The following is a 65,253-nucleotide window of genomic DNA, read 5'->3' on the forward strand; positions in this document are numbered from 1 at the left end:
CTGTGCCAATTACTGAGCACCTACTGTGTGCCTGGCCCTCAGCTAAGCGCTCCGCACAATTTTGCTCCTGTAATCAGCACTGCCATGTAAGATGAGCACAGGGCTTCCCTGGTGGCGCAGTGGTTGAGAATCTGCCTGCCAATGCCGGGGACACGGGTTTGAGCTCTGGTCTGGGAGGATCCCACATGCCGCGGAGCAACTGGGCCCTGGGCCACAATTACTGAGCCTGCGCGTCTGGAGCCTGTGCTCCGCAACAAGAGAGGCTGCGACAGTGAGAGGCCCGCGCACCGCGATGAAGAGTGGCCCCCGCTTGCCGCAACTAGAGAAAGCCCTCGCGCAGAAACGAAGACCCAACACAGCCATTAATTAATTAATTAATTAATTAATTTTTTTAAAAAAAGATGAGCACACATCTGTAGCCAGCCCTCCCTGAGGGGAGGTGAGTCCAGCTCTGTGAACGACCAGACTGAGACACCCAAGCTGTCCTTTCTCCTCCCTTCGTCTCGGTACCCTCCTCCCCACGACGGGGATGTTGACATGAGGTCATAGGCAGGTGAGACCAGCTCTGGGCACAAAGCAAGGGCAGGTGGGGAAACTGAGGCTCAGCAAGGCCAAGGACGCCTGGTCACCTAGCCGGTGCCCCACCCAGTGTTAATCAGAGAGGCCCAGACGTGACTTGATGCCCTCCCCCCTTCCCTTCACAGCCCGGGTGGGAGTGTTGTGATAACCCACAGCCCCCGTTTCCTCCTGGCCAGGAAGGAGCCAGGCAAAGGAAGTATTAAGAGGAGTAATATAAACACTTCCCCCCTCCCCCCTGCCGTGGCAAGGTCTAGAAGGGGCAGAAGCCGCCACCCAGAGCAGACCAGCCAGCAGAGCAGTGCCAGTGCACCGGGCAGAAGCTGGGAGGAGATGGGCTTGGCGATGGAGCACGGGGGGTCCTATTCACGGGCAGGGGGCAGCCCGAGGGGCTGCTGGTACTATCTGCGCTATTTTTTCCTCTTTGTCTCGCTCATCCAGTTCCTCATCATCCTGGGCCTTGTCCTCTTTATGGTCTACGGCAACGCGCACGTGAGTACCGAATCCAACCTGCAGGCCACCGAGCGCCGGGCTGACGGCCTCTACGGCCAGGTGGTGGGGCTCACAGCTTCTCAGGCCAACCTGTCCAAGGAGCTCAACCTCACCTCCCGTGCCAAGGATGCCATCATGCAGATGCTGCTAAACGCCCGCCGCGACCTGGACCGAATCAACGCCAGCTTCCGCCAGTGTCAGGCCGACCGGGTAAGTCCACAGGCCGGCCACTCGTCCCGGGGAACCCCGGGCTGGTCACCTCACCCCTCTGAGTTTCACTTTCCTCGTTCATGAGACAGGGACAGTCACGGACCCTACATTTTGCGTGCCGAGCCCATGTAGAGAAGCAATGCGTACTTGGTCTGTATATCTCATGCAATATTTGGGACATACTTAGACTAAAACATGATTTGTGGTCTATCTGGAATTCAAGTTGAACTGGGCATCCGGTCCGTTATCAGACCTAGGCCCATGGCTTAATGTGTATAAGGCGCCCAGAATGTACCAGCACACGCTAGCTGCAAATAAGAGCTGGCTTAATAAACGCTCAGAGTGTTGGGTTCTTAGTAATTAGTATGAATGGCTCAGGTTTGCCTGAGGCTGGATGTCCGCTTAGGAAATATTATCTCTTCATTGAATCCCAGGAGGTAGGGAGAAGATTTAAAACCGTTTTGCAGAGGGGAAATGGAGGCCTAAGAGAAGAGGTGGCTTGTTGGGGGGCGGGGGGCATCAGGGAGCAGAAATAGGCAACCCTGGGTCTCGTGGAGACTGTCATCCCCCCTCGTACCCCCAACTCCTGTCAAACGCACTCAACAAGATCCCCCATGTTCTCACACGTACACAATTCCTCTGAGGAGGTCCCGTCCCTGGGAGACACTGAAGAGAGGGTGCCTCCTCAGGCTTTGGCTGGAACGGGGTGAGAGAAGGGGTGGGCAGGGGAAGGGAAGGGTTGGGGAGAGGGGCAGGCTCTCTTTCTCCCACAGGAGGTGTCTGGGCTGTTTGGGGCAGGGGACCGTGGAAAGAAAAGGCCTTTTCTGGGGCTTCAGACCACCCAGCCCCTGCCACTGGGCAGGAAGGATGTGCTCAGCTCCCCTCAGAACTGCCCAGGCAAGGGTGAGGTCTCCCCATCTCATTCCCCCAGGACAGGGCAGGTCCCCCTTAGATCCTCAGAATAAGGCGAGTCCCCCTCAGACCCCCAAATGAGGCAAGTCCCCCCTCAGACCACAGGGCTGGACCATGTACCCCCTCAAATCCTCCCCACCCCTGACAAGGGCAGCCCCCTCAGACTTCTCAGTTCCCGGGAATTGGCCCTTTTGGATCTTTCAGGACACACATGGCCTTCCGGTCCAGGAACCATTAGGAATCGCAGGATCATAAAGTTTTATTCTTTTGTTTTTTGGTTTTTGTTTTTCGTTTTTGGCCGTGCTGCGCCAGGATCTTAGGTCCCCCACCAGGGATGGAACCCATGCCCCATGCAGTGGAAGCTCAGGGTCTTAACCACTGGACCGCCAGGGAAATCCCTTTTTTGTTGTTGTTTTTGGTTTGGGGGGTTTTTTGTTTTTATCATAAAGTTTTAGACACTCACACGCATCTCCGAATCCCAGACGGCCCCATCATAGAATATTAGAAATCTAAGAATCTGCCTCTTTACAACTTTAAATTTTGAAAATCGTAGCTTCCCCCGCCCCAAGTTGACAAATTCCTCTGTCCTGGAACCCCTCAGGGTTTTCTCCAAGGACCCCCAGGAAGCGGGCACTGATGATGGGGAGTAGCCCCACCCCTGCCACGGCAGCCCCACATGTCTCATGGTACCAAGTACGCATTTTGATCTTTCCCTAATCCTGGTGGTGCTATGAGACAGATTTTTTTCTTAAATTCTCTGCAAATGCAGCTGCATTTCTGGCTCTGAGACCCTGGGAGAGAAAGGGGAGATTAACTCAGTGTGGTTTTTTTAGGGTATGCCCCACTCTGCCTGGGTCAAGGAAGCACCTCCACCCAGGATGCATGCGGGAGAGATTTTTTTTTTTCATGGATTTTTCTTCATTCAGCATTCGTAGTAATCTTTTTGATGGTCAAATTATCCTGAAATAGGCCGTAGGAACACCCGCAATCTGGCTCCTGTGTCTTTTGATGGAACTCCACTAGTCTTTGAGAGCTTCCTTGCTTTATGTCCTAACAGATATTCCAGAAAACCCTTCGGATTGTTTATACTTGTTCACTAATCAATTAGTTCTCTTCCTCTGAGTCCAGGGCAACCATGGCTACTGGAAAGTGAGGGAGAGACTCCTGAATTGCTTCATAAAGATGTACCTGAACACTCCTTAACAAGAGAAGATACTTTTTTTTTGTATTGTCAGATTGCACTAGTTCTAAGTAAATATTCTTCTCATCATCTTGACATCTGAGAACCTGTGCAGAAAAATACTTCTGTATTTTTGGGAGCCATTTCCTCCAACTGGAAGAAAACCTCTTTCTCACTTCATCTTTGGAGCCAACTCACACCCTGAGATCTTCCCTTTCTGTAGATAAGGCTTTTGAAAACAGACGTCACTGGAGCTTCCAGAGCTATTTCTGTCCTCCCCCATCCCCAGGTCATTAGGACAGGGCCAGCTTCCAAAGGAGTAAGGACAAAAAGTGACAGAAAGGCAAACCCTCTTCACCCTTCATACCTTTACTTGTTATATTTCTGCAGAGCGTTCTGTTCCAAAGTTTTAAAGACATAAAAAACGTTATGAAGTTAAAATGTAATTCACATGCCATACAATCGGCCCATTTCAAGTGTACATAACAGGGACTTACCTGGCGGTCCAGTGCTTATGACTCACACTTCCACTGCAGAGGACACTGCAGGGGGCACGGGTTCGATCCCTGGTCCGGGAACTAAGATCCTGCATGCCGTGCGGTGCGGCCAAAAAGAATAGTAATAATTAAGTGTATATAATAAAAAAAAAAAAAGTGTAGATGAAGAAAAAAAAAAGTGTACATAACAATGATTTTTAGTACATTCACAGAGTTGGGCAACCATCAGCACAATTCAGTTTAGAACATTTTCATCACCCCCAAGAGAAACCCCATCAGCAGTCACTTCCCATTCCCCCTCACCCAGCCCCAGACAAACACAAATCTGCTTTATGTTTCTATGGATTTACTTACTCTAGATATTTCATTTAAATGCAATCATGCACTATATGACCTTTTGTGTCTGGGTTCTCACCCTCAGCATAATGTTTTCAAGGTTCATCCACATTGTAGCGTGTGTCAGTGCTTCATTCCTTTCGATAGTCGAATAATATTCCACTGTATGGATGGATCACGTTTTATCCATTCATCTGTTGATGAAACACTTGGGTTGTTTCTACCTTTTAGCTACTGTGATTAGTGCTGCTGTGAATATTTGTGTGCAAGTTTTAGTGTGAACATATGCTTCCATTGTTCTTGGGTATATATACCTAGGAGTGGAATTGCTGGGTCATAGTGTAATTCTATGTTTAACTTTTTGAAAAACTGCTAGACTGCTTTCCACTGTGGCTCCACCATTTTTACATTCCCATAAGTACTGCCTGAGAATTCTGTTTCTCCATATCCTTACCAACACTTGTCCATTCTTGTTTTTTGTTTTATTTATAGCCATCCTAATGGTTGTGAGGTGATATCTCATCACGGTTTTCATTTGCATTTCCTGATGACTGAAGATGATGAACACCTTTTGATGTGCTGGTTGACCTTTTATATATCTTCTCTGGAGAAATGTATATTCAGATGCTTTGCCTATTTTTCAATTGGGTTGTTTTTTATTATTAATTTCTAAGAGTTTACTTTTATATGTTCTGGTTACTATTCTCATCATCAGACACACGATTTGCAAATATTTTCCCATCTATGGGTTGTTTTTTTCCCTTTCTTAATGTTGTCCTTTCAAGCACAAAAGTTTTTAATTTTAAGTCCAATTTATCTGCTTTTTCTTTTGTTGCTTGTGCTTTTGGTGTCATATCTAAGAAACCATTGCCAAATCCAAAGTCATGCAGAGTTAACACCTGTTTTCCTCTAAGGAGTTTTATAGCTTAAGCCCTTACATTTAGGTCTTGGACCCATCTTGAGCTAATTTTTGTATATGGTGTGAGGTAGGGCTCCGAATTCATTCCTTAGTATGTGGCTGTCCAGGTGTGCCAGCACCATCTGTTGAAGAGAATCTTCTTTCCCATGAAACGATCTTGGCACCTGTATTAGTTTGCTAGGCCTGTCTTACAGTACCACAAATCAGGTGGCTTAAATAACAGAAACTTATTGTCGCACAAGCACAAGATCAAGATGTTGGCGGAATTGTTTCCTTCCCAGGCCTATCAGGATCTGTTCCATGTCTCTCTCCTTGGCCTGTTGATGGCTGTCTTCTCCCTGTGTCTTCACATCATCTTCCCTCTGTGCATGTCTGGGTGTCCAGATTTCCTCTTATAAGGACCCCAGTCATATTGGATTAGGGACCACCCTAATGACCTCATCTTAACTTAACTGCCTCTTTAAAGACCCTGTCTCCAAATACACTTACGTTCTGAGGTCCTGAGAATCAGGGCTTCAACATGGGAATTTGGGGTGGGGGACACAATCCAGCCCATAACAGCATTCTTGTCAAAAAAATAATCTGTTTTTTGGGGAATTCCCTGGTGGTCCAGTGGTTGGGACTCAGCGCTTTCACTGCCGAGGGCACAGGTTCAATCCCTGGTTGGAGAATTAAGATCCCCCAAGCCACACGGAGCAACCAAAATCCGTTTTTAATTGGCCGTAAATGTTTTCAAGTTTAATTCAAGTTGTAGAATGTATCAGTGCTTTGTTCCTTTTTATTGCCAAATAGTATTAATCATAACTATTTTTATCTTGGTTGACTAAAATGCCTAGGGAAAGAGGTGGGGTTTTTTAAATTAATTAATTAATTTACTTTGGCTGCGTTGGGTCTTCATTGCTGCGCGCAGACTTTTCTCTAGTTGCGGCCAGCGGGGGCTACTCTTCGTTGCGGTGTGCGGACTTCTCATTGCAGTGGCTTCTCTTGTTGCGGAGCACGGGCTCTAGACACACGGGCTTCAGTAGTTGTGGCATGTGGGCTCAGTAGTTGTGGCTCTCGGGCTCTAGAGCACAGGCTCAGTAGTTGTGGTGCACAGGCTTAGTTGCTCCACGGCATGTGGGATCTTCCCAGACCAGGGATCGAACCCGTGTCCCCTGCATTGGCAGGCGGATTCTTAACCATTGCACCACCAGGGAAGTCCAGGTGGGGTTTCTTGTAACTTTTTTTTTAATTGAATGAATGAAAGATCCTTTAAATTCTATAGTGCTTTACAGTTTTCAAAAGTTTCACACACATGATTTCATACAATCCCATAATACCCTTTTTTAAATTTCCTACCCCTATATTCCCCCTCCCCTCTTCCCTCTCCCCACTGGTAACCACTAGTTTGTTCTTTATCTGTGAGTCTGCTTCTGTTTTGTTATATTCACTAGTTTGTTGTATTTTTTAGATTCCACATATCAGTGCTATCATACAGTATTTGTCTTTCTCTGTCTAACTTATTTCACTTAGCATAATGCCCTCCAAGTCCATCCATGTTGCTGCAAATGGCAAAATTTCATTCTTTTGTATGGCTGAGTAGTATTCCATTGTCTATAATCATAACAACTTCTGAAGATCAGACCAGCATCCCCTGTAGAGAAGCCGTGTCCTTGTGAACTATGCCAACACAGACCACCTGGGTGCTGGATCTGGGGCCCCAGCCCTGAGAATCTGGGCAGCACCGGGGGCAGGGGGGTCCCACAGGAGCCGGACACTGAGCTCTGTCCTGTGTCTCATCCGGGCAGGTGATCTACATGAACAACCAGCGATACATGGCTGCCATCATCTTGAGCGAGAAACAATGCCAAGAACACCTCAAGGAAACTAACAAGAGCTGCGATGGTGAGTGGGTTAGGGTTAGGGTTACAGTTAAGGACAGTGGAGAGAAGGGTAGCTGACTCCCCACCCAGTCTCTTGGCAACCCCCAACCTTCGCTGACTCTTACGGTCCTATACCCTTAGCTTTGGTCCTCACACTGAACCAGAAAGCCAAGACACTGGAGGTGGAGCTGGCAAAGGAGAAAGTGGTATGTACCAAAGACAAGGACGGTCTGGGGTTGGGCAAGCGAGTGATGGAGGAACAGCTGGCCGAGTGCAGCAAAGCCCGGGAGCAGCAGCGGCAGGAGCGACAGCTGGCCGAGGACCGGCTGCAGAAGGTGCAGGACCTCTGCCTCCCGCTGGACAAGGACAAGTTCGAGATGGAGCTGCGCAACCTCTGGAGGGACTCCATCATCCCGCGCTCCCTTGACAGCCTGGGCTACAATATGTACCATCCCATCGGCTCAGAACTGGCCTCCATCCGGAGAATCTGCGACCACATGCCCACCCTCATGAGCTCCAAGGTGGAGGAGCTGGCCCGGAGCTTGCGGGCTGGCATCGAGCGCGTGACCCGTGAGAACTCGGACCTCCAGCGCCAGAAGCTGGAGGCCGAACAGGGTCTGCGCGCCAGTCAGGAGGCCAAGGAGAAGGTGGAGAAGGAGGCCCAGGCCCGGGAGGTCAAGCTCCAGGCTGAATGTGCCCGGCAGACCCAGCTGGCCCTGGAGGAGAAAGCGGTGCTGCGGAAGGAGCGTGACAACCTGGCCAAGGAGCTAGAGGAGAAGAAGCGGGAGGCTGAACAGCTCAAGATGCAGCTGGCTGTCAGCAACTCGGCCCTGGACACCTGCATCAAGGCAAAGGTGCGCCAGAGGCCCCTGGCTTCAGGTTGCGTTGGGGGTGGGGCTGGAGGCCAAGTTGATGGTGATGTTGAAGTTGGGTTTGAACTTTTCTTTCCTTTTCTTTTCTTCTTTTTTTTTTTATCTTGGTGTTGAGGTTGGCTTCCCGGTCTAGGTTGGGTTACTTAGACTCACTTGAGAATTTCACTGGTTTCACTGATGTTAGGATTGAGGCGGAGCTTGGAATGGGGATCAGCATTGAGAAAAGGTGTCGGGTTAAGACCGGAGTTGGAGGTCGGGTGGCTGTCAGGTCCAGGGTTGAGTGAGGGGCAAATCTAGGATTGTGGTTGCTTTGGGATTGGGGTGAGCTGAGACACTGAGGGTGGATTTAGGCTTGAGGCTGAGATCAGACATGGGTGACTGTGAGTCTAGAATTGGCTTTAGGATTATGGTTATGTATTAACATAAGGATTTTGTTGGCATTAGGATTGGGGTGGAGTTTGGGTTGGGAATGACATTAAGGAAGGGTTAAGGATTGGGGTTGAGTTTAGGAAGGCAGGTGGGCCTCAAAATTGGCTTAAGGTTAGGATTCGGGACTCATCCAGGGTTGGTGTCAGGGTTGGGATGGGTTTGAGTTGAGTTGAAGGATCGGGGGCACCAGGTTGAGGATTGGAAGTGATACTGGGGTTAGGGTGAGGGTTAAGGCAGGTCTAGAGAAAGGCTTGATGTGGTCTCTAAATTTGTGGTTAGAGTTGGGTCAAGGTGAGTTCTTGGTGACTCCTGTGTCTAGAGTTGATTTGGGTTAAGGTTAGGGTTCCATGTAAGATTTCATTAGTCTTAGAATTAGGTTGAGTTTGGAGTTTGGATTGTGAGGCAAGGTTAAAAGGTGGGTCAGGGGTCACATGCAGGGTGGCTCTTGGATCAAGGATTTGGTGAAGAGTGAATCTAGGGTTTCAGTGGGTTTGGGATTGCATTGAGTTGAGGCTGGAGTTGAGGTTCAGGCGGGTGTAGGTGGCTGGTGGGCCTGGAGATGATTAGAAGTTTGGGGCCAAGGGCGGATTCAGAACTTCATGGGCATTAAGATTGGAATTGGCATTGACCATGGGCTACGAGTTGAGATTGGGTTGCATTTAGGGTGGCTGGTGTTAGGATATATTTGAAGTGAAGGATTGGGTGAGCCTGGGGTTCGAGTGCGGGTCAAGACTGGGTCTAGCGTAGAAGCCAGGTGGATGTTGATCTTGGGCTGAGGCTGGGCTGGGGTTCTAACTCAGGTAGAGGCTGAGGTCTAAGGTTGAGCTGGGGTTGAGTGTGGTATTGGGAAGGTATTTATGGGTGGTCGTAGTGGAGTGCAGGGCTGGGGCTCAGGGAATGGGGGTGGGGGGTAGATTTTTCATAGCGTCTGGGTCTAGGGGGTGGGTCATGGTCAGCGTTAGATGTAAAGTTATGATCAGATCAGGTTTGTCACTGAGACTGGCTTAAGGTCAGGCTTTGATTCTAAGGGAGGTTCAGTTTTCAGGTTGGGATCCGACTTTAGGTGACTGAGTTCAGAACTGGTTTGGGATTTCAGGTTTGGAAAGATTCTCTCAGGGTTGGGCTGGGTTGGGTGGGTGGACTCAACTGGGGTCTTGGACTGGAGTCAGGCTGACGCCAAGGCTGTAATGGAGACCGTGGCAGGACCCCTGCAGAGTGGGGTCTCCGGGGGCTGCCAAGGGAAGCCGGTCCCTGCAGTCCCCAGTCATTTGAAAGCAGGTATCTACAGGTGATTATATATCCATCATCACATGTGTCCTTCTGCATGGGTATCTGTCTGTTTTTTCTGCCCTGGAAGGAACTCAGGTCTCCAAGGGTGTGGAGTGGCAGGAAACTCCCTGGGACTCGTGTTTGGGAGCCCTGGCCTCCACCAACCTCCTTTCACCCTTCTTCCCACAGTCGCAGCCAATACCACTGCCAAGACCTGCAGGCCCTGCCCCCAATCCCCCGCCCATCGGTGAGTGACAGAGGGCAGAGCCAGGAAAGGGGGGCGGATTCCACCTTGTATCCTGGGTTGCCAGCCCATTCCCTGACCCTGGAGTGGGGGTTACTAAGGCATTAGGTCGGGGCTGACCCCTCCCTCTCTCGGCAGACCCAGCTGGGCTGGAGGAATTCAAGAGGAGGATCCTGGAGTCCCAGCGACCCCCTGCCAGCAGTGTCTTAGCATCAGCCAGGTGAGGCTCTGGACAGGCTGAGACAGTTCAGTCTCAGGCTTTGGATGAGGCTGGGTATAGGACTAGGGGTGGAGGGAGGCTCGTATCACACTTGTTGCTTCCTTAATCGAGCACTTGCTGTATACCAGGCCCTATGCTGGACCCAGGGGACACAGCAGTGACCAAGACACACACAGTTCCATTCATGAAACTCCTTGAGTAGTGGGCCAAAGAGACAATGAAGGAGGCAGGGTAAGAAGAGTGACCGAGAACCTACCACGATTGGGTGCTTACTGTGATCTTGGCACAGTCCTAAGCACTCTGCCCAATTAACTCATTTAATCCTCAGAATCTTAATCCGTGGGTGAGCTACTGTTATCCCCACTTTCTGGCTGAAGCAAATGAGGCACAGAGAGGGTGTGCATCGTGCCCCAGGTAACACAGCCAGAGCTGGAACATGAACCTAGGCCATCAGACTCCAGACAGGAAAGGGAGGGCCTGGGTGAGGAAGAGACCTTTGAGCTGGAGGCTAGACAAGAGCTGGCCTGGGGGAAGGCAAGGGGAACAGTGCTCCAGGCGGCAAGAACAGCCAGGGCAAAGGCCCTGTGGCCAGACTAGGGTGGCAGAAGTGAACGGAGCCGAGGAAGGGGAAGAGGGAGAGCAGTGTCCGGGAGTGACCCTGGGCCTCTCACTCCACCCTTCTGAGCCGCACTTTCTACTTCTACAAAAATGGGGTTCTCTGAAATCAAAAGCATGCAAATGCTTTGCCAGCCGTCAAGTGCTGTCCACACATGGCTGGAGCAAGGAACCCAGGGCCTCAGTGGGGAGCATCAAGGGTGCCTGGTACACGATCAGGCGATGGCTCCATGCCTTTGACCCCCTCACTGCCTCCCAGGGCCTGGTCATCTGTTATGACACCCTGTGCGTCACGGGGAAGGTGACTCAGACCACAGCTCCAAGAACACCCTGTGCTCCCTCCAGGGTCGCTCCTACACTCCCCCCACACACCCCCACACCCCCTACCCTGTTCAGGACCACACTGCTGACCTAGGATTGGCATCCCATTTGCAGTTTAGGACCTGAGGTTCGAGGAGGTGTGTGGGATTTTTCTCAGACTCCTCTGATCCCAAAGCCTGTGCCATCAACAGTTTTGCCACCAGGCTATTGTCAAGCTAGGTCTATTTCAGCCCCAGGGTGCTAAACAAAGCCCTTTCCAAACGTCTGTCATTAATTCCCCACGGTCCTCCGCACCCAGCTCCACCTTCACTATGCCTCTTCTTACATACTCCCCCTGACGGGGAGCTCACCCTCTTGTGGAACTGGGTCCCCTCGCTCTGGATGGCTCTGCCTGGGAGAAATCCCTCAGCCTTGGGCGGCCTGCAGAGAGGGAAGCAAGGGGGTAGGGAGAAGACCCTGCTCTGAACAAACAGTTTTCCTCTCTCCTTCTTGGCCTGAAGCCATCATGGCAAGGAAGGAGGTTCTATTATTATCCCCATTTCTCAGAGGAGGGAACTGAGGCCCCAGGGAAGTGATCAGTCCGGGGTCATGCGTCAGCAAGTCAGGGCTGGAGCCAGGCTCCCAGTCCAAGCCTGTCCCGGTCCCAGCTGAGGATGGGGAAGCTCTTGACATTGTTTACCCCAAATGGCTACCCCACCCCCACCCCCCGCCGTGGAGGAAACAATGTGTACTTAAGCCTGGGCCCCTCCTGCTTCTCTGCAGTATCACAGGAAGGGCTTCTGGCCCATGGGCTCCCACCTTGATTTGCCTTCCTCTGAGAGAGGGGCCGGGGATGAGCAGGCTGGGGTCTTCGGCTCTGGTTTTGAGTCCCAGCTCGGCCAGGCACTCAGTGGACAGCCAGTGAGTGACTGAATCGTAACATCCAAATTTTACATGCACCCAACAGGGGGCCAGATCCGAGGCCCCGCATCAAATCACCCACCCCATGATGGGGACTGTTGATTCCTTTTCCACTCTTATTCCTTCTGGGCCTCGAGAAAGTCTGTGCTGCTGCTAATTCACCCTAATGCCTCCCAGACCCTTGCAGTTCTCCCGTATTCACAGAGGGAGGGCAGACCCAGCCTCCGGCGTCAGCTGCACTTGAGAACATGGTCTTGCTTTTTCACTGAACATTTTTTTTTAATTAATTAATTAATTAATTAATTATTTATTTATTTATTTATGGCTGTGTTGGGTCTTCGTTTCTGTGCGAGGGCTTTCTCTAGTTGCGGCAAGCGGGGGCCACTCTTCATCATGGTGCGCGGGCCTCTCACTATCGCGGCCTCTCTTGTTGCGGAGCACAGGCTCCAGACGCGCAGGCTCAGTAATTGTGGCTCACGGGCCCATTTGCTCCGCGGCATGTGGGATCTTCCCGGACCAGGGCTCGAACCAGTGTCCCCTGCATTGGCAGGCAGACTCTCAACCACTGCGCCACCAGGGAAGCCCCTCACTGAACATTTTTAAGTGGTTTTCTATTAATGGCAAATGCACCAGCTTTCCTTTACTTGGTAAGACTGAGTATCCTTTGGAGATCACTTTATTTAAATTAAAAAAACACAACACAATGGACGTGAAGACAAATATTAAGTGAATATTGGTTTAGCGGCTACGTGGCTGGAGATGGCACAAGTCACAATGTGGAAGGTTGAAGATGGGAGCTCAGCCCTGGCTCTGAGCCGAGCACACAGCGAGTGTCGATTCAAGTTCACTGCCATCACTATGACCATTTGTTTTTTCATTCAACCCATATTTCTTGAGCAGCTGCTGGGTGCTGAGGACACAGGGAGGAATAAGGCACAGAAATCCAAATCCCCACCCTCGTGCCACCCTCGTGCGGCTGACAGTCTAGTGGGGGAGATGGATGACAAACCAGATGAGTGAGCCGTGATAGGGACCCTTGGTGATGAGTGAGACAGAAAAGGGATGAGGGAGCTTGAGGAGGTTGGAATTTTCCACAGGGGTGGGGTGGGGCGGGGCCAGGGCAGGCTTCACTGAGGAGGTGACATTTGAGCAGAGAACTAAAGAAGATGAGGGAGGAGCCATGAGGGGATTCTCAGAAGGGTGCAAAGGCCCTGAGGCAGGACCATCCTTGCCCAGTGAGTTTGAGTGAGGCAGCTGGTGTGGCTGGAGCTGAGTGATGGAGGGGAGAGGGGGAGGAGGTGAGGTCAGGACAAATCAGGCAGGGCCTTGGGGCTGCAGTGAGGACTTTGGGAGCCCTGGGAAGGCTGTGAACAGCAGAGGATGTGACCCGACTCAGGCGTTCACAGGCTCATTCTGGTCGCTGTGTGGAGGGTGAAGGTGGGAACCTGGGACAGGGGTGAAGGCGACTGTGCTGGACCAGAGGAGCGACGGGGCTTAGGAGCCCCAGTCTCTGAAAATGGCCAGGGGTGAACCTCCCTTGCAGGCTGGTGAGCAGGAGTGGTTAAAGGATGTCTGTCAGGGCTGCCTTGGAGCCTGTGAATCCTGGTAGAGGACAGAGCCTGGAGCTGGGAAGGGGGGGGACCAGAGCCAGCCAAGGAACGTGAGGCCGCGGGGGCCCCAGGGAAGAGCCAGGGAAGGAAGGGAGGGGGCCAGCGGAAGCAGGACTTGGCTGAGGCCCCCACCTCCCCCATCAGGAAACATTCCTCTGAGCCAACCTCTGACCCCTCGTGAGAACCTTTGGCAGGCCGAGGAGGGGGAGGGGCATTCCAGACAGCGGGATGGCTCCTGCAAAGGCAAGGGGGAGGGGCGGAAGTGAAGTGATGGCTCTGAGAATTTGTGGGGTACTTTGTCAGGTTTTGATTCCCCAGTGGGGAGGCCTGGTGGGGGCATAGTGGGTGGAGCCTTGAATGCCAGATACAGAAGGCCTGGCTTTGTCCCGAGGGCGCTGGGGAACCATGGGAGCGTGTGAGTAGGGGCAGGCTCACTAGAAAAACCCTCCTGGGAATGAGTGAGGGGCCAGGTCTAGGTCAGTTCTGTGTAGACCAAAGAGGGAAACTGAGGCCCTGCCTGGGGGACGGGGGGCCAGGGGCTTTGGGCAAACACCCAGGATCCCCAGGGCCTTAGGGAGCAAAGGGGAGAGAGTCAGTCAGACAGACTGCAACAGAGGCCTGGAGCACAGGAGGTGGCCCCTCTGAACCTCAGTCTGTATAATGGATAGGCACACATCTCAGTCCCACCTGTGTCCCACAGAGGTTCAACAAGACGAAATCTAAGGGGAGGCTGAAACCGGAAGGAGCCCTAGGGTTCTTGGGAGCAAGAAGGGGCCCAGCGTTAAGAGGCAGGCCCAGGCGAGGTCTGTCCTGCCGTCTGTCTGTCTGACTGACTATTGTATTCCCATCTCCTTCCTGCCCCAGTGGCTGAGGAGGCTCTAGGCCCCGAAGACCGAGGGGTGGCCCCGACACACCGGTCTGGAGACCAGGTGCAGCGAGACGCCCACGGCGAGGGACACAGCCAGGGTGGAGTCAGATGACGCACGCGCACCAAAGTGGGCGCCCTTGGCCTGCGTCCTCTGCCACACCCCACCCACACCCCCTAACACTCTCTCCGCACCACACAATCCCTCACCCCCTAGACGCCGGGACGACGTCACAGATGCAGTGACGTCAATCACACAGACATGGTGGTGACGTCACACAGAGACAAGGCAATGACATCACAGAGATACACGGCGACATCACACACGCACTTGCTGCCCAGCCCTTGCCCAAAATCACATCCCTTCGTGCACGCGGGTCAAGGCACCCACAGCATCCCACTCATCTGGAGCATCTTAGCGCTCCAGGTCTGGGGGAGTGAGAACAGGAAGACATTCACCTGCGTCCTGCCCTGAGAGTTTCCAGGCCCCCAAGAGAGGGAGCATCTGGTCCAGGGGACCCCTCAAAGCCCGCGAGGGTGCTGCCCCTTCACTCTCTCTCCCCTCCATATCCAGCCCTGCCTGTGGCCCATATAAGTGTTAGTGGCACTAAATAAATGTTATCAAATCCCTTCAAAGACTCCAGAGTCATGATTTCTGCTTTGAAAAGGCACCACCAGGCTCTGAGTGAGAAAAAAACTAGAAATAAGATGAAAGCTGAAGAATCCCGTCCCCAGCGTCCCCAGGTCAGAAGACCCTTCAACCTGGAACAAACGTGAGTAGACACCAGCTTCCCCCAAGCTGCAGTCATCTCCATATGTGAAGAGAAATGGCAAAATCATAGTCAATAAGGGTTTCATGAAATGCCTACAAAACCCCACATTGTGACAGCATTGTTGTCAATTTAGTGTTTTCTTAAAAGAGCAGATTTTTTTCCTATTTTTTAAAAAAATAGCAGATATTTAAAAAGCAGTTTCTTAAATAAATACAAATAAAAAGCGGTTTCTGAAAAAGCAGATTATCTATTTGTAGCTTTTGTTTTTGCTAGGTTTGCAGAGATTCCCCCAGGTACAGACAACAATTACTGAGGTACCACAGCCTGTTTTGCAGGAACTCCTCCTCGCCAAAATGATTCCAGAACAATATCACAAAAGTCCCAGGCATTTGTTTTGTTTGAGGTTTTTTGGTGGGAAGATGGGATGTTAGAAAGGGCACCAGTGTCCAGTTAGGGAGCACTTCAACTCACCGATCACTAAATTAGCAGGAAGCCGGGGAAATTTTGCACATTAGAGGAACACAGGGAAATCACAACGTACCCAACAGACTGGGGAAAAAAATGTTAAAAAGCTATAATACCGACTGTTGGTGAAGATGTAGAGAAAAGGGCATTTTCCTCCGGGACTGGTAGAAATGCACATCTCATCCTGGCCCTTCTGGAAATTAGTTTGATGATATTTAATAAAAATGAAGACAGGGAAGTCCCTGGTAGTCCAGTGGGTAGGGCTCTGCCCTTTCACTGACCAGGGCCCGGGTTCAATCCCTGGTCGGGCAGCTAAGATCCCGCAAGCTGTGTGGCGTGGCCAAAAAAAGAAAAGCGAAGACCTACAAATCCTTTGGCTCAGTAACCCCATTCCTGGGACTTTATCCCTGAGGAGTGAAAACTCCAGGAAACTAAGCAAATGGCCATTGGTGGTAAATGGCCTAAAAACTGTGGTCTAGAATCTCAGCTTGTCTGTCTCTCCACTTTGATTCCCTCCCAGCCCATCCCCTGGGACCTTGGACACGGAGGGGATGAATCACGAGGAGCCGAGGCTGGCAACGCCACGCTTAGGGCAGGCTAGTCAGGAGGGACAAAGGAGCGATATTTCCTGGATACAGAAACCCGGGCGAGAGACGGGCCGCTGCAGGAAACACTCGGCTGGGGCCCCGCCAAGCAAGGGCAGGAGGGTCAGCCAGGCCTGGCCGCCCAGACGGGCCAGTCTGGAGGCCCCAAGGAAGCAGGGACGTCCCTGACCCTGAGCCTACTGCCTGAGCAGCCTGGAGTCCTGGGGAAGATGCTGACAGCAGCCAGTCCCAGCAGCCATGGGACACCTGAGTTTGGCTTCCAGACTCTGACGTTCCTGCGTTTGAATCTTGGCTCAGTCAATCTCAGCCTCCCTTTACTCACCTAGAAATAAGTGTAATAATAATCACCCTAGGGACTTCCCTGGCGGTCCAGTGGTTAAGATTACGTGCTTCCACTGCAGCGGGCAAGGGTCTGATCTCTCGTTGGGGAACTAAGATCCCGCAAGCAATGCGGTTGGGGCCAAAATAATCATCATCCTCCTCCTTAACTCTCTGGACCCATGGGCGCAGGTCTCTGATTCTTGGTTGTTCTCTCCCATTCAGAGCACCCCAATATCATCCTTCTAATCAGCCCCCACACCCGATCTATTCATCATGGGATCTGACCATGTGCCTCTCCCGCTCACATACCCTCCATGGCTCCTCATTACCCTGGGAACAAAGCCCAGTTCCTCAGCTCTCTTGTGCCCTCCCTCCTCACACACAATGCCGCCTTTGCCTCCAGCTGTCTCGGACCTTTGACTCTTTGACTACTCAGTGACTTTTGTGCTGTGCCCTCAGACTAGAATGCCTTTTTCTTGCCTGCAAATTCTTCTTCCCCCAAGGCCCAGCCCTAGAGATCTCTCCTCCAGGCAGCCCCCCTAGATGCCCCAGGTAGAGTTCTTGCTCCCTCTGGGTACCTCTTGAGCCCCATCCTTCCCTCTTCCCAGCCATGACCCTGTAGCTCTGACTTCTCCAGGCCGGTGTCCTCCCCATCCCCACCCCCCTGGGAGCCAGGTAGGGGTTGAGTACCAGTCAGGGAGTAATTGGCAGACCCTGTGGTCCAGCCGCTGGGTGAGGTTCTGACTCTTTGGGGATTTCCTGTGACCTCTATAAATAACCCCCATGGCTGCTTCCCACAGACTGCCTCTCCCTTCTTGGAAAAAAGGGACCGTAGCCAAGGACCTCAGTCCAGCTGTGTGCCAGGGCCCAGGCATCCTTCCCCAAAAGCATCTCCCCCACCCAGACCCCACTCACCCGTCCTGGGAGCCCTCCAGGCCCTGCCCACACAGAGGACATCTGGGCACCCACCTCTTCTAGACCCACATTGTTGCTTCTTCTTGTCTTTCTGCAAAATGGACATAATAGTAATATCCATGCACTAAACTCATGGAGTGACCCTTTCCCTCCAGAAGCCTTTCATGGTGGGGGGTTGGGGGGGGCAGCAGCTGTCGAACAAGCAAACAAATCAACAGACTGTGACATACTGCAATGAAGTCATGAAGAAACGGGGTCGGAGGTCCCTTTAGTTGGGTGGTGGGCCCTGGACACCTCCCAGCCTCTCTGCTCATGTGTCCCCTGAAGCCGGAGTTTGTATCTTCAACTACTGGAGGTGATTTTTTTCTGAGTCTGGAAAAGATCCTGACCCTATTTGAGACTCCATGTCCAGCTCTGGCAAAAGGGGAGTTAACCATTCATATGCCACCAGGTGGGTGTCGAAGCCTGGATCTCTGGGAACTTAGGGGCCCGGAGCTTCACTGGAGGACTGCCAGGCACCTTCTTTGTTAGAGCAAAGCGCCCTCTGCTGGTTCATCACCGCCACGTCAGGTCACCCATAAGTCTTGGAATCAAAGGCCTCGCTATCAGGATCTTCCTCTCCTCCTGGACCTCTTCTCCCTCCTCTCTAGCCCTCATCACTCTACTTCCAGCCACACTAGCCACCTTGCTGTCCCTCGACACACCGTGATGCTCCCACCTCAGGGCCTTTGCACGTGCCGTGCCCTCCGCCTGGGATGCTCTCGCTAGCCTCTCCCATCTGGTTTCCTTCTTCTCACCTTTCAGATGTCGGTGCAGATGCCACCTCTGCAGGGCAGCCTGCCCTTATGTCCACCCCTGACCAGGTCAGGTCTCCTCATTGTAAGTTTGCCCAGCAGCCATCAGACCTCACCAAAAGGAGCTGTGTCTCTTCTTTAACAAGGGCAGGAGTTATGTCTACTTATTCCGCTCCATGATCCCAGCCCCCTGCACTCGGCCTGTCGCCCAGAAGGCCTGCAGTGAACTCAAATTGAACTTGAACAGACCTATGTGCAAATCGCAAAGCTGGGGACCTCCAGCAACTAACTACTTCTCTGAACCTCAGTTTCCTCACTTATAAAACTGTAACAAAATATCCACTGCACTGTGCTGTTATGAAGATCCCATCAAATGATGTGTACAATTCTAACACATAGTAGGTGCTTGATATATATTCACTGAATGAGTGAATGAATCACAGAATGAATGACTAAGCATGAAAAGGAAGTAGGGGTTTTGCAAGTCACTTTGAAGATAAAAGAAGCAAAGTTTCAGGACTTCCCTGGCAGTCCAGTGGTTAAGACTCCGTGCTGCCAATGCAGGGGGCGCGGGTTCGATCCCTGGTCGGGGAACTAAGACCCCACATGAATCTGCCTGCCAATGCAGGGGACACGAGTTCAAGCCCTAGTCTGGGAAGATCCCACATGCCACGGAGCAACTAAGCTCGTGAGCCACAGCTACTGAGCCCGAGCTCTAGAACCCGTGAGCCACAACTACTGAGCCCACGTGCCACAACTGCTGAAGCCCACGTGCCTAGAGCCCATGCTCCACAACAAGAGAAGCCACCACAATGAGAAGCCCACGCATTGCAACGCAGAGTAGCCCCCACTGGCCTCAACTAGAGAGAAGCCCGTGCGCAGCAACGAAGACCCAACGCAGCCATAAATAAATAAAGAAATAAATAAGAATCCACCCGCCAACGCAGGGGGCATGGGTTCAAGCCCTGGTCAGGGAAGGTCCCACATGCCGCAGAGCAACTAAGCCCATGCGCCACAACTACTGAGCCTGTGCTCTAGAGCCTGCGCACCACAACTACTGAAGCCTGCACGCCACAACTATTGAAGCCCGTGTGCCTAGAGCCCTTGCTCCGCAACAAGAGAAGCCACCGCAGTGAGAAGCCCGTGCACCACAACGAAGAGCAGCCCCCGCTTGCCGCAACTAGAGAAAGCCTGCATGCAGCAACGAAGACCCAATGCAGCCAAAAATAAAAATAAATAAATAAACTTATAAAAGAATTAAATAAAATAAAATTTAAAAATTAAATTTTTTAAAAATAAGAAGCAAAGTTTCAAGATTAATACTACAAAAATGAATGACAGCTTGCACAGCAATAAACACCAATTTGTGTACAAAATACAAGATACAACATACTTTATAGGTGCAGTCACAAGTATGCAAACATGCAGAGAAAGTTCTGTTAGGATACAAGTTAAGCCGTGACCCCAGGGAGGGGGTGTTTAAACGTTTCCGGATCACCTGAGTTTTTTACATTCCTTTGGTATTTGCAAAATAAATCAAAAACTATGAAACAAAGCCCCCTGAGACCCTCCGACCTCCATCCTAACCCTCCACTCCTAGTCCCCCAGCATCAGGTGCCAAAAGAGACCTCCATTCGGCCCCACTCCTGGGCCTGAACCTCCAGCAAGTCCCTGCTAGGGAATCTGGACAGCTGTAGCTTGGTCACAACCAGCAACAGAGGCTTCACCGTTTGGGGTCAAGTTCTTCCCCTAGGGGCTGAGACTCCCACTTGGCCTAAGCTGTTCCCAGATGCCTCAAGGCTTCTGGGTGTCCACCCAGCCTGGGTCTGAGCTTTGGCCGCCCCCTCACTTGCCCACGCAGAAGTCTCGGAAGATGATATCCAGGATCTCCTCGGTGCCCCCTCCACCGGTGATGCGGGTCAGGTGCCCTCGGGCGACCCGAAGTGCTTCGGCCGCCAGGGCTAAATCTTTCGCCTGCTTGTAGTGGCCAAGGGCATCCAGGCAGCCCTGGAGGTGATGCTGGTGCCTCGCCCGTGTCAGAAGTGGTGGGCCTGTGGATGGGTCCCCACACCTGGAAGGGACAAAGGATGGGGTCTCTCTCAACATTCAAAGGGGGGGGGATGATCATACCCATTTTTTAGATACAAAAACTGAGTTGGCAGGGTAGGTTCGTGCCCAAAGCCAGTGGCTCAGCCCCTGAACTTGGACAGAGGGAGGTTGCCCAGCGGGCAAGGGGGGCTCACAATGCAGCCAGCTCCTTCCTCAGCGCTTCCAGGAAGCCATCCAGCCCCTCGCCAGTCAGGCAGGACAGCAACAGGTGAGGGGGCAGGTCAGGACTGGGGTCTGGGCCCCCAGCTGGCAGCAGGTCCGACTTATTCAGCACCAGCAGGAGGCGCTGGCTGCTCCCATTTGGGCTCCCGGCTCCCGCAGGGATGACAACGGTGTCCAGGAAGTTGCAGCTGGACGCAGAGGCCAGGTCAGAAGCATCCAGCACGGCCAGGATGAGGTCAGCCTGCTCCAGCCTGGGGAAGCGGGAAAACGGAGCGTGGACCTCAGAGTTGAGCAATTAGGAGCACTGGGCAGGAGCAGGGGCAGAGGCCGAACTTAAAAAGCTGCCCTCCCCAAATAGCTGGGTCCCCACTTAATGGGGCTTAGTAGCCTTTCCTCATTAAGGAAGAATGAAAAATAAATGCAACCGGTTGAAACAGCAGAGGAAGGGCCCCCGTTTCCCCCTCCCACCGCCCTGCCTGCCAACCTTTTTTGGGCGCGACGCACGCCCTCCTGCTCCACAGGCCCCACGCCCTCCCGCAACCCCGCCGTGTCGCTCAGCAGCGCCGGGAACCCGGCCAGGTCCACGGGGGTCTCCAGCACATCTCGGGTGGTCCCCGGCTCCGGGGACACGATGGACACAGGCTTCCGGCCTGGGGGTGGGGGTCAGAGGAAGGGGGCGGAGTGGAGATGAGGGAGCCCCTCCCCCAAGGCTCCACACCCCTCCCACCACGCCCCCCCCCCCCCGGGGGCTGGACCTTTTCTTTGACCTCCCTGGCCCCTTCCCCATCCCTGAAAGCTCGGTAGCCACCCACCCCCACCCCGCCCGCTCCTAGCCCCCTGCCCTGGGGCTACCTACCCACCCTGCCCTGGGCCCCGCCCCCTGACCACACACTGAGCAGGTTCACTAGGCTGCTCTTGCCGGCGTTGGGAGGTCCCGCAACCACTACGTGAGCCCCTGAGCGGAGCCTCTGTCCGCGCCTGGCATCTCGAAGATGTGCGCCCAGTGCCACCTCCAGCTCCCGCACTTCACTATCAGCTGTGGATGGAGGAAAGGAGAGGGAGTAAGGAGGCCTCTGAGGGCTGAGATGCCAGATGTCCCCACCTCCCACCCCCCAGGCAGACCCACCTTGATCCAGGACGCCCTCCTCCAGGTTGTCATCCTCACCAAAATCGATATAGGCCTCCACGTGGGCCAGAGCCTGAGGGAGGGAGGGGTGGATAGTGTGATCACACAGAAACCTACCCCTCAATGTGCCCAGGTCCAGCCCGACATAAGGGGTCAGATTGGAGGCTCATAGACAGGAAGCGCTAATATAGCAGATGGTTAGATAGGGTCTCTGAGGCAAGGTATGAGCGAATGGTGTACTTGCCTTAGTGAGGGTCTCGGCCCAGCCGCGGCAGAGATGGCTCAGCTCCCCATCTAGCTGCCTCAGGGCCTGTCGCCGCTGTGCCTCGGTTTCTGCATGGATCAGATCCGCCAGCCCCTCCACCTCGGTCAGGCTCAGCTTCCCGTGGGCGAACGCCCTCCTGGTGAACTCGCCTGCCTCCGCAGGCCGCAGCCCTGGCACACTGCCTACGGGAAGGTCCAGGGTCCTGAACCCCCCTGGCCCCTACCTAGGCCCACCACCATAGCCATACCTCAAACCCAAGGCTGCAGACTCACCCAGGGCCTGCAGGACACCACTCACCACAGCCGGGCCTCCATGCACGTGGAACTCCGCGCAATCCTCACCCGTGAAACTCTGGGGACCTAGTATGTTGAGGAGATAGGTGTCAGGAGGATACAGCCTGGGCAACGCCTGGAAGGAGGAAGCTGGGTCATCGGAGCTACATGAGGTTCTGGATCTGGAGCCCCTCACCCGGGAACCAAAGCACCAGCGCGCGGTCCAAAGGCTCCTCAGAGCGGGGGTCGCTGAGCAGGCGCAGGCAGGCTTTGCGGGCCGGGGGTAAGTCCCGGGGCGCCGTGAGGCTCCGGAGGGCCTGGCCGCTGGCGGGGCCGCTGGTTCGGATCACCGCGATGCCGCAGCGGCCTTGGCCGGAGCTCAGCGCGAAGATAGTGGCTCCGGAACCGGGGGCTGGGGCGCCACTGCCCTGGCGCGTGCACGGTCTGGGACTGGAGAGGAGGAGAGTCAGTCAGTGCATCTGAGAAGTTCTGCCGTCAGACTGGCAGGTGGATAGTGGGCTCGATGGTCGGGAGCTGACCCAACTGGAAGTTCTGAGGCTGGGGGATGGACAGACTGGAGGGTTTGAGGCCGGAAGATGACTGGATTGAGATCTCTGAGAGCAGAAGTTGACCCAGATGTGGGCTCTGCGGCAGAGGGATGGACAGATTGGGGCTTGAAAGAAGGGGAAAGGTGGTTCTGCCGCAAGGAACTGCGCCCCCAGATCCCAGGGAGAGGGTTTGGGGCCCAAGTAGCGCCCTACGCTGTCACATCCCTTCCCCAGGTCGCCCCACCTGCGAGGCCCACGTGCCGGCCGGGCTACCAGGGTCCACAGCCCCCGCCACATGGATTCTCAACCAGCGACCTGCCTGCTCGCCCAGCCCGGGAATCTGCAAGTCCAGGCAGGAAGCCCCGCCCACTCCGCGGCGTGACTGGTAAAGTGCTCAACGATTCTCGATTACCATTGGGCCCCTTAGAAGACGTACCGCCCACCCACTGAAGATCTTCGCTCCTACTGGCTGATGCCAGGGAAAGAGGCAGGGGGCTCGCACGCCGGGGTGCAGCGAAAGGGTGTTCCACCGGCAACATTAAACAGAATTTTTAGGATCCTAGAGCGGCCGGGACAGAATTTTTAGGATCCTAGAGCGGCCGGGATCCTAGACACCGGAAATGAGGGGTGGAAGTAAGGACAGGGCTTGGCATAGAGCAGTGGGAATTATAGAGAGGCGAGTGTTTGAGTCGAAGCAGGAGCATCCCAGTGGCGGGAGTGATGAGTTCCGGGGAACCTACGCATTGGCCCTGGGAAAATCTTGTCCAAATTTCTGGGAAGACTTCTACTTGTTTTCTCGTAACTCTACAGTTTCTCGCCCCTCCCCATCTTTCCCTCCCGCCGTACCCTCCGCCTCGGATACCCTTCTTCATTTGACAAACCCTGCCTCAGTGCCTAGCTCCAAGGTCCCCCTCCGCCAGGAAACCTCCCAAGGACCCCCAGCACAGTCCTCTCTCCCTTCTGGGCTACTCTGGCCCAGGTCTGCTCCTGCAGAGTTGAGTGTCCGGTCTGTCTCTGGCTCCCCGAAAGCCAGAAAGGGGAGTCTCAAAGATTACTTTCAGGTTAACCCAGGACAGCGCCGGCTCGCGAAATAAAGCGCAGATGGTGGAATTCCAGGCACCAGATGGGCGGGGTCTCCGGAGGTGTTTTCTCGCGGCTAATTTTCTGGTTCTTGGACGGAGAGAGCGGGCAGCCCGCCTGTACTTCGGGAAGACTGGAACAGGACACAGTTCTAATGACCTCACGCCTCGCCCTGCTCAATTTTTTCATTTGTAAAAGACGGGCGAATGATGACATTCGCAGTCTCCGAGTTGTTCCATCTGTCAAAAGTATACATCAAACGCCTACCGTGTGACCGCTAAGAATCAGTCTGGGTCCCTGCCCTCGCTGGCCTGTCAGTCTAACGGAGGAGGCTACACAGGATGGTCAGGGGGTCCGGGTGACAGGCAAAATACAGGGCACCCAGTTAAATGTGGATTTCAGATAAACAAGGAGTAACGTTTTAGTATAACTATGTCCCATGCAATATTTGGGATATACTAAAAATTTATTCATTTACCTTAAATTTACATTTAACTAGGAGGACTGTATTTTATTTGCTAAACTTGGTAACTCTATCGGGTCCTCCCTGAGGACGTTACATCCTGAAGGGTGCAGGGGTTAACTGGACAAAGAGGGCGTGAAGAGTGACCTAGGTAGCTAAACAGCATGTGCTAAGGACATAATGCAGGACCTGATATATTTATTCTCATCCTTTCTGTGGTGGTTGAAGTTATTGCTACCAGGAATCTCCCACGCCCATCTCAGATTCCAAACCTATGGCGAAACTAAGGCTCCGAGGAGGAGAATCCAGGCCCGGGGCAGGCGGGGACCGGGAAGAGAATGCATGTTCGGTGCGGGCGGGGACGAGCACCAGAGAGCGAGGTGGGCGGGCGAGAACGAAACCCAGAAAACAACACGGGCGGAGTCGAGAACCAGAGAAAAACGCGCCCGGGGCCGGGAAGGAGAATCGAGGTTTGGCGCGGGCGGGGACGAGAAGCAGCGCTCGGGCACGCGGGGACGGCGGCCGGCGCGGGCGGGTGCGGCCTTTGTCTCCTCCTCTGGCGCGCTCCGTGGCTGCACCCGCCCCATGAGCCCGCGGTCCCCCAGCGCCTGAGCCGCCCGCAGCCCCTGACCTGACCTGCCCTCGCAATGGCCGAAGCTGCCTCCGGCGCCGGGGGCACGTCCCTGGAGGGTGAGCGTGGCAAGAGGCCCCCGCCGGACGGCGAGCCTGCAGCCCCGGCGTCCGGAGTTCTGGGTATGTGTTCAGCGCCTGGATCTGACAGGGTGGCAGGTGCCTGGGGTGTTCGCGGCGGCTGTACGGGGAGGGGGATTGGAGTCAGCGGTCCCGGTCTGGAGTCCAGTCGAGGGACCCGCTCCTCCGGCACTGCGGCTGCGGCCGGGCGGGCGCGGCTGGGACGGTGCAGCGGGTGGGGGGTCCCAGCGCAGAGACACCGACACGCCCCTCCTAGAACCCCAGCCCGGGGCTGAGCCCAGTCACCCCTTGGGCTACCGAATCGCTGCCGAGCAGTGATGCGCTTGAGAGAGCCTCTCCACAGAGGCTACAGAATCGTACAGTCCTGGGTTCGAATCCCTGCTCGACTGTGTGACCTTGGGCGCGTGACTTAAATGCTCTGGGCCTCAGTTTCCTCGCCTGTGAAATGGGGGTAAGAACCGCGCCCAGCTATGAGGACGCACTGACATAATGTGGTGAGGCGCTCAGATCTGCTACTGAGCGCCCCATCGATTGTGGTTTTGGAGGCGGAGCTGGGCCTCGAGAATGAGTAAGATTTGTAAGGGAGGACCTGGGGGAAGGGCATTCCTGGAGAAGGGCCTGGCTGGTGCAAGGACGTGGAGGGAAGGAAACAAGCCAAGGCCAGAGCTCGCAGGGCCTTGAATGCCAAGCTGAGAGCCGAGGAGCCCTGGCGAGTTGTGTGATCGGGGGCAAGGGCTGGAGGGACCAAGACTGGAGGCCAGGGTTCTGATCCGGGAATGGCCTGACCCCAGCCTGCCCTGCCTGCTCCCCAGATAAGCTTTTTGGGAAGCGGCTCCTGCAGGTGGGTCGGTACCTGGTGTCCCACAAGGCATGGATGAAGACGGTGCCCACAGAGAACTGCGATGTGTTGATGACCTTCCCAGGTACCTGTGCCCATCCCCCCAGGGTCCAGAGTGAGCTCCCTTGAGCTGGGCTCCCCTGAGTAGGAGTCTGCAGGAGGCCTTGGACCACTCGTGGCAAGAGCTATCAGTCCCTGTGCCCCTTGGCAGACACGACCGATGACCACACGCTGCTATGGCTGCTGAACCACATCCGCGTGGGCATCCCCGAGCTCATCGTGCAAGTCCGCCACCATCGCCACACGCGTGCCTACGCCTTCTTCGTCACCGCCACGTATGAGAGGCGAGTCCCTGTCCCTGGCCTCTCGCTGACCCTGCTACTCAGCTCCCCGCCCTTCCAAGCACCAACTGCGAGGTCTAGCCACCCTGCATTTGTCCCTGACGGCCACCAGGTACACCATCCCTAGTTCCAGGATGGTGAGCCAGGGTCTCCCCGTGATCCCACCTCCCCTGCCCTTCCCGCAGCCTACTCAGAGGGGCCGACGAGCTGGGTCTGCGCAAAGCAGTGAAGACTGAGTTTGGCGGGGGCACCCGCGGCTTCTCCTGCGAGGAGGACTTCATCTACGAGAATGTGGAGAGTGAGCTGCGCTTCTTCACCTCCCAGGTGCGGCCGGCTCTGGCCCCCAGCGCACATTCCTAGCCCGTGGGCGGCTGCTCCCTGTGCTCACGCCCTGTCCCCTGCAGGAGCGCCAGAGCATCATCCGCTTCTGGCTGCAGAACCTCCGTGCCAAGCAGGGCGAGGCACTGCACAATGTGCGCTTTCTGGACGACCAGCCAATCAGTGAGTGAGGCGGTCCCAACCGTCCAATCATATGTGGGGAGTTGGCTGGGGCTCTTAGAGGACAGCTATCAAAGTAGGAGGGTTAGGAAGGTGAGGCCTAGATGCAACCAATCAGAGGCTACTGAAGAGTTGGGCGGGGCCTGGAGATCAATAAATGAGCTGAAGGGGTGTGGCCTCAGCAAAGGGGTGGGGCTCGTCCCCTCGGAGGCAGGTCCAGGAGAAACCATTCTCTGGGTCTGGGATAAGGTAGGGGCAGGACCATGGACAGCACTCCACGTACTCTGTGGTGCAGCCCTGGGCCTCAGTTTCCCCTCCAGGAAACCAGCTGCTGCAAGTTCACCTTCTAATGCCAGCTTTGCACCATTCCTCAGACGTTTGGAGCAATGAGCTGAGGCCAAATAGCTCTATTTAAAAAGGTGGTTCGGAGAAATTCCCTGGTGGTCCAGTGGTTAGGACTCCACACTTCCACTGCAGGGAGCCTGGGTTCGATCCCTGGTCGGGGAACTAAGATCCCGCAAGCCGTGCGGTGTGGCCAAAAAACAAAAAAAAATGTGATTCTCCACTGGGATCCCACCCTCTCAGGTTTCCTGCACCCTTCCCCACCTGCCCCTGCACCTCCCAAATTTTGAGGAAGAACCGGATATCCCTTCCACCAAGAACTCCTCTCCTGGGAAGAGCCTCTGCGAGTTTAAGAGCAGGCAAAAAGCTGTGACTTGGGTTTCAGCCGAGGGGGGCTGGCCAGGCCCAGCACAGGCAGAAGGGTTCTTGTCCCCCAACAGTCCCTGAACTGGCGGCCCGCGGGATCATCCAGCAGGTGTTCCCAGTGCACGAGCAGCGCATCCTGAACCGCCTCATGAAGTCATGGGTGCAGGCTGTGTGTGAAAACCAGCCTCTAGGTGTGGTCCCGGCCGGGGGGTGGGGGGGTGGGGGTCCCAGGAGGCAGTCAGGGCTGACTGGGAACCCCCTGTCCCTGGCAGATGAGATCTGCGACTACTTTGGCGTGAAGATTGCCATGTACTTCGCCTGGCTGGGTTTCTACACATCGGCAATGGTGTACCCGGCAGTCTTTGGCTCTGTCCTGTACACCTTCACAGAGGCTGATCAGGTGCCGGGTGTGGACTGCACAGGGGCTGGGACACCCAAGACACCTTCCTCCCTGGGCTGGGCCAGCCAACATTTCAGCCCTCCTCTGCCACCCCCAGACAAGCCGGGATGTATCCTGCGTGGTCTTTGCCCTCTTCAACGTGGTCTGGTCAACGCTCTTCTTGGAGGAGTGGAAACGGAGGGGAGCAGAGCTGGCCTACAAGTGGGGGACGCTGGACTCACCCGGGGAAGCTGTGGAGGAACCACGGCCCCAGTTCAGGGTCAGTCAGGGGGGATCTGAGTCCAGGGACTTCGAGAATGTGGTAAAAAAAAAAAAAGAGAAAACACTGGGCAAGGAACATTGCAAGAACAAAGGGAGGGGTGAAGTAGGGCTGCAGCATCCGAGATGGTATGCCAAGTGGGGGACTCTCCATGCCCAAAGGGAGAGGGGTGGGAAATTGGATTTGAGGGGCTGGGAAGGGTGCATTAGGCGGGGGCACCGCAGTAGCAGAGCATGACAAAGAGACACTGAGGTCGAAGGGTCGGGAAGGGTGCAGGGCAGAGGCAGCCCCTCTGATCTCATGTTGGGCCGGGCCCCCACCCTCTGCCAGGGCGTGCGGCGCATCAGCCCCGTGACTCGGGCCGAGGAGTTCTACTACCCGCCCTGGAAGCGGCTGCTCTTCCAGCTGCTTGTGAGTCTCCCCTTGTGCCTCACCTGCCTGGCCTGTGTGTTCCTGCTCATGCTCGGCTGCTTCCAACTGCAGGTGACCTCCAGCCCCTAGCCCTGGCCTTGGCCCCGACCTGGCAGCCACCTGTCCAGGTGTGCTGTGAGCTGAGCCCAGCTGCCGGGGTGACCTGTGAATGCCCTGCCCCTGCAGGAGCTGGTGCTGAGTGTGAAGGGGCTGCCCCGTCTCGCCCGCTTCCTGCCCAAAGTCATGCTGGCCCTGCTGGTCAGTGCAAGCGCCGAGGGCTACAAGAAGCTGGCCGTCTGGCTCAACGACATGGGTATGCCCTGCGAGGCGAGGTCCCACTGCCCACCCCCCAGGAGGAAGGGCCCCGCTGCCCTGCAGGGTGCCTGCTGCCCATGGCGGTCTGGGCCACCCCCTCACTCGCCTCCTTGGCCCCCAGAGAACTACCGGCTGGAGAGCGCCTACGAGAAGCACCTCATCATCAAGGTTGTCCTGGTGAGTGGTGGCCAGCAGGCAGGCAGGGGTTCTGCAGGGGACACACAGGAGCTCCTGGGGACAGAGGTGGCAGGGTGACCGCCCACCTGCCTGCTTCCCACAGTTCCAATTCGTCAACTCATACCTGAGCCTCTTCTACATTGGCTTCTACCTCAAGGACATGGAGCGCCTGAAAGAGGTAAGATCCCGGCCTGAAGCAGTGCCCCCCATGGCAGCCAGTGGGGGCGCCAGACCTGGCCCAACGGGTCCATGGGCTCTCCAGCCCCTCCCCCCCTCCTCCATCCTTCTCTCCTCTCTGTCCGTGTGTCCTCTCTCTGCCTGTCGCCCCCCCATCTGTCTGTCCACCTGTCCGTCGGTCCCTCCACAGCTCCTGATCGTCCTGTCCCTGTCCCAGAGCCTCGAGCGGCAGCTTTGGGCGGTGCTGGTCCCGCTCGCGGCCCTGCGGTTCCGCCTGCTCCTCCTCTCCCTCCGGGGCCTCCTGCTCGTGGCTCGGGCCAAAGTACTGGCAGGTGGCGAGCCCTCGGGGCCTCGCCGGGGTGGGCAGTGTGGCTGTGCTGGGGGCCTCACACCAAGCCGAGGGTGCATGCTCTGAGGGGATGGGCTTCCGCTGATGGGGCGCAGGTGGCAGGAGCCCCCGGAGGCCCTGGGCACCAGCCGAGCTCCTGGGCGGTGCTGCAAGCAGGGAAGCCATTGCCTGCCCAGGAGATTGGCTAGGAGCGCTGTGACCTGCCCAGCTGCGGTTTGGGGTTGCCTCCGTGTCCAGGGACATCCAAATTGGGTTCAGGGTGTGTCTGGAAGCGTTTTTCGGGAGGGCAGGTGCCCAGTCCCTGCAGCGTGTCCCGGTGCCCAGAGCCCCGCCCGCCCCCCACGTGGCCTCTCTCCAACCCCTTCCTGCCCCCAGATGCTGGCCACTCTGCTGATCACCCGCCAGTTCCTCCAGAATGTTCGAGAGGTCTTGCAGCCGCACCTGTACCGGCGGCTGGGCCGTGGCGAGCTTGGCCTGCGGGCTGCCTGGGAGCTGGCCCGTGCCCTGCTTGGCCTACTGAGCCTCCGGCGCCCTGCACACCACCTCGAACCCCAGGCTGAAGAGGGTGTCGGTGGCAGCAGCGGTGGGGGGGGCCGCAGGTGTCTCAGTGGGGCCTGCGGGGCACCTGAGGAGGAGGAGGAGGCCACAATGGAGCGTCGGCCAGCGGGGGAAGGTGGGGAGGTGGGGGACGGGCCTCGCGGGGGCAGGGAGGAGGAGGAGGAGGACGAGGATGAGGATGAGGACGAAGAGGAGGAGGAGGAGGAGGATGAAGGCGAGGAGGGCGGCCTCCTGGACTGCGGGCTTCGGCTGAAGAAGGTCAGCTTTGCTGAGCGGGGGGCTGGGCGGCGGCGGCTGGGCCCAAGCCCGGAGGCCCTCCTGGAGGAGGGGAGCCCCACCATGGTGGAGAAGGGGCTGGAAGCTGGCGTGTTCACGCTGGCCGAGGAGGACGATGAGGCCGAGGGGGCTCCCAGCAGCCCTGAACGGGAGCCCCCAGCTGTCCTGCTCCGCCGGGCCAGAGGTGAGGGCCGCGACCAGGGCCCCGATGGGGGCCCAGACCCAGAGCCGGGCTTGGGTGACTCAGCCCGGAAGCAGCGGCGGCAGAATCGGTCATCTTGGATCGACCCACCCGAGGAGGAACACTCGGCCCAGCTCACCCAGGCCGAGCTCGAGAGCTGTATGAAGAAATACGAGGTGAGGAGGGCGCCTGAGGGCAGAGGCAGGGCCCTCAGAGGGGCGCAGCGCACAGTGAGGTGGAGGGGCTGGGGGTGATGGGAAGGAATAACGGGACCCTTCATGTGGTCAGGAACTTGCCCGAGGGGGAGCTCTGGGTCCATGCAGAATAATCTGGGGGGTGGGCTTGAGGAGAGGAAGGTGGTCTGAGGGAGGAGGTGTCCTGGGCTGAAGGAGAGCCCTAGGCCCCACCCAGGTGCCCGCCCACAGGACACGTTCCAGGACTATCAGGAGATGTTCGTGCAGTTTGGCTACGTCGTGCTCTTCTCGTCTGCCTTCCCCCTGGCTGCCCTCTGCGCCCTCATCAACAACCTCATCGAGATCCGCAGTGACGCCCTCAAGCTGTGCACAGGGCTGCAGCGGCCCTTTGGGCAGCGGGTGGAGAGCATTGGCCAGTGGCAGGTGGGGGGAGGGCTGAGGGCCCCGAGCCGGGGTGCACCAAGGTGGAGCGGGTGCTGGGGAGGGTGGCCGGGCCCCCCCTGAGCCCGCCTGTCCCCCTGCAGAAGGTGATGGAGGTCATGGGCGTCCTGGCAATCGTAGTCAACTGCTATCTAATTGGCCAGTGTGGGCAGCTGCAGCGCCTCTTCCCCTGGCTCAGCCCCGAGGCGGCCATCGTGTCCGTGGTGGTGCTTGAGGTGGGGCTGGCGGCCGGGTTGGGGGAGCCAGGCGGCGGGTGGGTGTCCCCGTGCCTGCAGCCTCCTCCTCTGTCACCTCAGCACTTCGCTCTGCTCCTCAAGTACCTCATTCACGTGGCCATCCCTGACATCCCAGGCTGGGTGGCCGAGGAGATGGCCAAGCTGGAGTACCAGCGCCGGGAGGCCTTCAAGGTATGTGGGCCGGGGTCAGTGCGCTTTACATCTCTGCTCCGTGGGGCTTCCCCACCTAGCCTGGCTGGCCGTCCAGTCCTTAGCAGGAGGGTGGGTGTTCAGAGCCTGGTGGAATAATTAGCGTTCCAAAGGGGCCCGGTCCCCTCTGGGATCCTGGTGGCATCCAGCACCGGGTTGGCACTCCCTAACTGTCATCCACCAGCTTGCCCAGCATTGCCCTGTTTGGGGCCAGAGACACAGCTGACGCTTCCTAGAAGCCCAAGCCTCTGCCGCATTCCTCAGAAAGCTGCAGAGAAGGCCAGGGAGCTCACTGGTGCCAACCGATGGAGCTCTCCACGATGATGGAAACGTTCTATATCTGTGCTGCCCATGTAGGCCCTCACTACAGATGACCAACGAGCACTTGAAACGGGGCTGGTGCCACTGAGAAACAGGCTTTTTCTTTTCAGTTATTTAAATTGACAAAGCCGTGTGTGGCTACCGGCCACTGGATGGGGCAGTCACAGCTCTGTCTCTCAGCAGTTCTCCAGAAATCAGGGAACCACTGAGGCCCGATATTTGTTTACACTCTCCCAGTTCCTAAGACGGTGTCTGGCAGGGGATCAGGGACAGAGTTGGTGGCCAGTAAATGTTCGTTCTCTTCTCAGTCCTCAGAAAGCACCGGCATGGGTCCAGGGATGCAGTTGGTGCCCCATAAGTGTTCAGATCTCTCCCCACTTCTGCAGAGAGCCCCAGGGTGGGTCCAGGGATGCAGCTGGTACCCAAGAAGCGTTCGGATCTCTCCCCACTTCTGCAGGAGAGCACCGGCGTGGGCCCGGCCTGGGTTGGTGCCTGCTCACCCACCTGCTCTTCCCAGTCCCCATAATGGCTCCGTTCTGCCCGCAGAGACATGAGCGCCAGGCCCAGCACCGCTACCAGCAGCAGCAGCGGCGGAGGCGGGAGGAGGAGGAGCGCCAGCGCCACGCGGAACATCATGCCCGGAGGGAGCGCGACGCCAGTGGCCGGGAGGAAGCTCGGGCTGAGGGCTCCGGGTTGGACCCTGCTGCCCCAGAGAAGGCCTCGGCCAAGGCCAAGGGCAGTGGGGCGGCAGGAGGCCATGGGCCGGAGCGGCCCAAGCGCCCGGGGTCCCTGCTGGCACCTAACAACGTCATGAAGCTGAAGCAGATCATCCCACTGCAGGGCAAGTTCCTGTCGTCCGGGGCTGCATCTTCGCTGGCCGGCGCGGGGGCCAACCTCACTGCCCGGCCGCCCCCTGCCCCGTCTCCCACAGGCAGTGACACCCGCCTGCCGGCCTTCCTCAGCTTCAAATTCCTCAAGTCGCCCGAGACCCGGCGAGACCCAGAGCGTAGCCACTCGCCGCCCAAGGCCTTCCACGCCGGCAAGCTCTTCCCCTTCGGCGGGGCCCGGGCTGAGGCCGGGCCCAACGGGGCGGGCGGGCAGGCCCGGCAGGACGGGACCCCCGGCGGTGGCAGTGGTGGTAGCCGAGCCCAGCGGAGTGGGCCGGCAGACGAGGCCGCAGCTGAGGAGCCGGACACACCCCGGCCCGAAGAGGAAGGCTCAGGTCACAAGCCTTAACTCGGGGGTGGGGACTCTGGGCCGGGCTTTGGGGATAGGGGTGGGGTGTCCAGGCCTGGGGAGAGGGGCTGAAGGGGACACAGGAGGCCCAGTCTCCCGGTACCGGTTGGGGACCTGGGTATGGGGTACGTGGAGCCTCTTGGTCAAAGCCTACCCAGTCTTTCCGGGACCCCGGAGAGCCTGGAGCCCTGTGCCTGACCCTCCTCACCCCTGGGGGGGGATGCCAAAGCCCCTCGTCCCAGTGCCCCTCGCACAGCCTGCCATGCTCCGGTGCCAGGAGAGATGAGGGAGGCCCCTACACCACCTGGCCCAGCCTCTCCTGCCCCCATGAGACCCTACACCCAGCTCACTCTGGGGGCACTGGACCCCCAAGCCTCTATGCAAGTCCCCACCCTGCAGCCCAGCTGTTCGAGGTGGCCTTCCTGGGAGGTGGAGCTGGGGCTGCCCACCCAGGGAGTTCAGGGCTGCAGCCACACGTGTGCTGAGCAGAGCCACAGGCCTCACTGCCGCCCCTCCCACCCCGTCCCAGCCAGGAGTCCAGCAGCCCATCCCAGGGAGCCCAAGAGGTGGCAGCTGTAGCACCAGGGATATAGGTCAGAAGTCAGAGGGACTTCCTCAGACCGTCCTTTCTCCGTGAGCGGGAGGGGCCCAGTGCCCAGAGGCGGGGGATGCACCCGAAGAAGCCCACCCCTTGTCACTGATCAGAAGCAATAAGGCCCTCCATGTGCCTGAAAGCCCGGAGGGAGCGCGGGCGGGGTCCAGCGGCGGGGCCGGCATCTCCCCGGAACGGCCCCTCTCGCCTCCGCAGGGACGGCGCCGGCCCCTGTGGGCGCCCCGGCCCTCCTCACCCGCCGCAGCCGGAGCCCTGCGCCGCCGCCGCCGCCGCCGCCAACACCGCTGCCCCGGCCCCCGACGCCACCCGCCGGCTGCTGGCAGTGGGACGGGCCGTGGGGCTGCGGGGGCGAGGGCGCCGCCCCCCGCCAGGCCCCTGCCGCCGCCGCCGCCGAGTGTCCGCCCTGCGCCCTCGCCGGGCCCCTGCCCGCCCCGGCAGCTGGCGTCCTGCCGGGGGACGCCAGCTTCTACAGCCTCCCGCCGCCGCCGCTGCCTCCCACCTCCGAGCCCCCGGAGCCCCCGGCACCGTCGCCCAACCCCAGCTCCAGTCCCAGCCCCAGTCCCCAGGCCGTGTGCTGGCCCAGTGGCTGGCATTAGCTCCGCCCGCCCTGCCTTCCTGTTTTCATATGCAATATCAATCACGGACGGGGCGGCAGCCGCCACCCAGAAAACGCTGCGGTCGGGCCCGATGTATCCCAGTATTGGTTGCCCCCTCCTGGGGCAGGGCCGGGGGCCTGGGGCCTCTCTATCTGCCGTTTTCCTTTCGACCAGGATGGGGGGAAAGGAAAGGAAACCCCCCCAAAAACAACAGAAAACACACACAGAATAGGCGATTATTTATTTGTTTTTAATTTATTTTGTCATATTTTTGTAAAACGGCAGAAATGCAATAAAAAGTATATTTCAACAGTGCCCAAGGGCGGAGCTGTGGAAAAGGGACGTAAGGGGCCCAATGACGAGGTTGGGGCCAGCTCTTTGGGGGCCTGGCAGGCCTAGGGTGGGTTCCCCCCCACCCCATGACCCTTGGGGAACTCCTAAGAACTGGGTCTCCAGGCCATGGCTGGAAAACTCCAAAAATCCAGGCCCAGGGGCCCCTGGGAGGAGCTGCAGAGCCTCGGGCCCCATCTTCGGCCTCCTAGACTAAGGAAGAAGTCTCAAAGTGCTGACGGGACTCAGCAGTTTGGGCCCTGGGCCTGGGTCCTGAGTCGGCCTCAGTCGTGCAGGGCCACCCTTTATGGCACACCCGCCTCCCAGGCTGCCATCTGAGGAGTCAAGGGCTGCGGGGAGAACATAGGTGTGGAAGTCAGAAGGCACCTGGTGCCCGAGTCTCGATGTTGAGGGGATGGCATGTTGGGGTGTGGCTTCCGGGAAGGGCCGGGATGCCCCACTGTGGGACGGCTGTCAGACCCTATTCGCTGGGACTCTTCACTGTGTGATCAGGGATGGACGTGGCCTCTCCCACCCTCAGGTGTGTCCACATACAAAGGCTCAGGGCCCAAAGGGCCCCACCCCAGTCAGGGCTGGAGGAGCCAGTGTGAGGAAGGGGCACTTGTGGAGGGGCCATGAAAGAGAAGTCAGGGTTCACTGGAGGCAGGAGAGCAGCCTGTGCAAAGGCACAGAGGTGTGGGAAGGCAGGGTTTGGTGTTTGGGGGAACAGAGTGAGTAAGAGTAAAGGCAAGAGGGGTGGGTGGAGGCCGGCTGAGGGGCCTGTGCTGGGGAGACCACAGGGAGGCCATGGGACCCCTGCCCACACCGTGGACAGCACTGGCAGGAGACAGAACCCAGCCCCTCAAAGGGGAACCTGGGGCCAGGGAGGTGTGGGCAAGCCTCGGGGAAGGACAGGCTGAAGCCTGCGCCTGCCCTGCCCCACGGCCTTTGAAGCTGAAGTCCTGCCATCTACTCTGCCACCAACAAATGGCGACACCACGCGCCTGCCCAGGGTCAGGCCAACCCCTGGGACTGGGGATTCCAGGCTGGTCTGAGAACCCCCAGGGACTTAGCCCTCCTTGGCACGACCACAGTCAAGCTTGCATTTCCTAAGCACCTGCCTTATGACCACAGGAACTGAACACCGCTGCACATGCGCCCAGAGCTGGGCCCCACAGCTGGGCAGCTAATCCTGGAGCCTTCCACCCAGCAGGCACGGGGCAGCTCAGGCCGGAGCAGTCTGCCTCAGGCTGGGCCCTCCACGGTGACAACCTGGGGCAGGCGCCCCCTGCAGCCTCTGTGTCCCTCATGCCGCAGCCCAACCCTTCACCGCCCCCAACACCCCAGCCATCAGCTCCAGCACTCTGGCTCCCACTCAGGGCTGGCGGGGGAAGCAGTGGCATTCCCCTGGCCCTGTGCCCAGTGGTCAGGAACTCAAACCTTCTGCCTGGAGCCCGAATGCCCCCCTACGTCCCCGGGCTCAGCCCCAAGCCCAGTCCAGCTGGCTCCTGGGAGTAGCCGTGGAACCTGCCGACTGAGGGCACTGGGGCTGGGCGTCCCGCGGCGCTCCGCGTGCCTCCTCTCTGAGGGCGTGAGGCCGGGCCACCTGGGCTGTCTCCACAGAGGCTGGTGGGCATGCCGCCCTGCTCGCCAGTGTCATGGGCGTGGGGCCCACCACAGCTCCATCCTTGGCAGCACGGACCGTCTCTCTGGGGTGTCCCGGTCCTTGAGGACACCTTGACGGCTGGGGCAGAGGGGCGGGTCCGGGCAGGTCTTGGCTCTGAGCGAGGTGGCCGCAGCAGGCCCACGAGAGAATCCAGCTGGTCCTGGGGCCCCAGCGTTTGGGGGCCCCTCTCGGCTCCTCTTGGTAATGATGGGATGACTCTCAGTGGCTCCATCCTCTGGGGCTGAGGCACGCCGAGCAAAGACGCGAGGTCGGGTAGGAAAGATCCTTTTATTGGGGTGGACACGGAGCACGCACTAGTCCATGATAAAATGACTTAAGAGAACGATCCGGAAGGGCTGACTTCTCCCCCTTACGCATGCTCAGAGCAAGGTCTGGGCACAGAATAGGTCCCGGTGGAACTCGAGACAAGGCAAGTCTTTAAGGCCCGAACCAGCCAGTGGGAGCCGGGAGAAGGGCCCCCACCCCTGCTGGCCGGCTGCAGCAGAGGCCTGGCTCTAGACCCTCGCAGACACGCTCCAGTTTTCCAGAGGAGAACTGGGGGGAAAGAGGAGGGGGAACTGGAGGGGGGGAGGTGAGTAACAATTGTTTTTTTTTAAAAGCATCTACCAACATCACACTACTGGGTCTGATGTCCCCTTTAACCATCGCTTGGTACATTTTACAGCATAAATAAAAACTCAAGGAAAATAAATACATCGGCTCCTATGAGGTTGGAAGTGGTGTGGACGGTGGGGCGTGGGTGGGCCGGCGGAGGGGCTGGGGGCGGGGCGCTTACACACGGCGGGCAGGCGGGCGGGCGAGGAGCAGACGAGACAGGAGGCGCCTGTGGGGGAGTGTGAGTCTTAAGTGTCCTCGTGCATGTCCGGGCTGTCGGTCCGTGCGACCTTGCGGGGCGGCGCCGAGCTCTCCCCCTCGAGGTCCACTTGCTCCTGGTCTCTCTTCTTGGCGGCATTCTAGGGGGCAGGGGAAGCGGAGGGGTTGTGAGTTTTCATGCTGGGGGAGCTCCTGAAATCTGAGGCTGGCCCTGGGGCTCCAGCACATCACAGCGCCGGGCCTGGAGGCGGGCAGTCGACCCAGGGCCCGTGGCTGGGCAGCCCCTTCTGCCCCCTGGACCTGCCCCACCAAGCCATGGTCCCCTGGGGACACCAGCCTGTGACAAGCACTTCAAGGAGTCACCACAACTCTCAGTGACCCTCACACAGCATTTCTCAGACACTCAGAGAAGCCATCCACCCTGCCGGAGGGCAAAGGGCACTCAAGAGCCACCCGGGGAAGCCCCCAAATTGCCACAGAAGAGAAAAGCGTGCTGATTTGGGAAAACCTCCTTTCCTCCCTGGTGGGAATCAAGGCTTGTGGGGTGGGGGCGGCCAGGAGCTGGGGTTTTCTGAGCAGTCACTTCATCATGGGGTCCCCCTCCAACCTGGCCCAGAGCAGGTCACTGTCCAATGTTCACCATTATGGGGAAAAAACAATCTGACCACACGGCAAAACTACACGTGCAGATTTTCAAGAAAGAAAAAGAAAAAATATCCTGTCAGAAAGGTGGCCTCTTATGGGAAGGACAGGGGCGACGACTTTTCACAGCAGCTACGCATCCTAGTAGGGCCTGGATTTTTAATCGTGTATACTTTTCATCGTTGAACAAAGACTCCAAGTAACAACACTGAAGTCTATCTGCCACCAGGGCGTGCTCCCCACAAACTGTGGGGAGCCGGGCCTCAGTACAGCTTACCAAGCCCCTGCCTGTCCCTGAGCACTAGAGCCCTGTGGCCTCTGCACAGCCATTCCTCTAGAGCATTCTTCCTTCTCCTGAATCACCCAGCAAACTCCTATTCAGCCCTCAAGGCCCCACTCGAACACCCAGTCTCCCAGCCACCGGTGACCTTCCACTACTCAGAGCCCCCTGCTGGGCGCTGTGTTCCTTCCCTGAGTCCCAGCACTCGAACCCCACGTGCCTTACCTTTTTGTCCCATTGCTGATGTAAGTAGCGCAAAAGAATGTTTGTTTTTTCTGTCACAATAACTGAGAAGGAAAGACAGACAAAGTTGCAGGAAGAAGCTGTGGGGAGCCAGCTGCAGGCAGCCCAGCCCCCATCCCAGCCTGCACTGCCTCCCAGGACGAGCTTACCCCTTCCTGGCCTCTGGGCTGTCCCTGCCCTGGGTGGCCTTTGTGTGACTCAAGTCACCACCCCCAACCCTGGAGGAGATTTCAGGAAGCCAAGCATTCTCCCTCCTGAGCACAGGCCACTACCATGAGCCCAAGCTGGCTGCCCTGACAGGGTCCCTGCTTCCCAGAGAGAGGCCGAGTCTTAAGCTGAGCTCGGATTCCACCCTCAGGCAGGGGAATGAGCCCCAGCATGCCAGGTCACGTGGGTGTTTTCCCAGACAGACCAGGAGCACAGATCCACATGCTGTGCCCCAGTGACCACAGAACGCACCCAGCAGAGTCCAGGATTTTTTCACGGTTGAAAGAAAACACCGTGACCACAATAAATAACCTTGAGATCCCCCTGCTCTGTAGGCTCCAGGCCTTTCCCTGCAGGTCCCTCTGCCTAGACGCCCCCTCCCCAAGCTGCCCACCCCAGGCGGGGCTGGGTCCCCCACCCCATGGTACAAGTGTCGAGACCTGTGACAGGGAGCCAGCAGGGGAGGCCTGACTTGATGCGGGGGTGGGGGTGAGGGCCAGCGAGCGGCAGACGAGGGCCAGCTTGGGACCCTGCAGGGCTGGACGTGGATGCCGGCGTGGACATCAGGAGGGTCCCAGGGAAAGCCAGGCTTCCCGCTGCTCCCAAGGGCTGGGAGCTGCCCAGCTCCCCACAGGTCACCTCCTGCACCACCCTCTGGCCCTTCCCCTCGGCAGCCGGGATGGGACAGAACGACAGAGGCCACTTACTCTGTTCGGACGGGTACTCCCGAGTGGGTAGGTAGACTGAGGGACGTCGGTTCTGTGGGAGGGTTGGGAAGGCGTGGGTTAGGAGAGTAGACAGGTCTGGGGTCCCCTCACCCCTCAACTCGGCACCCGCCCTCCAATGCAGATCAAAAGACGTGTGAGGATTTCAAGTGGGGCTGGGTTTGGAGCTCGGCCCCTCTTTCTGGCAAGACCCCAACCTGGGGGCTGCACACCACCCCCGGCCCTTTCCCCGAGGGCAGCTCACGGCCCACGTACTCACCGAGGCTTTGCACACGGAGTCGGCATGAAATCGACTAAAATTGCTTTTGTTGTAGACAGGCAGTCCTTTCAAAAAATCTGCCTAGAAGACAGGGAAGATGGTAAGTGAGAAATCAGGCAGCAGGCTGGGCCACCCCTGGAGCACCTGTGACCGGGTGGGCTACCTACCGGGCGACTTCCGGTTTCCTTCTTTCTGTTCTGTCATTCAAGTTTTCTAGAACTCCCCCTTGAGTTGGCCACCTGATGTGTCCACTCTTATGACCAGAACAAAGTAACCAACCCCAGAGTAAGGGTATGATCTCCCACAGGGTCCTCACAATAAACCTGTCACCAGGCAAGGAGCAGGGAAACCGAGGCTCAAACAGGACAGGACACTTGCATCAAGTCAGGAGCAAGCAGCGGGGTGGGGAGCCGGACCTGGGCCCTTCCAACTGCAGACCTGTCCTCTGTGCTAGCTGAATACTGAACTCGTGGTCTCACCTCCATTTATGCACCTTTGATAGAGCCTGGGATGGAGACTTGTCCACCCTAAGAAACACTGAGGGTCCATGTGACAATACACGGGGGTGGGGGAGCAGGAGGCTGGGTGAAGGGGAAACAGCAGCTGGGACACAGGGGCTGCTGGGACACAGGACCCGAAGCCTGGGGTCAACCGAGCTTCCGAATCCTGAGAAAACTCAGAAACCCAAGTTTCAGTGTGTCAGTGCCAGCTTTTTTCTCTTTTTTTTTTTTTGGCTGCGCCATGTGGCATGTAGGATCCTAGTTCCCCAACCACGGATCGAACCCGTGTCCCCTGCATTGGAAGTGCAGAGTCTTAATTACTGGCCCACCAGGGAAGTTCCAGTGCCAGCTTTTTAAAACTGGCTGAGCTTTTCAGCAAACACTGTGTGGACCAGGGTTGGCTCGAGGGCTGCTCCTGGGGTCCCCACATCCAAAGGCTGCCCTGTAAGGGGAGAATGCCTCCCAGTGGGGGGAGGGCCAGAAGCCTAAAGGAAGCAGGCTGGCTCCTCCCTGCCCCCGCTGCCTGGGGCAGGGGTTCAGGCACCAGAGGTTTCAGGCCCGCAAGGTGCCAGGGAGCCAGCGACAGATTCATTCACAGCTCTGACTCTTGGAAAGTCATTTTTCTCTGACGCTCTGGCACCAACTGGGCAAGGAAGGGAGAGAGCTCTGGAAGGGGAAGACCCTGACTCTGGGTGGAGGGCAGGTCTCTGCCACAAGATGGGGGTGAATAAAGGCCAAGGGGAGCTGTGTCCGCCTCAGGAAACTGAGGCACAAGAACCCCGGGGAGGGATGAAGGCTGAGAACCTGGGGCAGGGAGTGACTTCCCAGCAGAGCAGGAGGGCAACGCTGTCGTCAGGCCCGGAGAGGGAGAGCTGGGGAGGACCAGGGGTTTCCCAAGCTGGAGTCACCCCATCATACAGACGAGGAAACTGAGGCAAAAAGATCACGCAACACTCACCTGAGGTCCCCCAGCCCCAACGAGAAAACAAGGAAGCTGACTGAACCCAGGTTTGCCGAACCTCAGAGGCCAAGCTCCTGTTCTGTGATGCCAGTGCCTCTGCTTCCTGCCTGAAAGCCGAGGGCTCAGAGCCTACAGGCTACGTGAACCCTCCCTCGGGTGCTCCATCGCCATGCCTGACCCAGGCGCTGCGCTCTCGGGGAAGCCGCTGTTCAGGGGATCCCCCATCACCCTCTGGTGCCGGCGGAAACAGGCGTCCTCACCCCTGTGGGGCCCAACCCCTTCTCTGCTGGGCCCCAGCAAGACCCTAGCGGGATGGGTGAGCCAGGGGAGCTGGAACGTGGATGGGCCTCCTGCTCCCACCCAGGAGGTGGCCCTCACGTCTGGGTGACCTACGGCCCCAGAGCCAGCTCAGAGTCCCTCAAACCTGCCTCCCCTGTCCCAGGACCCCTGCCTCAGCTCAGCCCCAGCCTATGGGGCCAGCTTCATCCATCCGGCAAGGTGTTCTCAGGACCCAGCTGTGTGGTGGGCCCCACACCAGGCACCAGAGCACGGCGGAGAGCCACAGCAGACCTACTTCTGGCCCCAGGGAACAGCCAGTGCATGGGGACACGAGTGTGCGTCAAAGAGCCATGCAGTGAATGCAGAGTGGCCATGAGGACAGGGCACCACAAGGTGCCATGTGAGGCCCATGACAGTAGGGGGAGGGGGGAGGGAAGGCTGGCTGGTCTGGGGGATGGGGAGGACTGCCCAGATGCAGTGATGCAGGCCTGAGACCTAAAGGAGAGGATGGGTCCCTGCCCCAACTCAAACCCCTCCGCACGGCTTGGCCCACGCCAGCCTCCTGCCACACACCTCCTCAGCCCGTGCCACCCTCCAGGAATGTCCCTCCGTCCTCCATGTGGGAAACACCCGCCAAACTCTCCAGCCAGCTCAAAACACCCCCTCCCCCTTCCCTCTCCCCACACCTCGGGAGCCTCTAGCAGGGAGCCTCTGCCAGAGCCACGCTCATACCCCAACGAGGTCATCTGTTTACACATGCAGTTCCCTCACTGGACTGCCACCTCCCTGAGGCAGAGGGCAGGGCAGGGCTGGCTCAACCCTGGGTCCCTGACAGGGCTAACATGGGGGCCGGGCAGCAGAGTGGTGAGAGGTTCCGAAGCCCCAGGCCTGCACTGAATCCTGGATGGGCCCCTCCCTGGCTGTGTGACCTGGGGCAGGTGACCTCCCAGTCTGGCCGCCCCAGTTGTGAACCGGGTTTACAAGAGGGACCCCTCCCAGGGTTGTTCTGGGTTTCAGTAAGACAACACAGGGAGAGAGCTTTGCCCAGAGCACCCCTGAGGGCAGCTGTTAGTATCAATGCATGTATGCTGAATAAATGAATGCACACAGGGCATGGCCAGTACTTCCTGTCAGCTAAGCAGGAAAACCAGGCCTCAGACACAGGGAGGAATCCTCACCTCAGCCAGACAAATCCTGGCTACAGCTGGGCCCAGAAGCTGTCCATTGCCTCAGCAAACACTCACTGAATATCTGTGTGCCAGTCCCTGTGTGGGCAGCCTGCCACTGACCCAATCGAAGCAAGATGAGGAAAAGAAATGGTGTGCAGAGAGAGGAGGCATGGGGGCCTCCTGCAGTCAGGAAGGGACCCTCTGAGCAGATGTTATTCACAGGAGGAAGAGCAATCCAGGCAGGAGTAACAGGTGCAAAGACCCTGGGGTGGCAGGGACTGAGTGTGAAGATGTGAAAACAAGGCCACTGTGGCTGGAGCTCACAGCAGGGAGGGGTGAAGAGGGTGGAGATGAGGTCACAGAGCTGGGCAGGGACCTTGGAGGCTGAGGGGGGGAGGTGGGTTTCATTGGGGTTACAACAGGAAGCCCCCAGACTGTTTTGTAAGCTAGATAGTGGTATTATCTGATTGACATCTTTAAAAGCTCCCTCTGGTTCTGGGTGAATTACAAACTGCCAGTGGGGCAGGATGGAGGCAAGAAGACCAGGGAGGAGGCTGGAGCAGGTGTTCAGGCGGGAGGTGGCAGTGCCGGGACCAGGGTGGGGAGCTGTGGACAGATTCAGAATTCGTTTTGGAGGCAGAGCCAACAGAATCTTCTTAGGAACTGGGAGTGGACAATGAGGTCGCAGCGAGGAGTCAAGGACAGCACCCAGGCTTGGGGACCCACGTGCTAGGAACCCACTTACCACTTTCCCATATCCTTCCTGACAAGAAGTCTTTTACCTATTCCCCACCACATCCCAAGGACTATGGCTTGTGGGCTGGGACCCTGAGTCCAGGAACAATGGGGTTTGACTTGCCCTGACAAAAGCTTCCATCACCTCTGTCAGCCCTGGGGATGCCAAAGAGTGGAGGGAATGAAGGGGGCTTCAGCTCAACTGTGAGGCTGTGTGGAGAGCCCAAACCCCAAAGAACCACCAGACCCAAATCCCAGGATGAGTGAGCGGCCCAAGGGGGATTTTAACCTCCCAAAAAGTTGGCATTATCCCCACTTCAAGATGAGGAGACAGCTGGGAGGGAATGTCACCATCCCCGAGTCACCCAGCTCATCTGTTGAGCGTTCACTGTCCCAAGCCCTTTAAGACGTCAGTTCCCCAAATTATCACAACCCTATGAAGTCTGGACTATTGCTACCCTCATTTAACAGGGATAGGGCCTGGTGACTGGAGAGATGAAGTCGCTCCCTCTTAGAGCTGGTCGGGACAGGAATGTTGGAGGTGGGGTCAGGGCTCTGGGGGACCAAGGCAGTTCGCGATGTCGCACTTCCTTTGGCGATAAAGCCCCGCATGTCACGATGTCAAGCCCCCTCCCCGCCCCGACGCTCAGGCCGGCCTCCCAAACCTTCCCGAACAGGAAAGGCCCAGGCCTGGCGCCCGGAGGACGAGGCCTCAGTTGGGGGTCTCGGGGGACCCCATCCCCACCCCCCCAGGCGATTTCCGGGGGAGCCGCGACCCGGAAATGAATGAGTTGTCAGGGCCTGGAAACCTAGATAGGGTCAGGGGTCGGAGATGGAGCCAGGACGGGGTCAGCAAGAAGCTCACAGCAGGGTCCGGGGGCGTCGAAGGTGACAGGTCAGAGAGAGGGGCGGGGCCGGGCCCGAGGGGGCCGGCTAGGGCGGTGAGGGGCCTCGGGGGTTACTGGAGGTGGGTGGGCCCGCGGCGCCATTTTGTCGAGCGGAGGGGGAGTACGGCCCTGGCGGCCACCCTCACCATCTTCTGTTTCCTCCGTCGCCGCCTCAGCCACCGCCTCAGCCGCCGCCACCGCCACCACAGCCGCCTCCTTAGCAGCCGCCGCACAGTAACTTCTAGCCACGGCACACCCCACACTGCTGGTGCGGCCGCCCTTCAGTCGTTGGTCCGCCCTCTGGCCCTGCCTCCAAGTTATGCGGTCTTTGCGCATTCCCATTGGCCAGATCCGGCTAAGTCACGCGCCCATTGGTCGCCACGCCGCCTCCCTTCGTGGTCAAGTTCAGTTGAGAGAGCAAAACCCCGCCCGGGACTTGCAAGTGAAGAGCAGCGAAATCCGGAAGTGGGCGGAGGCCGCGCCCCCAAAGCCCCTTGGGATTTGTAGTCTGCAACACCCGGAGGTCCCACCGGTCTCTCTAGCGTTTGCTACGCTTTTTCATATGGTGGCTCATGGGGTTCTCACAGCAGCCTCAGAAGGATAGGGACCCACCGTTACACTCCCAGCCTCCTCCCTGGGGTCCCAACCTTAGGTTTCGGCATATCTAAACTGCTCCCACACTAGCCGCTTGATATCTTTAAGCTGACAGAGCATTTTTGAAACACTTCCCTTGGCTCCCCAGTCTCCCAAGGATCCAGTCCCGCCTCCTCGGTCCCAAATTCTGGGCCCCTCCGGCCTCCTTCGTCCACCTTTTATCCTGACCCGTCCAATCCCTCCTCCCTTTGGGCCCTCCCAGACCCTGCCACCTTCTCTAAGAAGCCTTCCCCGACTGTGTTCTTCCCAGGGCAAAGTCCAGTGCCTCCTTTGGGCTCCACGGTCCTCACAATCATCCTCCCAGCCCTGACTCCACTGTGTCCAAACTGCCTGGGTACGAATCAAGCCACCGCCCCCACCACCACCACCACCACCAGCCTGACAGCCTGGAGAGAACAAGAACTTATTGAGGAAGTACCCAATAAGTTACTAAGTGGAAGCTACTAAGTATTATTACACCAACATCACAGCAAAGGAGAAATGAACATCTCATTTTAAGGATGGATCCGCTTTATTTATTTTTTTTGGCCGCGCAGCAAGCAGGATCCTAATTCCCCAACCAGGGATGGAACCCGCGCCCCTTGCAGTGGAAACGTGGAGTCATAACCACTGGACTGCCAGGGTAGTCCCATTTTATTGGAACCAAATGAACCTCAGAGAGCTAAGGTCTTGCTCAAGGTCACAGAGCCCGTCCCCAAGGGGCAAGTGGAGGATTCAAACCCCTCCCACCTCTCCACAAGCCTTCCTAGAACTGTGAGAATTGACATTTTATAATAAGACAAGTGAAAATTTGAACATTTATTAGATTTTTAATGACATGAAGGAATTGTTTTGTTTTTTTTTTTTTTTAGCTGTGAAAAGCTTTGTGAATATGTATTAAAGGGCCCTTATCTTAGAGAAGTGAGTTCTGAAATATTTACAGAAGAAATAACCTGATGCCCGAGATTTGCACCTCAGGAGAGGCCAGGATAGGTTGTGGGTAGAGCTGTGTACTGGGTTACAAGGGCGTTCACTGTACCATTCTGTGGACTGATGCACATGTTCGAAATTCTTCCTAATTCAAAAGCGTAAAAAGGCATTTGGCAAGGTCTGACTTCCCACTCCCTCTTCCAGTCTAATCCCACAATTCTTCCCCTGGGCCAACCCCGAAATCTGAGGATTCATGTCCGTCCGAGTCCCAGTCGTCAGCGAGGAAAAATGCTTTAATGGGGGGGTCCAGCCGGCAGCGTCGCGCTGCTCAGTGGCTCAACGATTTTCGACCCTTGTGCATGCGGCGAAGAATGACCTGGACGCCGTTTGGCTTGCTCAAGCGCCGGACCCAACCATGCTTGTTCTTGCGCTTGATGTTGCTCGGCTGATACTCGTTCCCGCGCGCCTTGCCCCGGGTCTGCTGCACGGCGGGGAGTCCCCAGGCGTCGGGGAGCCCCAGCCAGGCCCGGGGCTGGAGCCACCTGCCGGGGAAGGTTAGAGGGGGCGCTGTGTGACTTCTGCGTGGCGCCCAACCTGTCCGAGCTTGGGCTTCCCGACCAATGCCGGAGGGAGCCTGGCAGCAAAAGGCGCTCGAGGAGTTTGCAAGGCACTGGAAGGTCATGTGGTTGGTAAACAGCTGGGGCCAGCCCCCGACGCCGCCCTTACTCCCAGATTTGGGAAGGGGTCCCCCTGAGGACTCACCTGCCACCCCAAAGCGCCGCTGACCTACTGACTGGCCCCAACAGGCGACCCACCGATCTGCTCGAGAAAGCCATGTCCGCCGCCGGCACGCCGTCCGGTGGCAGCTATTCCAAAGCCCACAGGTTCCGCAGCTGCGGAACGAGGACTTCTGGGAAATGCAGTTTCTTCTAGGCGGAGCCCTCATTGCCGCGGGAGTTGTAGTTCTACGTAGGCGCACCGCATCTTAGGCGTGAGCGTAAATGACCACAGGAGAGTGTAGTTCTTCTTGTGGACCAGCAGGTGACAGGCGAACGGCGCCTCCTCTGCATGCGCGTGCGTACAAGACATTATGTCCCTGGGTCTGCTGGGAGTTGTAGTTCCTTCTCCTGTAGATCTACAGAGGGTACCCTGGGGTGACGGCGGCGCAGCTGGTGGCAGCCTCAGGAAACGGCTGGTTGAATTTCCCACCCCCAGCAGGAGCCACGCAGACGGCACACGGCTGGAAGCTTTCCTTTAGCCCCAGCCAAGTCTCCACCCCTTGGCGGGGAGCCCGGGAGGTCTGAGTTGGTGTTGGCTGGATGTCCTTGGGGTGGTCATTCAGTTTCTCAATCTGCAGAACTCAACGGTTGCAGGCTTGCCCTTGGCGGTGCCCCCGTTCAGGCCCTATTTTTCTAATACTCATATCTGAGCCCTTTCCCTTCTTACACACCCTCTACGGCTCCCCATTGCCCCAGGGAAAATATCTGGCAGGCATTTGAAGCCCGCTCTCGCCACACACACACACACACCCTAAACTTCAGCTACAACCTCTTCTGCCTGGTGCTCCCCTATTCATCTTTTTAAAATGCTCCTCAGATACTCTCCTTTCCCCCAGTCCTATCCCTCCCTCTGGCCCAACACTGCCCCCACACAGCTCTCCCCAGACTCTCCCTGAAGCCCAGGGCGCCCTCAAGGGCCAGGCTTGCAGCTGAGTCCCTGCAGGCACCCCAGCATCTCCCAGCCTGGGGAGGGGGAGGGGAGTTTTTTCTGCATTAATAAACTGTAGTCTCCCGGGAGCACCCTGAGTGGGCAAGAGTGGGTGGCTGGACCTAATCCAGCTCTGGCAGCAAATTCCAGGGGATAGGAGTGGGGAAGGGATGATTAACGCCTTGTCCTCTGAAGCCCATCCTACCTGCACCATCATTTAGCAAACCACTACAATACTACAGCAGTACAATAATAATGCCAATAATGTATGGAGCACTTCCCCTGCTGAGCAAACTCATGAGGGAATTAATTCCATAGAGAAATAAATGGAGTCTCAGGGAAGGGACTTGCCCAAGGTCACATATCAGCAAAGGGCAGAGGCTGGATTTGAACCGCGGGCTTTCTGGCTCCGGCTGGGACCAGGGTCACCAGTTAAATTGGCCTATCTGTGAAACTCCAATTCCTTAATTACCCATAGCTCCAAGATATCTGTTTAATGGTTTAACGAATTTAACAATTTGCAGAACTTGGAATCACACAGCCGTGGTTCCATAGTCCCATCTCTGCCCCCCAGCTTGCCTTGTGACCTTGTGCCATTTATGAGCCTCAGTTTCCCCACCTGAAATTGCAAAGATCTGGGAGACTGTAGAACGGAAAGGTCAGCAGAGAGAGAGGGGCATGGGGGCTCCGTTTGGAGGGGACGGGGCAGTTCGGAGGCAGGGGCTAGCCGAGGAGATCCTTTTTGCAGACAGGAGGCGCCCGGAAGACCTCAGGTTGCGACCCCTTCTCGGCGGTTAACCAGGCCCAATCCCTCCCTCCACCTCCGTAAGCCTTGAGGGAGGCGGGGCCGTTGCCACAAGAGCCCGCCCCGATCCCGGAGTTGCCGCCTCTGATTGGCAGTCTAAGTAGGCCAGGTCATTATGCAGCTGCGATTGGCCGAGGCTCCAGTCAGTCGGCGCGCGGTCCCGCCCCCGCACCCCCCCCCCCCACCCCGGGGAGACACTTAAAGGGCTGTCTTGCTAGGCGGTAGCGGGATGTCCCCGCACTGACCGCCCTGGGCCCGCGCCCGCCCGCTTAAACGCGCCCGGCCCGACCCCGCGCCACCATGTAAACGGCGCCCGCAGGCGGACGCCGGCTTCTCCGCCCGGGACCCCTTTGCCCTGCCCCGGGCCCCAGGGCCCTCGATGAGGTGAGCAGGGACCGGGCCGTGGGAAGGGGACACTGAGGCCCCTGGGTCTTTCACTTTGGAGCGGGGGGGGGGGTGTCCACAAAGCCCTTAGGAAGCCGCGGAGCCCCACTGGCCTCGACCCCGCCGCAGGGTTGACGGGCACCCGGGAGGCGGGGGCCTGGCTCTGTGGAGGGGGTCTGGCTTTGGCAAACCCGGGTTGGAACCCCGCCGGAGGTGGGGGGCGCGGCCTGCTCCCCCTTCCTCAGCAAGTACGGGCCACTGCAGGCCGGGTGTTCGGCGTTCATTATCCCCGCGGAGCCCAGGATGGGGACGGGGAGGGCTTGGTCCCATCACCAGGGCCTAAACAATGGGGGTGCGCTGCGCGGGTATCCCCCTCGAGTTATGTAACTGCCTGCAGTTGCCATGGACACGGAGTGGGGGCCGTGGCCCAGGGACCGGGATGGAGGCCTGGAGGCCCCCAGCCAGGGCTTTACCTTCTCCATCTTCATCTCCACCACTGGGGGCTGTGCGCCAGATTCCCCAGAACCCAAGGTACTGAGTAGTGGGGACAGAGCACCTTCTTCCCAGAGTGTCTGAGCCTCAGCTTGTAGGTCTGTGAAACAGACCCATTGCACCCATGGTCTTGGGGAGTTGGGCAAGGGCTTCTGGAGCTCAGTCCTGAAACCCCTCTCCCAGGGTCTCACCTTTCAGAAGCCAGGTTTAGAGGCCTGGAATGGGGGCTCATTGGGATCTGCACCTTTTTAGATGCCTTTGGAGCCCTCAGGATATGCTGGTTTAGTGAAAGTGAATTAAGGAAACAGTGCATGAATGAATGAATGGACGAATGAATGAATGGGTTTAGGAAGGCATAACTGCTATAAACCTGAGCTGGAGGGTTCTCAAGGATGGGCCACATTTGCCACAATGTCCCCTCCTCCGGGAAGCCACCCCAATGAATGCCTCTTGGTGTCAGCCACGACCTTCTCTCTAGGATAGACTAGGCTGGCCCAGAAGGGTGGCCGAACGCCACACAGGCACTGACCAGACAAAACATCTCAGTGCGTGGCTGGTTCTGGCCACCCCCAAACTGGAGCCTAGATGGGGCCTCGCAGTGCAACTCACCTGACCCAGGTGTGGGGAGTGGGTGCTATGGGAGTGGAAGGCTCCCTGTTTAGATGGCCTCTGACCTGGCTGTCACGACCCCACTCACAGGACACACCATGCTGACCGGGGTGACCGATGGGATCTTTTGCTGCCTGCTGGGCGCGCCACCCAATGCTGTGGGGCCGCTGGAGAGTGTGGAGTCCAGTGATGGCTACACCTTTGTGGAGGTCAAGCCTGGCCGCGTGCTGCGGGTGAAGCATGCTGGACCCGCTCCGCTCCCCACCCCACCTCCACCACTGTCAGACGCCGCCCAGGGGGACCAATCTGGCTTGGTCCACTGCCAGCGCAGAATCACCGTGTACCGCAACGGGCGGTTACTGGTGGAGAACCTGGGCCGGGCACCACGAGCTGACCTCCTGCACGGGCAGAACGGCTCTGGGGAGCCACCAGCCGCCCTCGAGGTAGAGCTGGCTGACCCAGCGGGCAGCGATAGCCGCTCGGGCCCAGGCAGTGCTGGGAGTGGCAGTGGCGGACGACGGCGGCGAGCCCGACGCCCCAAGCGGACCATCCACATTGACTGTGAGAAGCGCATCACCAGCTGCAAGGGTGCCCAGGCCGATGTGGTGCTCTTTTTCATCCACGGTGTCGGCGGTTCCCTGGCCATCTGGAAGGAACAGCTGGACTTCTTTGTGCGCCTGGGCTACGAGGTGGTGGCGCCCGACCTGGCCGGCCACGGGGCCAGCTCAGCGCCCCAGGTGGCCGCCGCCTACACCTTCTATGCACTGGCAGAGGACATGCGTGCCATCTTCAAGCGCTACGCCAAGAAGCGAAACGTGCTCATTGGGCATTCTTACGGGTGAGCCAACACTGGGGTGGGGACGAGGGTGAGGGGTGGGGACTGGCAGGAACTGGACACCCACTCACAAAATACTGATTTCCCTTCTTGAAAAATCCCACTAACATCTGCAACAAAACAGGGATTCCTGCCACCAATGCTATTGTTTCACATTGTTTTAAAGCAGTATCTCAATCCCTGAACTATTGACATTTTGGGTCAGGTAATTCTTTTCTGTGAGGGGCTTTCTTGTGCACTGTAGGATGTTTAGCAACGTCTCTGTCCTCTACCGATTAGATGCCGCTAGCACAATGGTCTAGTGATGATCATGACAATCAAAAATGCCTTCAGATAGTGCCAAAGGTCCTCTGGTAGGCAGAATCACCCCTAGCTGAGAACCATTGTCTTCAACTAAGTTCAAAAATTGGTTGCTCTGGAGACCCCATGGGCTCCAAGCAAAGACTAATTGGAATCCCATAATTTTTGTTTACAAGGGCACAGGTTGCTATAATTCACTCTTCCTTAAAAGGGTGACAGATAATACCACCTATCATTTAGATGAGCGCCCACGCCATGGAAGGCTCTGGGCCTGGGTGCCTGATCACTGCCAAGTGGTACCATTCTGTCCTTTACCCAGGAGGAAAGGCAGGATCTGATCAGCCAGCCAGGTTGAGAACCACTGTTTTAGCAGTTGTAGCCCATGCAACTAGACAAGAAAAAGAAATGTTACATAAGTTTCCAAAAGAAAGGAAGCCAGACTGGGAAGTAGCATAGCTCCTATTTGCTTATATGAAAACATACCTCAAAGTGGATGCTTATGCTAAATGATTCGTCCAATTAAATGAGCACCCACCTGTGGAAATTCCTGTGACCCCATAACAATGCTATGAGGTCAGCACAGTTACTGTGTCACAAATGTGGAGGTGGTAGCTCAGAGAGGTTAAGCAATTTGCCCAAGGGCACACAGTGAGTCACTGGGACAGTCAAGTCCACCTGACTCCTGCTTGTATCCTGTCCCTCTTTTCAGCAAGGGTTGGCAAACTTTTTCTTAAAGAGCCAAATAGTAAATATTTTAGGTTTGCAGGCCATAATGGTTGATCTCTGTTGAAACTTCACATGTCTACTGTTGTAGAAAGAAAGCAGACATAATTGTAAACAAATGGGCATGGTTTTATTCTAATAAATCTTTATTTATAAAATATTTTACACATTTACAAGATTGTAAACTTAAGTTTACAAAAACAAGCAGCTAGCCCCCAGGCCATAGTTTGCAAAAAAAACCTCTGCTTTAGGGGGAATGAGGAGAGGTACCTGCACCCTTCCACCTTGCATAAGGCAGGCAGATGTGCCACACCCAGGGGCCAATGAGAGAAGATCCTTAGAGGGAAGGGATACGCTGGAAACAGGGACCTTCTCTGAGAAGCCAAAGGGTTTGTTTAATCAAATAGCTTTCCTAACACTTGGCAGTAAGTAATTCTTACTCCCTTGGGGGTTATGATGACTTTGAGGATCTGACAAAAGTTCTGTATTTGGATCCTTTCTCCAAAAGAAAAAAAATCCACCCTCAACACACACACACACACGCACACACACACACACACACACACACACACGCAGTCTCACAATTTCAGGGCATTTGAGATGCCCCACCCATCCCTCACCCCCATTTGGTGCCCATGGACCCCAGGGGAAGAATCTTGGCCTTCAAGGATATGCCTCTGGATGAGGGGAGGGCATCAACCCCTTCACTGCTTGTATCCTGCTGACCACTGCCCTTCAACCCTCCCCACCACCCACCCATGGGGCAGTGTCTCCTTCTGCACGTTCCTGGCGCATGAGTACCCCGACCTGGTGCACAAGATGATCATGATCAACGGCGGGGGCCCCACGGCACTGGAGCCCAGCTTCTGCTCCATCTTCAACATGCCCACGTGCGTCCTGCACTGCCTGTCACCCTGTCTGGCTTGGAGCTTCCTCAAGTGAGTGAGCTGGCCCTGCCCTGGCGTCTCCCCAAGGTGGATGGGAGGGGAAGCTATATGGCTGGGGCTGGCATGGGGGCACCCCTGGTGGCTGAGCTGGCATGAGGGCTCCAGCAGTGCCTCCCCACCCCCAGGGCTGGCTTCGCCCGACAAGGGGCCAAAGAGAAGCAGCTGCTGAAGGAGGGCAATGCGTTCAATGTGTCTTCCTTTGTGCTTCGGGCCATGATGAGTGGCCAGTACTGGCCCGAGGGCGACGAGGTCTACCATGCTGAGCTCACCGTGCCCGTCCTGCTCGTCCATGGCATGCACGACAAGTTTGTGCCGGTGGAGGAAGACCAGCGCATGGCTGAGGTATGGCACTCCGGCCACCACACCCTTCAAATCCCCCTTGCACAGTCCAGGGGGACTCTGCCTTGTGCTCCAGCCCCAGGGACATCAGAGCTTAGATGGAGAGTCAAAGGTGGACTCCAGAAAGTGGGGCTGCCTTGGACAGGTGGTAGGTTTATGTGCTGTCCCCACTGCGCGTTAAAAGGCACTCTTCATGGGACTTCCCTGGCGGTCCAGTGGTTAGGACTCCGTGCTTCCGCTGCAGGGGGCACAGGTTTGATCCATGGTGAGCGAACTAGGATCAGGGCTCGAGCCTGTATCCCCGGCATTGGCAGGCAGATTCTTAACCACTGCGCCAGCAGGGAAGTCCCTGGAGAGATTTAAATTGTCACACTGTGGCGGGGGAGTGGGATGCTATTACTGGCCTCTAGTGGATCGAAAGCCAGAGGTGCTGCTCAACATCCTACAGTGCATGGAACAGTCCCCATCCCAGAGAATGATCCCACCCCAAATGGCATTAGTGCCCGGGTTGAGAAATCCTGCTCTGGACATATGGTAGGCACTTAATAAACGGGGAATGAATGAATATCCAGTTGGGCTCCAGCAGGGTGACAGGCCATCTTCCAGATCCCCCTTGGGTGGAAGTGGAGGAATATAGGGTAGATTGCGAGAAGGACTTCCTGATGTTGGAGGCCATGCATAGATGGGGGGGGGGGCGGGGGGCGTCCCAGGGCAGCCTGGCCCCGAGCTCCGTCGTCCTGTCTCTGCCTGCCCTGATGAGCCCGCGTCCTCCCCAGATCCTGCTCCTGGCCTTCCTGAAGCTCATCGATGAAGGCAGCCACATGGTGATGCTGGAGTGTCCGGAAACGGTCAACACGCTGCTCCACGAATTCCTGCTCTGGGAGCCCGAGCCCTCGCCCAAGGCCCTGCCCGAGCCCCTGCCCACGCCCCCAGAGGAAAAGAAGTAGCCGCTGAGCTGGCAGGGTAGCGCTTAGTGAGCCGACGAGCCTGAGGAGGAGCCCGGAGCCGGAGTTCGGTCTGCCGCGCGGACCACCTACCTGGGCGGGCCGTTCGCTCCAGCGGGCGGGGTCAGGTCAGGGAGACGCCCCCCAGGCCGGCTGGGCAGGACGTGACGTTCGTGGGAGCCAGGTGGACACACCGCTCTCTGCTAGTCCTGCGGGACCCATCGGTTTTTCGGGGCCATAGCCGGGACCCCCGCGGAGGATGACCTTGTACAGAAGCCCCCTACCCCACAACGCCAGGGCCGAGGCAGGCCACCACCCCGCTCTCTGTCTTCCGTGTTCGCCGTGCTTGATCCTGGGACCCACGAGCCCCGCAGGGACCCTCGAGACCCCGCCCCAATGCCCGAGACCCCTTACCACCCCCCCCCATTCCTCGGCGCTGGGAGCTATTGTGGCCCAAGGAGGGAGGGTTTGGGAGGGGGCTGGCACCACCGAACCCGCACATCTCAACTTGTAACTCAATAAAAAGAAGTGACAATCTGAGCCTCCAGGCCTGTGCTGGGTGACCGTGGCGCGGGGCCGCCCTGAGCCTCAGTTTCCCCCAGTGCAGACTGAACTGAGTCGAGTGCCTCCCCCTCAGGGCTGGCCCACAGAGACTTGAGGATGTCGGCCGTCCAGGCTTTCTTCCCGAGTTCCCCTCCCTCCTCAAAATGCAGGGGCTACTTGGGCAGTATTTCCAGAGCAGAAGGCAGATAGGGGGTGAGCTCCCCGTCCCTGGAGGGGAGGAGGAGAACCAACTGAGGTCGATGCTGAAGTTGAGGTGAGGATCCGAGGACGGTTGCATCTGGTTACAGTAGCCATAATTGTGTCAGCTGTACGCAAAGCCCTGTGCTGAGTGCCTGACACCCATAGGTTCATTGAATCCCCTTCACTCCACACCACACAGCAAGTTAGTACCTCTTACTGTCCCATTTTATCTTATAACTTGGTTTTGAGTTGCTTTTGTCACGAAGATGATTTTTATTTTGAATCTGTCTTTTTTTTTTTGAATCCAGATTTCTCTGGATTTCCCTGCTCCATGGCTGTGCTCTTGGTCCTCTATATTTTACTCTAATGTATGTATATCTAGGTTTACCCGTGGTTTGTGTGGCCGGTGGGAGGAGATTTGTCCCCTCAGTTGCTGCACCTTTGGTCCTTTCCCCACTGGTTTGTGAGCCCACCTTTAATTTAAACCAGGGGTTCTTACAGGGGCACTGTTGTTGGTTGACAAATTCTGGAGATATGTTTGATTACCACAGCTGGAGGGGGAGGTGCTCCTGGAATCTTGTGGGTGGAGCGCAGGCATGCTGCCTGACACCCTACGGTGCACAGGACGGCCCCCACTGCAAGGAGTAACTTGGTCTCAAAAGTCAGGAGGGCCAAGGTTGGGATACCCTGTGTTTCAGACAAATCCCACCTCTTCTGGGCCTCTTTTTTTTGGCGGGGGAAGGGATGTCTCTGGATTCTTTCTGTTTGTGTATTCTTGGGAGATGGCATGCTGTTTGGTTTTTTTTTTTTTAATAAATTTATTTATTTATTTTTGGCTGCATTGGGTCTTCGTTGCTGCGTGCGAGCTTTCTCTAGTTGCAGCAAGCAGGGGCTGCTCTTCGTTGCGGTGTGCAGGTTCCTCATTGTGGTGGCTTCTCTTGTTGTGGAGCATGGGCTCTTAGGCACGCGGGCTTCAGTAGTTGTGGCTCACGGGCTCTAGAGCGCAGGCTCAGTAGTTGTGGCGCACGGGCTTAGTTGCTCTGCGGCGTGTGGGATCTTCCCGGACCAGGGCTTGAACCCGTGGCCCCTGCATTGGCAGGCGGATTCTTAACCACCGCGCCACCAGGGAAGTTCCAGCATGCTGTTTTAATTGCTATCACTTTATCAAGCACCTACTTGGTGTCTGGGAGAATTCATTGTCTTACACATGAGGAAAGGGAAGCTCGGAGTGAGGTTTCTTCAGCTCAGTTAAAATGGTAGAGCCCAGGCCCACTCCAGAGGCAGGAACCCTAATTACCATAGCAGCCAGAGTAGCCAGGGGCTCAGCGGTGGAGGCCAGGAGGCAGGTGGAACCTTAGCCCGCCCCCTGCAGGACCTGGTTCTCTGAGCCACGATGACAGGCAGGTGACGAACCCAATGAGGCAGCGGATCTCACCAAGTCCCTAAACCCACTGGACTGCTTTGAAGAAGCAAGTTCTGGAAAATTTAAATGATCCTGCCACCACCTCGCCAGGACAGTGGCTTGGCACTTACTGAAGCTCTTTGCATAAAGAGCAAAGAGGTTAGTGATGGGGTTAGGGATCCCATTTTATAGTGGAAGAAACAGGTTCAGAGAAGCAACACCAGGAGGCTCCAGTCACACAGTGATGCCAAGGAGGGCTGGCGTCTCACACCCACACCGCGATGACCTCCCCAGCTCTGCCCACCCCTCAATACACAAGTCGGTACCTCGAGAACATCCCCGGTACCTCGAGAACATCCCGACACCCGCCACCTTCCCCCAGAGGCTTTCCGCCTGCAGGGCTGCCTCTGGCTCAGTAGGGCTCTGAGCCAAACACTTTACCCCATGACGGTTTAATCAGATTTCCTCAGTGACCCCCTGAGGTAGAACCTCGCACTTTCCCCATTGTGTACAACTGAGGACAGTGAGGCTCAGACAGAGAAATTGCTGGTCCAAGGTCCCACAGCTGGGAAGCAGCGAAACCTAACTCTTGAGCTGGGCAGATTCCCTTCATGTGGCTGAGGAAGCCCCCAGCCCAGCCTACATTATGGGTCCCCTGTGTCAGGGAGATAAAAATGGACTCTGTTTGCCCAAACAGGACCAAAGTGCCAAAGCATTGGCATGTTTCAAAGCACCAGAGTGTTCCAAAGAACCTTCTGGTCTATTTGTTCTCCTCCCACATCCCCTTATTCTCCACCCATGACAGGGAGCTCACTACCTCTCCAGCAGTTCCATCTGTAATAAAGTCCTCCCTCGGCCCAGGGGAGAGATTGTCCTGCTGCTCCCCCACCAGCCTCCTGCAGCTGGAGACGGGGGGCTGCTCTCAGCGCGGGGAAGCTGGAACATTCAAACACCCTGATCTCGACCTAGGCTGGATGGCCAGTTCCCCAGTGCTCAGCCACGGGCCTGGATGTCCTGGGGCCGTAGCTCTCGCTCACCCTCAGCCAGGAAGACAAGGAGGGCACGGTGCAGCAGATGCACCCCCAAGCGGCGGCGCCGGGTGGGTGGCCAGCCAGCCACCACTCCATAGCAGTGTCCTTGCTTCTGGTTGGTCAGCGTCTGGATCCCTGGGGAGATTAGGGGTAAGGTCATGAAGGCAGCCTCCAGGAACCCCAGGCAGAAGTATGTGCCAGTAAACCCACTGGGTATTGCCCTCAAGCAGGGATAAACCAATGGAGCAAAATCTGTGCTTGTGTAGGTATATAATTGGTGCTCAATAATTGCTCATTGACTGAATGAACAGCCCTGAGGGGCAAGGGGTGAGGGAATCAGTAGATCAAGTGCCCTTCATGTGACCCCCCCCCCCAACCCCACAAGCCAGGCACCTACCTAGAGCATCCACAAGACATGCTTCTCGAGTGTAAGCCTCCACAGCAACCACTTGCTGGAAGCAATGCAGGGAGACAACACCACGACCACTGGCCCAAATGTCTAAGATCTGGCGCACCTTGGGGCAGGCCTGGGGGGAGCCAGGGCAGGGTCAGAGGTCTGCCCCCCAATTCCCTCTTTCCTCTCCCTGCCCGCAGCTGTGCCGCCCCTGCCATGAACCTGGTCCTTATCCTCACACCTGTTTTCCTGGCCACCCTCGGTGGCTAAGGGCCTTCCAGAGGTGGACGTTCGGCCGGGCCCGTGTTCCCTTGCCCACGTAGAAGATGGCATGGACAAAAATCCGAAGGCATTCAGGCAGTGTCAGTGAGGAGGCTCGGGCTGGAAGGTTCTGAGTCTTCCTAGATGAAGTAGGTGGCTCAGAGAGGGAAAAGTGACGAGAGTCGCCCCAGAGACAGTCTTTAAAGACAGAGCAACCCATGTCCAGTGACCCCTGTTTTATAAAAGGCAGGGTGGGTGGCTGTTCGCCAAGGACACTCAGCAGCTTGAATTGGATCCAATTGCCTTTTATAGATAAAGAAGCTGATGACCAGAGAGGGCCAGTTCCCTTCCTAAGGACACACAGCAGATAAGAACCAATCTCAGAATTTTCCAGTTCCCACTTCTGGGTCATTCCTGTTCCAAGTACCTGGGGTCCAGCAGCAAATATGTGAAGCTGGACTTCATGACCCCCTCCCGCCACCGTCTGGTGGGTTCTGGCCGCTCAAACTGCTTGGCAAGTGCATCCTCATCTGCCTGGGCATCTGGGATACGGCCGGTCCGCAGGGCTTTGGCCAGCTCTGGGCTGTGCCCTGAGAATTCTGGGCCTGGGAGGGGAAACTGAGTCAAGAGAGACAAAGGAAAGGGTGGTTCCCAGAGATGAAGGGAGAAGTAGGTTGCACTGAGAGCCACGGGTCTCCGAGGACTCCTGGAGGCTCCTTGGACTCTGGATACTAACCAGGAGCAGCCTGGGCTTCTTCTAGTGGTCGGAGGTAGTACGGCCGGGTGAAGGACGTGATGGTACCGCGGCTCTTGCCAAGTGCCCGGAGCCCTTGCAGCAGCTCCAGGTCAGACATGGTGGGGTCCGGTGGGCACTGGCAAGAGGGGATGGGGTCCCTGCCACCTGTGGCGCTCGCCTCATCCTCTGTCAGCCAGAGGGCAGCCACATCACTGTCGAGGGACAACTGGTCATCTTTGGGGATGTGGAAGTCAGAGGGTCCAGGCAGTGGTTCCCAAGGGGCACTATGGGCTGGGCTCCTGTCTGGGAAGAACTTGGGGGAGGGGGAGGCATCTGGCAAGGTCAGAGTCAGGGCCTGCAGACGGGCATTTAGTTCTGCCTCCCTGCCCTCCACGAGGGCTCCACGTTCCTGCTGTGGGGTACCCGAAGATCTTGGCACCTTCTGGGAGGGTCGGACACCAGCCCAGGGGGACGTGTGGGCGGTTGGGTCCTCAGCTCCAGAGGCCTCAACCGCGGTGACAAAGGAGGCAACTGAGCTGCAGTCCCAGCGCCCTAGGGGAGACTCCAAGCTGCCATCTGTGTCAGCAATCTCAGGGTGGGCAAGGAGGCTGGGGGGTCCAGGGCCAGCCTCCAGGCTCATGTCCTTGCCATCACCTCTGCCCAGTGTTGTGGAGTCCAGTGTCACACTGGGAGGTCCAGAGGGGCTGATATTCAGCCCCTTTCCCCAAGGGCCTGGGCCTGGAGCAGGGGATAAGAGTGGGAGTCAGAGAGGAGGGGAGGAGGAAGTGAGAGACAAAGATGGAAGTCAGATCAGACAGAAAGAGGCGGCTGCAATCGCAAAGAGGAAGGACAGAGTCGGAGGCAGAGAAACGGACCAGAGACCCTGGTCGTGAAACAGAAACAGTGGGAGAGCGTGGACGTCACACACAGAGACCCGCAAAGCTAGATCAGAGGCTAAGCACCCCCAGCCGCACAGGCACCACTCACTGCCAGGCTTTGGCTCGGGCTCGGGCTCCTGGGGGTCTGCCCGGGTCCGTGTCGGGGTCCTGGTCCGAGCCTCCAGCTCCCGCAGGACGCGCACACAGTTCTGGTGCCCCTGCTGCTCGGCCAGGTCCAGAGGCCGGAGTCCGTCCTGCACGGGCGCGGTCAGCAGGGGGCGCCCTCTTCCCTCCCTCTCTTCCTCCCTTCCTTCCTCTTTCCCTCCCTCCGGGTTCGCCCTGCTACAAACTGCGCTGGGACCCCCACCTGGTCGCGCAGCGCGGGGTCCGCTCCCTGGCTCAGCAGCAGCTCCAGGCCGCGGCGACAGCCCCAGGCAGCGGCCACGTGCAGCGGCGTCAGCGCCTCGGCCGATCTGGGGCAGGAGAGGAGGAGGGGTCAGTGGAGGAGGGAACTCAGTCTCCGCCCCCACCCTCCGACCCCCCCGCCCGGGGCCTTGGCTCTCAGCCCCCCATCTCCGCCCTCCAGCCTGGGACACCACACTTGGAACCTAGATCCTGCGCCCTTGGGCCAGGACCCAAACCTCTGCTCTCTGACTCTAGAGCGCCTACCACCAGATCTGAACCTTTGATCCCCATTTGGCCTCAGCGCAACCTCATACCCCACCCTCGGTCTGGTACCCTGCCTCTGCCCTTGGACCCTCAAGATCCCTCCCCAGATTCCCCAAGCTCCGCCCCCGGGCATTGAGTCCGCATCCTTGAACCGTGGGACGCCCTCTCCAGGACTCCCAGGTCTTTCCCTCGGACTCGGGAGACCCCTCTCCTTCGCGGAAGAGCTGCCCGGAGCCCAGACCCTGCCTCACCGAGTGTTGGGGTCCCCGCCTCGGCGCAGCAGGGCCTCGAGGCAACACAGACTCCGCGGGTGCTGGGCTCTGGCCGCCAGGTGCATGGCCGCCGCGCCATCCTCGAGCACCAGGTTGGGGTCAGCACCACGGCGCAGCAGCTCCTCCACTGCCCTAAGGACAGAGGGTCAGAGTGGACCGCGACACTCGCCCCCTACCCCTGGCCCGCCCAACCCGTGCCCTGCCCTCACCGCAACTCCTCCTCCCGCAGCGCCGCCCGCAGCCGCCGCGCCAGGCCTGTCGCCGAGCCCATGCCCCGGCGGTCCCCCAGACCAGCTGCCGGGCCTGTCGATTTCCAACTTCCCGCGGCGCCCTTGTGCGCACGCGCCGCTCCGCCCCTCGGCCCGGGTCCCCGCACCTCGGCGCAGTGCAGTGTCCCCAGCCAGGCTGACCCGCGCCGCATTGTCGTCCACATCTAGGTTCAGGAGCTCTAATGCTGGCCCGAGCCTGCGACACCAAGTAGTGCCCAGGCAGGGCTAGGGGTAGCCGATAAGGGCCCGGTAGGGTGGAGGTCGTCGTGTGTGCCGTTATCTCTCAAAACCCCGTAAACACTAACACAGCCTGCTGGAAGGGGTGGAGCTACGCTCCCGGGGCCCGATGTTGCCCACAAGGCATTAGGTCTTCCGGAACCATCTGCCGAGGCGGCCTCCATTAGCGCACGCAGCCCTGATAGTATGTTAGGCTTCAATTAATAGCTCCCTCCTGCAGTGGCTCTGTGTTGCCCATTTTCAGTTCCGCGGAGTCGTGAGTCCACTACTTTGGAGCCCTGGGCCTCTTAGGGCTTTAGTTTCCCCATATGCAAAATGGGAGAATAATCCTTTCCAGGCTGGTGTGAAGTTGAACGAGGGGCCTGGCACACAGGTGCCTAATAAATCTTCATGGGAAGGAAAAGCTGTTTCTCGATAAAGCTATTTTCGTTTGATAAGGAACTGAGAAAACCTAGCTGGTAAGCTTTTTTTCACAATTGCTCATCATCCAGTAAGATGGTTGAGTGATGCACCTGTTATATCTGTCTCCCTTCCTCTGGGGAGCACCCACACTATTTCCTGATGGAACTATAAACCTCCCTTCCCAGAGAAGCTTGATGGAGTCCTGGCCAATCAGAGTGTACCACAGCTCTGGCCCATGACTAGCCCAATGCAAGGTTACATGACCTAGGCAAGGCCAGTCATAAGGGGTGCTGGGAGAGCCCTCACTTCACCTGGGTTGGGATTTGGGGAGCAGTCACAGCCATCTCACCCCTTTCCACGGGTTGGGAGGAAAGCAGGGCACACTGAACACCAACCATGCAGGGTATTTCAGCCCTCCCCAGTGGCAGTGGCAGAGCACCTGGATACAGCAAAGCCTGAAGCTGCACCATGGCTTCTTATCCACAAGAACCAAGCCATTCTCCTTTCTGCTCAGTGGGTGGGTTTTCTGTCACTTGCAACAAAAAAGATTCCAATTAACACAAGTTGACTGTCGTGGACCTGGGTTAGGGATTCTCAGATTTTTATTTTGATGACAAAAATCACACAGGGCACAACAAGAATCACAACTGAAAAACTGGGAGTGGGATATGGGCTAGGAAACATAGGGAACGGGTGTCCAGAGTCCCTGGAATGCTTCCTGGAATCCTAGGTTGCCTTCAGGGCTCCCCAGGTACCTTGGACACCTCCTAGGCCTCCCTCTGGGGGTTCCACAGAGCCCAGTGTGAGAACCAGCATTCTCGGCCAAGTGTTTCATCGTACTAGAAGGTTGGCTGTACAGGGATGGTTCAGACAGTGGCCTCAACCTCGGTGGCTTCATCGTCCTCCTCCAGCAGGCTGTAGGAGGCATGGCTTTGGCAGGGCCGCTGCAATGGGTGCGCCAGAAGCTTGGCCATACAGTTGTGCAGCTCAAGGGCTGGCCCAGCCAGCGCCACCTCGTACTTATAGCTGGTACCCTTGGTATCCAGGCTTCCCATGAAGGCAAACATGTCCTATGGGGCCAAGGAAGGGCTGTTCAGGCAGAGGTTCCCCCTGACAGGCCCTCCCTGTCAGGCCCCAGGAGGGGGCCTCAGGAATGGGTGCCAAAGGGTAAAGAGGAGTTTGCGAGGCAGAAAACACTCCCACATTCAGCAAACATTTCCTGCCACCCACTCAGTGCTAGGGACCCCAAGAGGTCTCAGTGCTGGAGCCCCTAGTCTGGAGAGGCACAGTCGGATACAATGACCCCAGCCCCCATGCTGATCTACCTTGAGGAGCAGGGAAGTTTTCTCCAAGTAGGGACTTCCCGTTCGGGTACTGAAGTATAAGTAGGAGCTGGGCTCAACCCCCTCTGCTCACAGCTGGGTAAAGTGAGGCTCAGAGAGATAAGTGGCCGACTCGAGATGCCACAACTAGTTCAGGGCTGGGATGTAAAGGACCAGCAGAGCCTGGCAAGGCAGGGAGGGAAGCGTGCTCCAGGCAGAGGACACAGAGAAAGCGAAGGCAGGAAGAGAGAGAAGCAGGGGGCGCTGGGGATGAGGTGGACAGGACCTTACATGCTCATGGGCCACTGTCCCAACAGCCCCATTAGCTCACTGAAGACATGTGGGAAATGGTAGTTGAATGACCACGATCCAGCAGGACCAGGAACGCTAAGGAGAAGACTAATGGCAGAGCAGTGCGTGGGTGGGCAGGGACGCGTGACTTCCCTCCTCCTGATGCCAGGAGAGCACAGGTGCCTCTAAGCCTGTTGCCAGGTACCACTGTGCCAGAGACACACTGTGTGACCCTGGTCTAGTTGCTGGCCCTCTGAGCCTGTTTTCCCTCAGCAAAGATCATGAACTAGGGGGCTGGCATTAAATGCCCTGAAGTCCCTTAGTGATTCAAAGCCCCCCTTTCCCTCAAGGCCGGGGCAGGTGGGTTCGGAGCCATCCCATCTGCACCTACATCCGCCTGCCACCCACACCCACAGCAGCCTCTCACCTTCCAACTCATCTCCTCCTCCTTCTCGTCGGCGCCGTTGTGGATGTAAACAACATCAAAGAAGAAATACGGGCACTGGAACATTTTCTGCAGGGGGAGAAAGCCAGCCTTTGGGACTTTGGTCACCCCATGCCCCCATGATCACAATTCCCCAGCTACTGCCCAAGACTCTGGGAACCTGACTCTAGGCACCCCAGCTCCTGTGGTCAGGAAGTCCCTCCTAGTGTCTAACCACCATCGTGCTGGCTGTAGGCATCCCTCCCTCTCCCAGGCCTCCCTCACCTTCATGGGCTCCGTCAGGGAGAACTGGGGCTGGCAGGGTGGACGACTATAGACCAGGATGGTTCGGACCACGTACGGCGGTGGAATCGTCTGCACATTCTCTGTGACTGGCAGCTCGGTCTTCTGCTGGCTGCGCAGCAGGGATGGGGGACAGGTCAGAGCACACCCTGGTAGCCCACCCCTATTGTCACCCTCAGAGAGCCCAGCTCCTCACCGCGTATGTGAGGCCCCACCTGACCCCTCCCAAGTTCACTGTTGCCTCTGAGCCTTCCCACATGCTGTTCCCTCTGCCCCAGCACCTCCCCAGCTTCGCCTTTCTGCCTGACCTCTCCTGCTCCATCAGAGGTTTTGCTGACCCCTAAGCTAGGGCCTGCTCAGGCCACCCTCAGCATCCTGAGCGTCCCCCATCACTGTGTTGAGCTGGACCTGCCCTACCAGGCCAGGAGACTCTGAGGCAGGGACCACATCTTATAGGCAAAGTCAGTGCCCAGTTTCCCACTCAGCCACAGATGGTTCTCACATTGAGTACAGGGCACTAGGCAGACAGAGGGCTAATGTCCTTAATATGTAAAAAACAAATCTGATCACCAACAAGAAAAAAGCCGACATTCCCCTAGAAAAATAGGTAAAGGGAACAAATAGACAAATTACTGAAGGAATACTGAATGGCTTAAAAATGAATGAAAAGAAAAGCACAGCAAAGTAAGATGTGGCCTCTTCCCACCTATCAGATGGGCAGAACTTTCAGCCGTATGATCAACCCCGGTGCTGGGGGAGGTAAACAGGGTTAATTTCCTGGGAAAGTGCTTTGGCAAAGTCTAGCAAAATTAAAAACACACACCACCTTGTTCCAGTCTGTTCTCCATTAGGAATTTACCCCATAGATTCACTTGCAAAATCTGCTGAGATGGGCAAAACAAGCTCCTTGACCACCATCAACGGGCTGGCAAAAAGAGGGCTTAGAATACTTGGGCCCACAAGCTAAGAACCTTTTTCATTTTTAAATGGCTGCGAAGAAAGAAAACCAAAAGGAGAATATTTTGTGACAATCAGAAATGTGAAATTCAAATTTGTGCCTGCAAATAAAGTTTTATTGGCACACGGCCACGCCCACTTGCGTACCTATGGTCTGTGGCTGCTTTCTAATTAAAATGGGCAGAGTCTGGTTGCCAACACAGAGACGATGTGGCCAACAAAGTCAAAAATATTTACTACCTGGTCCTTTAAAGAAAAAGTTGGCTGCCTCCAGGTTAAAAGAAAGTAGTGGAGGGACTTCCCTGGTGGTCCAGTGGTTAAGAATCCGCCTACCAATGCAGGGGACACGGGTTTGATCCCTGGTCTGGGAAGATCCCACGTGCCGCGGAGCAACTAAGCCTGTGTACCACAACTACTGAGCCCGCGCGCCACAACTACTGAGCCCACGCATTGCAACTACTGAAGCCCATGTGCTCTAGGGCCCGCGTGCTGCAACTACTGAAGCCCATGCGCCTAGAGCTCATGCTCCGCAGCAAGAGAAGCCACCGCAATAAGAAGCCCGCGCACTGCAACAAAGAGTAGCCCCTGCTTGCCACAACTAGAGAAAGCCCGCGCGCAGCTACGAAGACCCAGCACAGCAGTCAATCAATCAATCAATCAATCAATCAACAAGAAAGTAGTGGAGAACCACTGGGCTGTCAGAGAATAACACAGAGGGCGAGATGTGAGAAGGAACCTCTTTTGCAAAAATGCTTCCAGACAGGTAAGTGAGCAATTGTTCCAGGGAGAAAGGGTGAGAAAGGAAGGCTTTAGGCCTCCCTAAAGGACTATTTCTGGGCTGTTTGGAGCTTTTACCCAGAAGGGGTTCTTCTCTTCAAAGGTGAACAATAATTTCCCCATGGGGGACTTACATGAGGCTGAAGAGACCTTCCAGATCTGGTGGGAATGCTAAGGAGAGCAGAGCAGCGCATGGGTGGGCAGGGGTGGGTGGCTTCCCTCCTGATGCTGGGAGAGCGCAGGTGCCTCTGAGCCGGTTGCCAGGAC

The 65,253-nt window shown here is 57.2% G+C and overlaps 8 protein-coding genes across 12 annotated transcripts in view; 3 read left to right on the plus strand and 5 right to left on the minus strand.

The window, feature by feature from the left end:
- Nucleotides 1–831: 831 nt before the first annotated feature.
- Nucleotides 832–14,734, plus strand: PLVAP (plasmalemma vesicle associated protein). Its single transcript, XM_068536762.1, has 6 exons — nt 832–1,278; nt 6,910–7,006; nt 7,126–7,838; nt 9,744–9,801; nt 9,937–10,018; nt 14,329–14,734. The coding sequence occupies exons 1-6, from the start codon at nt 910–912 to the stop codon at nt 14,333–14,335; spliced, it is 1,326 nt and encodes a 441-aa protein (XP_068392863.1). The 5' UTR covers nt 832–909; the 3' UTR covers nt 14,336–14,734.
- Nucleotides 14,735–19,578: 4,844 nt separating this feature from the next.
- Nucleotides 19,579–23,223, minus strand: GTPBP3 (GTP binding protein 3, mitochondrial). Of its 3 annotated transcripts, none has more exons than XM_068536765.1 (9): nt 23,012–23,223; nt 22,333–22,586; nt 22,137–22,223; nt 21,844–22,046; nt 21,600–21,672; nt 21,366–21,509; nt 20,958–21,123; nt 20,446–20,724; nt 19,579–20,273 (listed from the first exon to the last, which is right to left on the minus strand). In XM_068536765.1, the coding sequence occupies exons 1-9, from the start codon at nt 23,221–23,223 to the stop codon at nt 20,048–20,050; spliced, it is 1,644 nt and encodes a 547-aa protein (XP_068392866.1). In that variant the 3' UTR covers nt 19,579–20,047. The 3 variants fall into 3 exon arrangements, with proteins under 3 accessions (XP_068392866.1, XP_068392865.1, XP_068392864.1); XM_068536764.1 differs by having other exon boundaries at nt 22,929–23,037; XM_068536763.1 differs by having other exon boundaries at nt 21,366–21,672; nt 22,929–23,037.
- A 1,463-nt stretch (nt 23,224–24,686) lies between these two features.
- Nucleotides 24,687–34,567, plus strand: ANO8 (anoctamin 8). The gene is made up of 18 exons (XM_068536767.1): nt 24,687–24,980; nt 25,751–25,861; nt 25,988–26,120; nt 26,303–26,441; nt 26,522–26,618; nt 27,398–27,514; nt 27,596–27,723; nt 27,821–27,982; nt 28,313–28,465; nt 28,580–28,706; nt 28,830–28,885; nt 28,989–29,063; nt 29,787–30,602; nt 30,852–31,043; nt 31,145–31,276; nt 31,358–31,468; nt 32,354–33,029; nt 33,852–34,567. Exons 1-18 carry the CDS (start codon nt 24,875–24,877, stop codon nt 34,250–34,252), a joined length of 3,732 nt encoding a protein of 1,243 aa, XP_068392868.1. The 5' UTR covers nt 24,687–24,874; the 3' UTR covers nt 34,253–34,567.
- Nucleotides 34,568–36,517: 1,950 nt separating this feature from the next.
- On the minus strand, nt 36,518–44,311 carry DDA1 (DET1 and DDB1 associated 1). Of its 2 annotated transcripts, none has more exons than XM_068536768.1 (5): nt 44,116–44,311; nt 39,439–39,515; nt 39,162–39,213; nt 38,230–38,291; nt 36,518–37,222 (listed from the first exon to the last, which is right to left on the minus strand). In XM_068536768.1, the coding sequence occupies exons 1-5, from the start codon at nt 44,309–44,311 to the stop codon at nt 37,112–37,114; spliced, it is 498 nt and encodes a 165-aa protein (XP_068392869.1). In that variant the 3' UTR covers nt 36,518–37,111. The 2 variants fall into 2 exon arrangements, with proteins under 2 accessions (XP_068392869.1, XP_068392870.1); XM_068536769.1 differs by having other exon boundaries at nt 39,439–39,519; nt 44,116–44,217.
- An 801-nt stretch (nt 44,312–45,112) lies between these two features.
- MRPL34 (mitochondrial ribosomal protein L34) lies at nt 45,113–46,443 on the minus strand. The gene is made up of 2 exons (XM_068534759.1): nt 46,295–46,443; nt 45,113–46,074 (listed from the first exon to the last, which is right to left on the minus strand). The coding sequence occupies exons 1-2, from the start codon at nt 46,366–46,368 to the stop codon at nt 45,861–45,863; spliced, it is 288 nt and encodes a 95-aa protein (XP_068390860.1). The 5' UTR covers nt 46,369–46,443; the 3' UTR covers nt 45,113–45,860.
- A 1,794-nt stretch (nt 46,444–48,237) lies between these two features.
- Nucleotides 48,238–55,177, plus strand: ABHD8 (abhydrolase domain containing 8). The gene is made up of 5 exons (XM_068536771.1): nt 48,238–48,428; nt 49,620–50,367; nt 52,155–52,325; nt 52,460–52,676; nt 53,450–55,177. Exons 2-5 carry the CDS (start codon nt 49,628–49,630, stop codon nt 53,618–53,620), a joined length of 1,299 nt encoding a protein of 432 aa, XP_068392872.1. The 5' UTR covers nt 48,238–48,428; nt 49,620–49,627; the 3' UTR covers nt 53,621–55,177.
- Nucleotides 55,178–55,961: 784 nt separating this feature from the next.
- On the minus strand, nt 55,962–60,449 carry ANKLE1 (ankyrin repeat and LEM domain containing 1). Its single transcript, XM_068536770.1, has 9 exons — nt 60,214–60,449; nt 59,984–60,136; nt 59,431–59,536; nt 59,173–59,317; nt 58,186–58,923; nt 57,877–58,054; nt 57,430–57,589; nt 57,192–57,321; nt 55,962–56,929 (listed from the first exon to the last, which is right to left on the minus strand). The coding sequence occupies exons 1-9, from the start codon at nt 60,435–60,437 to the stop codon at nt 56,757–56,759; spliced, it is 2,007 nt and encodes a 668-aa protein (XP_068392871.1). The 5' UTR covers nt 60,438–60,449; the 3' UTR covers nt 55,962–56,756.
- A 1,027-nt stretch (nt 60,450–61,476) lies between these two features.
- BABAM1 (BRISC and BRCA1 A complex member 1) overlaps nt 61,477–65,253 on the minus strand; it is a 7,913-nt gene continuing 4,136 nt past the window's right edge. For both annotated transcript variants that reach the window (XM_068536772.1, XM_068536773.1), the window contains exons 7-10: nt 65,121–65,145; nt 63,235–63,364; nt 62,953–63,039; nt 61,477–61,982 (exon numbers count right to left, since the gene is read on the minus strand). In XM_068536772.1, the coding sequence (XP_068392873.1) occupies nt 61,779–61,982; nt 62,953–63,039; nt 63,235–63,364; nt 65,121–65,145 (446 nt within the window). In that variant the 3' untranslated portion in view covers nt 61,477–61,778. The remainder of the gene's footprint in view (nt 61,983–62,952; nt 63,040–63,234; nt 63,365–65,120; nt 65,146–65,253) is intronic.

Source organism: Eschrichtius robustus, chromosome 2 (genome assembly GCF_028021215.1).
Source record: "Eschrichtius robustus isolate mEscRob2 chromosome 2, mEscRob2.pri, whole genome shotgun sequence".
NCBI lineage: Eukaryota > Metazoa > Chordata > Mammalia > Artiodactyla > Eschrichtiidae > Eschrichtius > Eschrichtius robustus.

Coding starts and splice junctions, on each gene's coding strand:
- ANO8 (XM_068536767.1), top strand. CDS start 24,875: ATGGCCGAAGCTGCCTCCGGCGCCGGGGGCACGTCCCTGGAGGGTGAG. Junction 27,515..27,595: donor GTGTGAAAACCAGCCTCTAG/GTGTGGTCCCGG, acceptor TGTCCCTGGCAG/ATGAGATCTGCGACTACTTT. Junction 31,044..31,144: donor AGAGCATTGGCCAGTGGCAG/GTGGGGGGAGGG, acceptor GTCCCCCTGCAG/AAGGTGATGGAGGTCATGGG.
- GTPBP3 (XM_068536765.1), bottom strand. CDS start 23,223: ATGTTGCCGGTGGAACACCCTTTCGCTGCACCCCGGCGTGCGAGCCCC. Junction 22,224..22,332: donor GCTGGTGCTTTGGTTCCCGG/GTGAGGGGCTCC, acceptor TCAACATACTAG/GTCCCCAGAGTTTCACGGGT. Junction 20,274..20,445: donor AGGAAGGAGCTGGCTGCATT/GTGAGCCCCCCT, acceptor TGTCCCTTCCAG/GTGTGGGGACCCATCCACAG.
- DDA1 (XM_068536768.1), bottom strand. CDS start 44,311: ATGGGAATGCGCAAAGACCGCATAACTTGGAGGCAGGGCCAGAGGGCG. Junction 39,214..39,438: donor ACTCCGTGTGCAAAGCCTCG/GTGAGTACGTGG, acceptor ACCCTCCCACAG/AACCGACGTCCCTCAGTCTA. Junction 38,292..39,161: donor GGAGTACCCGTCCGAACAGA/GTAAGTGGCCTC, acceptor TTTCCTTCTCAG/TTATTGTGACAGAAAAAACA.
- ABHD8 (XM_068536771.1), top strand. CDS start 49,628: ATGCTGACCGGGGTGACCGATGGGATCTTTTGCTGCCTGCTGGGCGCG. Junction 50,368..52,154: donor CTCATTGGGCATTCTTACGG/GTGAGCCAACAC, acceptor CCCATGGGGCAG/TGTCTCCTTCTGCACGTTCC. Junction 52,677..53,449: donor AAGACCAGCGCATGGCTGAG/GTATGGCACTCC, acceptor CGTCCTCCCCAG/ATCCTGCTCCTGGCCTTCCT.
- ANKLE1 (XM_068536770.1), bottom strand. CDS start 60,437: ATGTGGACGACAATGCGGCGCGGGTCAGCCTGGCTGGGGACACTGCAC. Junction 60,137..60,213: donor CTGCGGGAGGAGGAGTTGCG/GTGAGGGCAGGG, acceptor CTCTGTCCTTAG/GGCAGTGGAGGAGCTGCTGC. Junction 57,590..57,876: donor TATTTGCTGCTGGACCCCAG/GTACTTGGAACA, acceptor TACTTCATCTAG/GAAGACTCAGAACCTTCCAG.
- MRPL34 (XM_068534759.1), bottom strand. CDS start 46,368: ATGGCTTTCTCGAGCAGATCGGTGGGTCGCCTGTTGGGGCCAGTCAGT. Junction 46,075..46,294: donor GCGGCGCTTTGGGGTGGCAG/GTGAGTCCTCAG, acceptor CTTCCCCGGCAG/GTGGCTCCAGCCCCGGGCCT.
- PLVAP (XM_068536762.1), top strand. CDS start 910: ATGGGCTTGGCGATGGAGCACGGGGGGTCCTATTCACGGGCAGGGGGC. Junction 7,839..9,743: donor ACACCTGCATCAAGGCAAAG/GTGCGCCAGAGG, acceptor TTCTTCCCACAG/TCGCAGCCAATACCACTGCC. Junction 9,802..9,936: donor CCCCAATCCCCCGCCCATCG/GTGAGTGACAGA, acceptor CTCTCTCGGCAG/ACCCAGCTGGGCTGGAGGAA.